This window comes from Coregonus lavaretus (genome assembly GCF_964263955.1).
Source record: "Coregonus lavaretus genome assembly, chromosome: 24".
In the NCBI taxonomy this organism is placed as follows: Eukaryota; Metazoa; Chordata; class Actinopteri; order Salmoniformes; family Salmonidae; genus Coregonus; species Coregonus lavaretus.
This window is the reverse complement of record NC_140011.1, coordinates 28,594,638-28,658,855: the sequence shown is the minus strand read 5'-3', so window position 1 is coordinate 28,658,855 and position 64,218 is coordinate 28,594,638. Positions and strand designations below refer to the sequence as shown.

Below are 64,218 nucleotides of genomic sequence, written 5' to 3'. Positions count from 1 at the left end.
CAGTTGTACGACCGATGAGGCAGCAGCAACAGGGCGTGGTGCTTGCTGAATACAGGAGCTAGATCGTGATACTCGGGAGGAACTGATGACAGGTCCGGAGGTTCTGGAATGAACTGGGAAACAGACAAGGCAGGGGGAAGGGCAGAATGTAAACAATTAGTGACAAAATGAACTCCAAGTGGTTACCTTTCCGGCGGTCCAGTCAATCTGTGGGTTGTGTAGCTTTAACCAAGGATGGCCAAGAACCAGGGGAGAGTAAGGACAGTCGATTATGTGGAAACTGATATTTTCCTGGTGACGGGGACGGTTCTCTCACAGACACGGGTGAGAAGCTGTCCATTGAGAGCGTTGGCATCGAGGGGTGAATCGAGTAGGACAGTGTCCAGGGCCAACTGGGTAACGACACCTCGGTCCAGGAAGCTCTCGTCGGCGCCCGAATCGATGAGAGCAGACAGAGGAAAAGCTTGGCTCTGCCACACAAGGTTGCCTTCAAGCAGGGGTCTGGGGGAAGATGGGCAGGTGATTTGCCTCAAGTATATCCCTCACTACTGCCAAGCCTCCTATTTTTCTGGACGCAGGGAACAAGTTGAGGCAAAGTGACCAACCTGGCCACAGTATAGGCAGCTCCTAGCGCCGATTCGTTGTTGCCTCTCCTCTGGAATGAGATGGTCCCAGCTGAGCTGCATGGGTTCAGGATCAGGACGAGCCTGGGGATGGGATGCAGGCGGAGAAGGAGGACAAGGCACTGAAGCCAATGTTATGGGACATGCAACCCTACCTACCCTCTCCCTCTGACACTCACGGAGACTGTTGTCAATGCGCATAACAAGAGAGATGAGTTCATCAAGTCCATCAGGCTCATCCCTGGACACCAACTCGTCTTTGAGGGTCTCAGTGAGCGAGTTCCAGAATGCGCCCTGAAGGTCCTCCTCATTCCAGTCGCACTCAGCAGCGAGGGTGCGGAACTCACATGCCATCTCAGCAACTCTATGGGGGCCTTGACGGAGGGACATGAGTTGTTTAGTGAGCAGAGTCTGCTGGGTTCATCTCTTTGGGCCAGATCGTACTGTTACGCGGAGTGTAACAGGGGAACCCAAGAGCAGACTCAGACGAGGAGACTGGGATGAAGTAACCAATGTATTTATTGAAACACAGGGGGAAGATGGAGTGCAGGTCAGGGGAAACTGCTGGAAACCAGGTGAGGAGGCTGAGGCTGGAGCGAGGGGGGTTGTGACAGGGTGAGCAGGACCGGAGGGGAATCCAAGGGAGTAGTAGAGTGGGGAATCCAGGACAGAGTAACAGGACGACGAGACGTAGGACTGGAGACAGGGACAGAGTCGGAGCAGCAGAATGAGCAGAGATTACGTTCTGGCAGTGTAGAAGTGGCAGGACTGAGTATTTGTAGAGGTCTTGATTATGGAACAGGTTGCAGCTGGTGGGGATCTGCTCTGCCTCCAGCACACGTGTCTCCGCGAGAGAGAGAGAGAGAGAGAGAGAGAGAGAGAGAGAGAGAGAGAGAGAGAGAGAGAGAGAGAGAGGGAGAGGGAGAGAGTACTGGGGGAGTGGTGGCAGGTCAAGGAGACACAGGATGAGCGGTAGAGGGTGTTGCAGGAGCAGATTTGACATAGGCTTCCCTTTACATTGCAGAGCAGTGCAAAATAAACTATTAAATCCAGTTTTTAGACGCTACCCCCCCACTCCCCAAATGTTATTCTTCTTTGTGTGGTTTTCCGGCAGACTAGACGCTTTGTTGCGTATTGCTGCTTTTCAGTTGCACTGCACATTTGTTCACAAAAAAAAGGAAAAGGGAAATTGCACCACCACGTAACAAAATGTAGAAAAAGTCAATGGGTCTGAATACTTTCCGAAGGCACTGTATATACACACACACAGTATATACACTGATTGTACAAAACACTGCTCTTTCCATGACATAGACTGACCAGGTGAATCCAGGTGAAAGCTATGATCCCTTATTGATGTCACTTGTTAAATCCACTTCAATCAGTGTCGATGAAGGGGAGGAGACAGGCTGAAGAAGGATTTTTAAGCCTTGAGACAATTGAGTTATGGATTGTGTATGTGTGCCATTCAGAGGGTGAATTGGCAAGACAAAAGATTTAAGTGTCTTTCAACGGAGTATGGTACTAGGTTCCAGGCGCACCGGTTTGATTGTGTGAAGAACTGCAACGCTGCTAGATTTTTCATGCTCAACAGTTTCCTGTGTGTTTCAAGAATGGTCTACCACCCAAAGGACATCCAGCCAACTTGGCACAACTGTGGGAAGCATTGGAGTCAACACATTGCAGAGTCCATGCCCTGACAAATTGCGGCTGTTCTGAGGGCAAAAGAGGGTGCAACTCAATATTAGGAAGTTGTTCCTAATTTTTGTACACTCAGTGTATATACCACTATCCCCAACACACCCCACCACCCCTTCCCACTAATTTGGCCCTAACAGATCCTACACCAGGCCATCGTCCTGGGAAGCTGAAACCCCTTCCCTGTAGTTCTTCAGCACTAAAATCTCTGACACCCAGAAAGTTCTCTGCTGTTACTACCAATTCAATCTTCTGGGATTTCCTTTCCATCTGTCCGGTACAATTAACGACTATAGCAATAAATGCCAAGAAGCCAACCTTACTAAAGCTGCATGAGACGGTTTTGTTTACCTCAATTTCCCCAGGACTGAGAAACAGCATCACCAAGTGGTTTCACTTTATTCTGTCTTTGTTTTATTGCATGTCACACTTGCGCAATGCAACTGTGGCTTTAAATTTAAGAGTAGCCTATTACTGTATAGATTATGCAAGATTATTATATATGCAGGGCCTGTTATATATTTCTGTCTTGACTATCTGTTTGTAATGCTCTCCATGGATGTGTTTGATTGGAAGAGAGACTATCCAGTTTATTTTACATATTTATATATATATATATATATAGAAAAACGATCCAAAGGTATGGCTACAGTATTTATTGGTATTATGTGCTTTTCTGTATCTTTAATTTGAGATTAGAACTCAAAAAATGATACACTTACCTTTAAGTTTGGTACTTCTCTGTACTTGTACTCTGTACTTGTCTTGCTAGATTTCACCCCGTTTAGTCTTGTATAATGTCCTTTGTCTTCAAGGTTTTAAACTGAAATTGGCTCGTTAGCATATAGGTATTTGCTATAACTTTGCTATAACGGCTTTCCATAACATGTTTTTTACTGAGATTATTAGTTATCAAGGTGCGCCCTCTTGTGGATTCAATTGAAGCAATATATTTTGATTAACCGACTCTGCTCTGGAATAAATAGAGTTTAAACAAATATTAACCTTAATCACATTGAAATATTTGTTTAGCCAAATATTTGTAATAGTATGGGAAATATTAATAACAATCATTGGTAATATGCTATCATGGATTTGAACCAGGCTTCATTACTCTCAGGCAAAAACATTGCCTGCAGTTGTTTTTCCAATGGAAATATCATTTTCATAAAATCTTAGCATACATTTTCTGTGGATATAAATAAAGGATTCCAGTAATATAGTTAATTTCACATATCTTTAATTGTTTATTTATTTGATAGGTTGCGTTTAGGCCCATGCAGGAAAGCAACATTCAGTTCAAAGTATGCCTACAAAATACACTTTTAAACCACACTCTAACGTGCCAGAAAGGTAAATAGCCAGAAAAGTAAATAGCAAAATTGGTTTAAACTTCTTTCTAAAAATGGTGTGTGCGTAAACTACGTGTTTGTGCATGTGCATGTGTGTGCGCGCTTCATATGTGTGGAAGAGACAGAGAGAGAGACAGAGAGAGGGGGGGGGGGGTGATGAGAGAGAGAGAGAGAGAGAGAGAGAGAGAGAGAGAGAGAGAGAGAGGGGGGGGGGGTGATTGGTTAAGCTGTTCAATGAAGAGGGAAGAGGTGAGAGAGTACAAAAACCTTTGCCACAGAGCATCAAAATCAAATGTGTCGGGAAGATTATTCGCTGCTTTTTAGGGGACTTTCTAACCGTGGAAGTATCGTGAATCTTCGCATAGGGCTATCTGTTGAATATTAAAGCGGTGGAGTAAAAATTAGGGAGATACAACGCGTCTGTCAATTCTTTGTTTGAGAATTCAGCGCAGAATCCACCATCATTTATTTGCGGATACTATTCGATGTTTCAGTAAGGATCAGCAATTCAGTTGAAACTTGAAACAACATATTTGCCACCTTAGAATAACACAATGAAACACCTGCAACTTTTACACACTGAAGACTAAAGGAATTACTGAAAGAAGACTTCAGACTGACTGTCTTTACTTGTAAAAGTGTATAACGCAGGTAAATTGTGTTAATTGTTTTAAGTCAACTTGTTTCCCCCCCGTCAACTTCAAGAGACCTTTTATCTGTTTTGTATGGCCATTCATATTTAGTAATAGAAATGTCTAGGCTTTAACTTGTTGAAGGACTCAAATGTGGGTCTTTACCTGTCTCAAATCATTTTGAAAGCCACTTCCTTTTGAGGATCTTTATTTTAGACAGACATTTGAAATTGCCATTTGCACCTGCTCAGATGTGTCAGACATGGGTCCTGGGATATTTGTGTAAGACCTATGGGTTGATCATATTCCGGGCCAATGTTTGCAGTTGACTACCATGCAAGCCTCATATTAATTATTTATGCTCAAGTTTAAAGTCCTTCTGCATCACTGGAGTCATGTGTACTGAGAGGACTTTACTCTTACCTTAGGATATCATATGGGCCCATATAAGTAATCTAAGGGCACAATTTCACACAAAAAAGTTATTGTATAATATAGCCTATTGTAAAATAGGTGCTAACATTGCTGTAAATAAGGGTTGGGGGGGGGGGGTTCCAATCCAGTGGCAAGTGATCTATGGGATCCTCCAAACTGATGTGTGAGAATGTCATTGTTTCTCAGATGATTTCTATGTTCATGGAAAACTATCCCCTTATTATGCTATTATTACTCAGAAGATACCCATATACCTTGGGGCTTATATCACCTCACCACATTTGATATTATGTGCTGTTGAGAATGAGAGGCCTCATTTGTTATGGATAGAGCACAATATCCCACCAGGGGGATGTGAGTGCTTTGTTCTGTTCTTCACTAGGAAGAACTAGTCCTCATCCCCTCTGCTCTGTCCCCAAACCACGGCTGGTACGATCAACCTGGATGAACAGGAGTGTGAAATACAGCTGCTTATCCATCCACCTCTGACCACCACACAAAGAAAGACCCCTTTAGAATCCATTATTTAGCTTGTAGATTATTTCTACTTCTTGGCGCATGTATGCATGAACGTAGACTCATACGCACAAACAAACACACACACACATTCCCAGAGCATCTAAAAAATACTTGATGTTTCATTATGGTGGTTGCTGGCATCACTCAGAGGCATGGGATCTTTGTTACCGCTCTGAATATTGCAGCCAATAACTTACCCCAAAAACACACATGTGATAGGCATAACCCTTCTCTTCCATATCACAGGAATATAATGAGAGTGAGAACATCTCTCTCGCACCCATAGTGGCAATGGAGGAGTTGGAATATTTCCCTCTTAAGTGCACATCTGGCTAGAGTGTCCAGAGCTCCCTCCCTAGTCAGTTTCCAGGTGGGGGTATGGCTGGGTTATACAGCTAGGTAAATGGGTTAGTATTCTCTGTTGGCTGCCCATTTACTTGATTAAAAGTAGTAGTATTTCACCAGTAACCCTGTCCCTGCTGTCCAGGCTCTCCTGTCTGGTGAGAAATCAAAGACAGACATTGCCTGTTGGTTAGGGGCTGTTGTTTTTGCTGTACACACATTGCAGGAGCTTTGTGTTGTTAACGTTGTCAGTGTGTTTGTAAGGCAACGCTGCTTAGCTGGAGGCAGGAAGTGTACTGAGGGAGACCAGGCCTAGGTTACCACGGTTGAAGAAGCTTCACCGATAATGAGCATGTTTGTGTTACTGTCCCTCTGCAGGCCTACTCTGCTTTCTCTCTCTCTCTCTCTCTCTCTCTCTCTCTCTCTCTCTCTCTCTCTCTCTCTCTCTCTCTCTCTCTCTCTCTCTCTCTCTCTCTCTCTCTCTCTCTCTCTCTCTCTCTCTCTCTCTCTCTCTCTCTCTCTCTCTCTCTAATGTAACCTCTCCTGGCTCTTACTGACACCTACCACCTACCCTCTTTCCATTTACTGTAACAAGCAGACGTCCCTTGACGTTCTCTCTCTCTCTCTCTCTCTCTCTCTCTCTCTCTCTCTCTCTCTCTCTCTCTCTCTCTCCAGAAACACCAAGCCCTTCTGACTGACTAACCAAACCATTCATCCTCAGTCCTACCTCACCCACTTTCTGTTTGCGAGGAAAGATAAGAGGCAACAGACAACACTGCTCTACATTTATCTTGGCTTGCTGCTGTCTGACTCATGGACAAAGTAATCGATTAGAAATGCAATAGAAAAAGAGTGCCAACAGACAAACACATTCAATATGATTATTACAGTAGTACTAGAGACTTGTTATGTTGCTCAACTTACAAGACAATCTATCTCATTCCATTTATCATCTTGACCTTGTGCAAAAGACTGCCATCAAGTTTTATGATGAGCAGCAACCGATACGTAGCCTATGACCTATTTGCCAATTGTGTTCCCTGAGTGAGTCTTACTGCTCGTGTTCAGTAGGCCATTCAGGGAGCGGTCACTGTTGACCTGTTGCTCTATCACTCTCTCTTGTAATGACCATGAAGACCTATAGAATATGACTTGCTATACTTACCAGTTCTTATCAGTTAATGATCCTTTTTAAAAATGTATTTCCATATGCGTGCAATATGTTTTATTTCAATCTGAAATGCATTTTAATTGGTATGAAATCCTGTTCAGCTTGATTGCAGCTCTTGGTGGATTTGTTCGTATGTTGATATGTGGCTGTATACGTGGGATTTGGTGTGATCCTTGGTGGACTTGTTTGTATGTATGACATGTTTCCGTGGGATTTGGTGAGCGGTGCTGCTCCCGCCCTCTAAATATAGCTCTTGCCGTCTAGCAGTGGCTGTAATTAACTTAGCGTAATAAGCTGCTGTTAGGGGTGTGTGGTAAAGCGGGCTGGGAACTCTGGGTGTGTGGATGGAGAGCTGAGTGGAGTATTAGCCCGCCCTCTGTTAAATCGCTCCCTCACATGAGCTTGCCCAGTCCCATGCGCCTCTGGAGCACACCTTACATGTTTTATGTGGGGGACTCCAGCAAAGCAAGCAATGTATCTCTAGCTCCATGGATGGCATACTGTAGGTCTACTTTATAGATTATAATAGTAGGGGTAAACTCTGACTTTTTGAGACATGTATTGATAACTGGAAACCTTCATGTTTTTGACATAGTGGATCATGAAAACATGCTCAATATCTTCTTTGACCTGCTAGGAGTATTGCAAGCTTTATGGCACCGATGACTGATGCACTACATGCTGTACAGTGCTTTTGGCTGTTGCATGTGTCTCCTGCCACCCAGCTTATCTCTGTCCTTGACTGGTGACTGCAGTCCCTGACAAGTTCACAGAGCTCTCTGAGAAAACAACAACACTGATTCTTACTCCAGCCGGGCAGGTGCTCTGCACAACTGACTCTCAATAGATTTATGTGACATTTAATGGGCATCCATGTTATGATAACCATGTAGGGCTGGGAGGGTTTTGACAGGGTTGTCCGTTGGATATCCCTTTGATCCGTTGATGATATGGGGTGAATTCCAATCTTGAGAAAGCTACTTTGTACATGTGAACTGTCAGCTCTCTCTCTCTCTCTCTCTCTCTCTCTCTCTCTCTCTCTCTCTCTCTCTCTCTCTCTCTCTCTCTCTCTCTCTCTCTCTCTCTCTCTTGTGCCAGCTGGTATGAAGATAGGTGACAGGTGTCTGCTGGTTGGAAGATGCAATACGTGACAAGTGTGTCTTTTTGTCAGCAGGTAAAATATGCTGGAGACTGTGTGACTGGCAGCTATGGCACCAAAGAGGGACTATTTCCTGGATGTCACCATAGTGACTGCACTCTGCCTGCTGTGTGAGTAGTACTAATGCATTCCCTCTGTAATGAATGATCTGTCATTCACTCACTCCTCAGGTTATAACAACACTTACAGGTTATCGTATTTTTGTGTTGGCATTCCTAGGTGTCAGCCATGGTCAGCAGCCAGAGGTGCGTGCCAAGGAAGGGGGTGTGGTGGAGATGGTGTGTAGACTGCCACCCACTGACACGGGTGCGTCTGCATCATTACACGTGGTAGAATGGGTGCGCCAGGGCTTTGACATCCCAGTCCTGATCAAGTTTGGAGTGTATGCTCCTCGGGTGCATCCCAACTACGAGGGTAAGTCCGTCTTCATCCCATCAGGAGCTCAACTGGGATCTAATCTTACTGTAAGAGTCTTTCATTTCAGCCCAATATCAGGACTGTCTCAGCACAGCCACTTCTAGAAGCCTTGTCCATTAACACTCTCAAGCCCCCTTTCCTACATTGAAAGTATATCCAGATTTCATCCTACCTATATCCTACCTTAACAGTTATGTTAGTTCAAAACATAACAGTAACTCATCCCTCTGTCAGCTTCAGTCCTCCTAACTGCACCACACCCCATTGGTCCTTTCATCTATTGTCAGGATGCTTTGTGGGAGCTGGGGGTTTTGTGTTAGTTGTGTCTCTTAGATTGCATCATTGGCTATTGTCCCCATTCTGCCCTAGGGTCTGTGGGGAAAGGGATCTTCAATAGAGAACAAATACCTTTTGAGACCACTTCTGTCCTTTAAAGTCTCAGACTAAGGGTTGACGTGGACAAAGAGAGAGCAAGTAGTCAGAACAGCGCCGGAAGAAGATGGCTGCCGTTTTACAGCCCTCTAACCAATTGTACTACTATGTGTGTTTTTCCGCGTTATTTGTAATTTATTTTGTACATAATGTTTCTGCCATCGTCTCTTATAACCAAAGAGAGCTTCTGGATATCAGGACAGCGATTACTCACCTCGCGTTGGACGAAGACTTTTTCTTCAACGAGGCGTTCGCAAAGGATATTCTACAGACTCCCGACAAGGCCCAGATCCCCGTCATTCGCGTGAGAAAGAGACGGAGATATCGTGGACGTAGGTCGGGGTGCCTTGTAAGGATCCGACGGCGAACGAGTAAACTGCCTCTCCCATCAATCCTATTAGCCAATGTTCAATCTTTTGAGAATAAAATTGACGATTTAAGATTACGGTTATCCTACCAACGGGACATTAAAAACTGTAATATCTTATGTTTCACGGAGTCGTGGCTGAACGACAACAATGACAACATTCAGCTAGCGGGCTATACGCTACATCGACAGGACAGAACTGCAGACTCTGGTAAGACAAAGGGTGGCGGTCTGTGTATATTTGTAAACAACAGCTGGTGCACAAAATCAAATACTAAGGAAGTCTCGAGGTTTTGCTCGCCTGAGGTAGAGTATCTTATGATAAGCTGTAGACCACACTATTTACCAAGAGAGTTTTCATCTATATTTTTCATAGCTGTCTATTTACCACCACAAACCAATGCTGGCATTAAGATTGCACTGAATGAGTTGTACAAGGCCATTAATCAACAGGAAAACGCTCATCCAGATGCAGCGCTCCTAGTAGCCGGGGACTTTAATGCAGGGAAACTTAAATCCGTTCTACCTCATTTCTACCAGCATGTTAAATGTGCAACCAGAGGGGAAAAAACTCTAGACCACCTTTACTCCACACACAAAGACGCATACAAAGCTCTCCCTCGCCCTCCATTTGGCAAATCTGACCATAACTCTATCCTCCTGATTCCTGCTTATAAGCAAAAACTGAAGCAGGAAGCACCAGTGATTCGGCTAATAAAAAAGTGGTCAGATGACGCAGATGCTAAGCTACAGGACTGTTTTGCTAGCACAGACTGGAACATGTTCCGGGATTCTTCAGACAGCATTGAGGAGTACACCACATCAGTCACTGGCTTCATCAATAAGTGCATCGATGATGTCGTCCCCACATTGACCGTACGTACATACCCCAACCAGAAGCCATGGATTACAGGAAACATCCGCACTGAGCTAAAGGGTAGAGCTGCCGCTTTCAAGGAACGGGACTCTAACCCGGACGCTTATAAGAAATCCCGCTATGACCTCCGACGAACCATCAAACAGGCAAAGAGTCAATACAGGTCTAAGATTGAATCATACTACACTGGCTCTGACGCTCGTCGGATGTGGCAGGGCTTGAAAACTATTACAGACTACAAAGGGAAGCACAGCCGCGAGCTGCCCAGTGACACAAGCCTACCAGACGAGCTAAACCACTTCTATGCTCGCTTCGAGGCAAGCAACACTGAAGCATGCACGAGAGCACCAGCTGTTCCGGACGACTATGTGATCACGCTCTCCGTAGCCGATGTGAGTAAGACTTTTAAGCAGGTCAACATTCACAAGGCCGCAGGGCCAGACGGATTACCAGGACGTGTACTCCGAGCATGTGCTGACCAACTGGCAAGTGTCTTCACTGACATTTTCAACATGTCCCTGACTGAGTCTGTAATACCAACATGTTTCAAGCAGACCACCATAGTCCCAGTGCCCAAGAACTCTAAGATAACCTGCCTAAATGACTACCGACCCGTAGCACTGACGTCTGTAGCCATGAAGTGCTTTGAAAGACTGGTCATGGCTCACATCAACAGCATAATCCCAGAAACCCTAGACCCACTCCAATTTGCATACCGCCCCAACAGATCCACAGATGATGCAATCTCTATCGCACTCCACACTGCCCTTTCCCACCTGGACAAGAGGAACACCTATGTGAGAATGCTATTCATTGACTACAGCTCAGCATTCAACACCATAGTGCCCTCTAAGCTCATCACTAAGCTAAGGATCCTGGGACTAAACACCTCCCTCTGCAACTGGATCCTGGACTTCCTGACGGGCCGCCCCCAGGTGGTAAGGGTAGGTAACAACACATCTGCCACACTGATCCTCAACACAGGGGCCCCTCAGGGGTGCGTGCTCAGTCCCCTCCTGTACTCTCTGTTCACCCATGACTGCATGGCCAGGCACGACTCCAACACCATCATTAAGTTTGCCGACGACACAACAGTGGTAGGCCTGATCACCGACAACGATGAGACAGCCTATAGGGAGGAGGTCAGAGATCTGGCCGTGTGGTGCCAGGACAACAACCTCTCCCTCAACGTGACCAAGACAAAGGAGATGATTGTGGACTACAGGAAAAAAAAGAGGACTGAGCACGCCCCCATTCTCATCGACGGGGCTGTAGTGGAACAGGTTGAGAGCTTCAAGTTCCTTGGTGTCCACATCACCAACGAACTATCATGGTCCAAACACACCAAGACAGTCGTGAAGAGGGCACGACAAAGCCTATTCCCCCTCAGGAGACTAAAAAGATTTGGCATGGGTCCTCAGATCCTCAAAAAATTCTACAGCTGCACCATCGAGAGCATCCTGACTGGTTGCATCACCGCCTGGTATGGCAACTGCTTGGCCTCTGACCGCAAGGCACTACAGAGGGTAGTGCGTACGGCCCAGTACATCACTGGGGCAAAGCTCCCTGCCATCCAGGACCTCTATACCAGGCGGTGTCAGAGGAAGGCCCTCAAAATTGTCAAAGACTCCAGCCACCCTAGTCATAGACTGTTCTCTCTGCTACCGCACGGCAAGCGGTACCGGAGTGCCAAGTCTAGGTCCAAAAGACTTCTCAACAGCTTCTACCCCCAAGCCATAAGACTCCTGAACAGCTAATCATGGCTACCCGGACTATTTGCACTGCCCCCCCACCCCATCCTTTTTACGCTGCTGCTACTCTGTTAAGTATTTATGCATAGTCACTTTAACTCTACCCACATGTACATATTACCTCAACTACCTCAACTAGCCGGTGCCCCCGCACATTGACTATGCAACGGTACCCCCCTGTATATATAGCCTCCCTACTGTCACTTTATTTTACTGTATATATAGCCTCCCTACTGTCACTTTATTTGACTTCTGCTCTTTTTTTCTCAACACGTTTTTGTTGTTGTTTTATTCTTACTTTTTTGTTTAAAATAAATGCACTGTTGGTTAAGGGCTGTAAGTAAGCATTTCACTGTAATGTCTGCACCTGTTGTATTCGGCGCATGTGACCAATAAAATTTGATTTGATTTGATTTGAAAAAAGTCTGGGTGTTTTAGATCTTCCTTTAGTTAGGATCGTCCTGTGTTCCAAAGGGCTGGTGGGAGTGAGATTTGACCTGTCAACCTCTCTGATCATTGGAAAAGCAGGAAGTTTAAAACTTGCAGTGTATTTGAGGTTTAAAAAGGCTTCTGAAGTTTGGAATTTCCACTTTGAAATTTCAGACTTGATTTTCCCTTATGAAAAATGTATCAACCCCTACAAAAATATCCTTTAATTATAATCCACATAATAATTCATATTTCCTGTTGCTGCAGGATTATTTTCCTGCTGTAGCAAACTGGCTCAAATTAAGATCATACACTCTTAGAAAAAAGGGTTCCAAAGGGGTTCTTCAGCTGTCCCCATAGGAGAACCCTTTTTGGTTCCATGTAGAACCTTCTGTGGAAAGGGTTCTACATGGAACCCAAAAAGATTCTACCTGGAACTGAAGGGGTTTTACCTGGAACCAAAAAGGATTAATCTATGGGGACAGCCGAAGAACCCTTTTAGGTTCTAGATGGCACCTTTATTTACATCTGTACATGGCAGAGGGAGCGAGGATTGACCTCAGGTCAGTAAAAGACACTAGCCTTTTTTCTCTATCCTTGATGCCATTTATGGCTGATCGCAGTTTTGCACTAAATTGTAGCTTCACAAGGACACAGAATATATGCGGACAAGGACAGGGACAGCAACATAAGTTTCGCAATAGTGGAGGAAGGGCAATATAATTCTACCTATTTTCAAAACAGCTTCACCTGATTCTGTCAGGTGAAAAAACCCTCTGAAACTATGGAAACAAATAAGAGTCTAAAATGACCAGTAATACAACCTTCTCCAGTAACAAACAGATCATTTTAAAAGCTCATGTTCAGAGCAACAAAAGGTTGAAAAAGTCCACCTTTCTCAAAGCTAGTTGGTGACTGGTGGGAAGGACAGGTGTAGCTTTGGAAGGGGAGGTTTGGTGGGGGGTAGATGAGGTGTTGAGTTCCCTTCCTCAGGCCATGTCTCTTCTCAGGTATCTTTTGCTAGACAGCCCCTCAGCTTGACTCTCAGGGTTGTGTCAGTTAGGCTCAATGTCCACCTATCATATTACACACTTTAGCTCCATAAACTACTGTATGTTGCTCACCTTTTAGCTCAACCTGTATTTAATCATATGTTAAACCTGCTTCATGAATTCAAAATGCCTATGCTGGTATTAAGTAGTGATGGGGAAAAAAATAAATACAGTTACATATCGCAATATTATCTTTGGACGACGCCTGTATATCGATATTTGACTCCAAGTATCGATTTGTAGGTAGTGTTAGCTAAAGCTAGTCGGCTGTACCTGCGCCAAAACTCCTGTATTTTAGATCCTATAGCTTGTTTTCCATCTTATTTTTAAATAGTGAGCCAAAATGTTTTCAGTACTTTTATTTCCATGACTGATCAAAACTCATTTTCTCATTGCTCTCTCGTCTCTCGGCAGCAGACAAATGGTGACCAATATGTTTGGAATATCAAATCGCAATAAAATCGCAGTATCGAATCACAATACATATAGAATCGTGAGAATTGCAATACGTATCGTATCAGCACCTAAGTATCGTGATAATATCATATCATGAGGTCCCTGGCAATTCCCAGCCCTAGTTTTAAGACATTATACCCTTATTTGTATGCCTCAGTGACTGTGCTGAAGAGCCATAGAGCAGAGCTACAATATAGCCATTCAGAGTACTATTACTTGATGAAGAGACAGAACGGATGCCTCAGTCTTCAGTGCTGTTCTTGCCAAAGAAAAAGCAAGAAACTGAATTATGTCCTCTGGATAGGTCAGCCCTCTACCCTCTCTTAGGAGAAAGAGCTGAATGGGTCTTTTCAGTGTTCGTTGTCTATGTAGAGCAGAGGAGAGGGGGGAATAGGCTGCTGTGTAGAGATAAGTGGTCAGGAGAGGAGAGCAGGCTGTTAGTTCTGTACACACAGAGCTGCTGATTCAGACCCAAGGAGAGAGAATAGTCAATGCTTTGGTAAATAAAGCTGTATAAATGCTGTGTAACATCATGTTATCCTGTACTCTACATTACTGCCTGACCACAGTGTCCACACAGCAAAGTAGTAATACACCAAGAGCTTTATTTATTAGATTTGTATTTATTTATTTGCAGCAAAGAAAGGTGATGGACAACAATACAGATAAAAACTAATTAAAAATACAAAAAACAATATACAATACATAAGTACAAAAATAAAAAAGGTTTCTTAAAACAGATAACAAAACCTACTAATTATAAATGTATAAATTAATTGATCAGTACTCACAAAAAAATATGTATATACACTACCGGTCAAAAGTCTTAGAACACCTACTAATTCAAGGGTTTTTCTTTATTTTTACTATTTTCTACATTGTAGTGAAGACATCAAAACTGAAATAACACATATGGAATCATGTAGTAACTGAAAAAGTGTTAAACAAATCAAAATATATTTTATATTTGAGATTCTTCAAATAGCCACCCTTTGCCTTGATGACAGCTTTGCACACTCTTGACATTCTCTCAACCAGCTTCACCTGGAATGCTTTTCCAACAGTCTTGAAGGAGTTCCCACATATGCTGAGCACTTGTTGGCTGCTTTTCCTTCACTCTGCTGTCCGACTCATCCCAAACCATCTCAATTTGGTTGAGGTCGGGGGATTGTGGAGGCCAGCTCATCTGATGCAGCACTCCATCACTCTCCTTCTTGGTAAAATAGCCCTTACACAGCCTGGAGGTGTGTTGGGTCATTGTCCTGTTGAAAAACAAATGATAGTCCCACTAAGCTCAAACCAGATGGGATGGCGTATCGCTGCAGAATGCTGTGGTAGCCATGCTGGTTAAGTGTGCCTTGAATTCTAAATAAATCCCAGGCAGTGTCACCAGCAAAGCACCCCCACACCATAACACCTCCTCCTCCATGCTTTACGGTGGGAAATACACATGCAGAGATAATCTGTTCACCCACACTGCGTCTCACAAAGACACAGCGGTTGGAACCAAAAATCTCCAATTTGGACTCCAGACCAAAGGACACATTTCCACCGGTCTAATGTCCATTGCTCGTGTTTCTTGGCCCAAGCAAGTCTCTTCTTATTATTGGTGTCCTTTAGTAGTGGTTTCTTTGCAGCAATTCGACCATCAAGGCCTGATTCACACAGTGTCCTCTGAACAGTTGATGTTGAAATGTGTCTGTTACTTGAACTGTGTGAAGCATTTATTTGGGCTGCAATTTCTGAGGATGGTAACTCTAATGAACTTTTCTTCTGCAGCAGAGGTAACTCTGGGTCTTCCATTCCTGTGGCTGTCCTCATGAGAGCCAGTTTCATCATAGCGCTTGATGGTTTTTGCAACTGCACTTGAAGAAACCGAATAGGGCTATCTTCTGTATACCCCCCCAACCTTGTCACAACACAACTGATTGGCTCAAACGCATTAAGAAGGAAAGAAATTCCACAAATTAACTTTTAAGAAGGCACACCTGTTATTTGAAATGCATTCCAGGTGACTACCTCATGAAGCTGATTGAGAGAATGCCAAGAGTGTGCAAAGTTGTCATCAACTCAAAGGGTAGCTATTTGAAGAATCTCAAATATAAAATATATTATGATTTATTTAACACTTTTTTGGTTACTACATGATTCCATATGTGTTATTTCATAGTTTTGATGTCTTCACTATTATTCTACAATGTATAAAATAGTTTAAAACAAAGAAAAACCCTTGAATGAGTAAGTGTTCTAAAACTTTTGACCGGTAGTGTATATATATTTGTTTTGTTTAAATGTGTGTGTGCGTGTGAGCTCATACCCTCCCCAGTGTACTGGCCTGTATATTGTCCGTCCACAGTGCTGTATTTCAATGAATTACACATTTTTCATTGAGGCAGGCTTTTGGCGATATAGCAGCTATTTGATCTCTGCTGTTGATAGTGAGGGAGCCTTTAGCCAAACTGTGATGATTCAAATTTCAAATGATCACAGCGTCTCTTAACAGAAGAACAAGATGGAGACATTGGGGAGTGAAGGGTTTCAAGAGGTGAAACTCTACCTGCTCTATTCTCTGACAGAAACTTGAACACAAGCGCCTGTGAAACCTTTGCCAAGGGATGACGACAAGTCTTAAGGAAGGGATGGGCATATAGATTCTGAATTTCATATCCTTAGGTGCCTGGAAAGTCCCATCAGCAACCAACACATCCTGATATTTACACAAATGCAAAGCTGTGATTGTAGATTGAAGTTGGCCTATGTGTAAGTTTAGCATATTTTAGTGATACTTGATATAATCTGTTTGATTGTTTTCATTCATCAACAAATTAAAACGTAACATTATATTGGGTAGTAGTGTAATTAAATATTACTAGGTGCATTATTTGAGCGGATCCATTATGTCATGTGTCTGTGTTGTTAGTGGACTACATCATGCTTTTCTGTTGGTCTGTCATCTCAAAGCTGAGGCCATTGAATGATGAAACCTGGCTGGGCTTTGGTTAGTGATGCATTCAGTGCAATGGGATGTGGTCGCATTTTCTGAGTCGCTGGACTGGCCATACAATGGAAACATATTATTATTAGTCACATGGGACTCAGATGTTCCACACATGTATCTGAACTAATGGGTGAGAAAGAGAGAGTTTTCCTGGACAGGGGTGAAACACTCACACGGAGACTGACATGTCGGTCAACAAAGAGTATTTTTTTATAGAATTAGAGGGCCAAAAGAGGGGCGGGACCAGCCAGTGAAGAACAAGAGAAAGAGGGGGAGGAGTGGTGGAGGAGAGGGTGTTGGTGGTGGTTGCAGAGAATGACCATGTGGGAGAATGGCTGCCAAAGAGGAGGGACACTGGGCCAGTATTGTGATGGTATTTAAATCAACAATGCCTTCACTGAAACCACACGCTATGCCCCACTAAACTTATTACAGAGTTGATTTGTTTGCAATACCCTGCCTCTCTCTCTCCCTATTATCTCTCTCTCTTTCTCTGTCTTGCATTCTCTCTCTCTCTCTCTCTCTCTCTCTCTCTCTCTCTCTCTCTCTCTCTCTTTCTCTCTCTCTCTCTATCACCTTTCGCTTTCTCAATTTATCTATCATGATTAAAATCTAGAGGTGCTTTTTTTTCATGTGCACCTTTTTAAACAGTGATAGGCTATCAGTGCCTCTGTTGCTCCACCCTCACCCCTCCCTCTCCTTGCTCTCCCTGATAGTGCTCCCCATTCCATTTAGAAAAGTAAACAGGATGTGATGTCATAGGCGGTTCCTCACCTGTTATCACAGCCACCATCCCTTTAACTAGCTTCCTGATCCCCACTGTGGGCATAGAAACAGTCCCTCCCTGTCACTAGGGACAAGGACTGGGGTTAATGATTAGCTCAACACACCTCAATGACTCAATGTCACAAACACATTAGCGCTACAGTGTGAGGCATGCTCATGTTCTTGTAATGTCTTGTATGTGTGTGTGGTAGGTGTATGTGTCTATGGATGAGAGAGAGGCAATTGGCAAACAAACAATGGATTTTCTCAAGTTTCAAGTGTTAATTTTATTAGTTTCCTAAATGCTTCACTGTCTGTAAAGGAGAGGCTAATCACACTGATAAACTGCACTGTTTCAGTTATTTATTGTGAAAATGGCTTTATTGAATAACAAAAGAAATGACAAGCTAAGAGAACTGGAGTAAGGGAGATGAGAGGGGGAGAGATGAGAGAGAGAGAGAAAAGCCACAGGGAAGGAGGGAGGGAGGGGTGAGTCAGCAAACACCATTGCCCAAGGGTGCAGTCACCTGGCAACCAGGAGATCAAATTTCAAAGCTCAAGACAATGTGAAGGCTTTATCTATAGGAAATGTAAGTACCATTTAAGAAAATTCCTATCAATTGTAAAGCACACATTCTTTGTATTGAAAACCCCTAAAATTCCTCGTTATTTCCAGTTGTCTGATTGGTTTGTACCCTGTCTCGTGCTGTCTAACCCCTATGTGTCCCCAGGCCGTGTGTCTCTGGTCAGGAACACTGTTCTGAGAGTGAAGGGGCTCCTCATGGAGGACCAGGGCCTGTACGAGTGTCGCATTCTCCTGCTGGACAAAACCATGGACGAGACCCACAACGGCACCTGGACCCTACTCTCTGTGACTGGTGAGAGCAGGGGCTGGTGATGGGAATGATTTTACGGCCATGGAGCCCTATGATCCTCATCCTTCCTATCCTGTCCTATCCTACACACACACTCCCGCTATCTCTCTCTGACCTCTCTCTCTCTCAACAAAACATGAGGAGGAGGAGAGGAGAGAGGAGCTGGAGAGGAGAGAAGAGCTGGAGAGGAGAGAGGAGCAGGAGAGGAGAAAGGAGCAAGAGAGGAGAGAGGTGGTAGAGAGGAGCTGGAGAGGAGAGAGGAGCAAGAGAGCAGGGAGGAGGAGAGAGGATCAGGAGAGGAGAGAGGAGAGGAGAGAGGAGCTGGAGAGGAGAGAGGAGCTGGAGAGGAGCAGGAGAGGAGCAGGAGAGGAGAGAGGTGGAGGAGAGGAGAGAGGAGCAGGAGAGGAGAGAGGAGCAGGAGAGGAGAGAGGTGGAGAGAGGAGCAGGAGAGGAGAGAGGTGGAGGAGAGGAGAGAGGTGGAGGAGAGGAGTGAGGTGGAAGAGAGGAGAGAGGAGCTGGAGAGGAGAGAGGAGCAGGAGAGGAGAGAGGAGCAGGAGAGGAGAGAGGAGCAGAAGGGGAGAGAGGAGCAGGAGAGGAGAGAGGAGCAGGAGAGGAGAGAGGAGCAGGAGGGGAGAGAGGAGCAGGAGAGGAGAGAGGAGCAGGAGAAGAGAGAGGTGGAGGAGAGGAGAGAGGAGCAGGATATGAGAGAGGTGGAGGAGAGGAGAGAGGTGGAGGAGAGGAGAGAGGAGCAGGAGAGGAGAGAGGTGGAGGAGAGGAGAGAGGTGGAGGAAAGGAGCTGGAGAGGAGAGAGATGGAGGAGAGGAGAGAGGTGGTGGAGAGGAGAGCGGAGCTGGAGAGGAGAGAGGAGCTGGAGAGGAGAGAGGAGCAGGAGAGGAGAGAGGAGTAGGAGAGGAGAGAGCAGGAGAGGAGAGAGGAGCAGGAGAGGACAGAGGTGGAGGAGAGGAGAGAGGAGCAGGTGAGGAGAGAGGAGCTGGAGAGGAGAGGAGAGAGTAGCAGGAGAGGAGAGAGGAGCAGGAGAGGAGAGAGGAGCAGGAGAGGAGAGAGGAGCAGGAGGGGAGAGAGGAGCAGGAGAGGAGAGGAGAGGAGAGAGGAGCAGGAGAGGAGAGAGGAGCAGGAGAGGACAGAGGTGGAGGAGAGGAGAGAGGAGCAGGAGAAGAGAGAGGTGGAGGAGAGGAGAGAGGAGCAGGGTAGGAGAGAGGTGGAGGAGAGGAGAGAGGAGCAGGAGAGGATAGAGGTGGAGGAGAGGAGAGAGGTGGAGGAAAGGAGCTGGAGAGGAGAGAGATGGAAGAGAGGAGAGAGGTGGTGGAGAGGAGTGAGGAGCTGGAGAGGAGAGAGAAGCAGGAGAGGAGATAGGAGAGGAGAGGAGAGAGGAGCAGGAGAGGAGAGAGGAGCAGGAGAGGAGAGAGGCGCAGGAGAGGAGAGTGGCGCAGGAGAGGAGAGTGGAGCAGGAGAAAGGAGCAAGAGAAGAGAGAGGAGCAGGAGAGGACAGAGGTGGAGGAGAGGAGAGATGTGGAAGAGAGGAGAGAGGAGCTGGAGAGGAGAGAGGAGCAGGAGAGGAGAGAGGAGCAGGAGAGGAGAGAGGAGCAGAAGGGGAGAGAGGAGCAGGAGGGGAGAGAGGAACAGGAGAGGAGAGAGGAGCAGGCGAGGAGAGAGGAGCAGGAGAAGAGGGAGGTGGTGGAGAGGAGAGAGGAGCAGGATAGGAGAGAGGTGGAGGAGAGGAGAGAGGAGCAGGATAGGAGAGAGGTGGAGGAGAGGAGAGAAGTGGAGGAAAGGAGCTGGAGAGGAGAGAGATGGAGGAAAGGAAAGAGGTGGTGGAGAGGAGATAGGAGCTGGAGAGGAGAGAGGAGCTGGAGAGGAGAGAGGAGCAGGAGAGGAGAAAGAGCAGGAGAGGAGGGAGGGGAGAGGAGCAGGAGAGGAGAGAGGAGCTGGAGAGGAGAGAGGAGCAGGGGAGGAGAGAGGAGCAGGAGGGGAGAGAGGAGCAGGAGAGGAGAGAGGAGCAGGTGGGAGGAGAGAGGTGGAGGAGAGGAGAGAGGTAGAGGAGAGGTGAGAGGAGCAGGTGAGGAGAGAGGAGCAGGAGAGGACAGAGGTGGAGGGGAGGAGAGAGGAGCAGGATAGGAGAATGGTGGAGGAGAGGAGAGAGGTGGAGGAGAGGAGAGAGGAGCTGGAGAGGAGAGAGGAGCTGGAGAGGAGAGAGGAGCAGGAGAGTGGAGCAGGAGAGGAGAGTGGAGCAGGAGAGGAGAGAGGAGCAGGAGAGGAGAGAGGAGCTGGAGAGGAGAGAGGAGCAGGAGAGGAGAGAGGCATTAGGGCAGATTAGCCAGGCACATGGCCTGTGGTGTTCCGTCAAAGACCTGCAGGTTCAAATCTAAGGCCATTGTCTGATAAGGTTTAAGATGCCTTGGCAGGCGTACACTGTCAGGGAGAGCTTTACTCACTCACTGGTGGACTGTACATTACATGCTGGCCTCTAAGGGATATAGCCTTCAGCCAATTTGACTTTAAACAGGGTCAAACCTGCAGATTCAGCTTTGTTGTTTATGAGACCTTCACCTTTACAATCTGTTTAGCTCTCTCTCTGGAAAAAGGGATTGAGGTTGTTGTGTTGACTGTCTTTGTTGTTGTTCTGTAGCTCCTCCTATTTTCACCAAGACCCCTCCCCCTGTCCTGGAGGCTCTAGTGGGGAATCCTCTTTCTCTAGCCTGTGTTGCTCGTGGCAACCCACAACCCACCATAACCTGGGCTAAAGATGGTACTCTGATTGGAGGAGACAAGGTTGAGGTGAGGATTCATGGTTCAGTCTTCATGGCTAAACAAAAAAATATATAAAAAGTTAATTTCACATTGCCATCTCTCTCGCTCACAATGCAAACTTTATTGTCCCTGCAGTGAAATTCATTGCTCTCTCGCTCTCGCTCTCGCTCTCTCTCTCTGTCTCTCTCTCTGTATCTCAGGTGCTGAGTGGGACGTTGTCTCTCAGAGCAGTGAGCACAGAGGCCGGAGGACGGTATGAATGTCTCGCCACCAACACAGAGGGCAATGTGACTCATGTGACAAAGCTGAAAGTCAAAGGTCAGTCACTGTCTGTCTGTCTGTTTGTTTATGAGTTTCGTGTCTACAGTTTCCCCCTGGGTCCTACTAGGAGAATAGAAAAATCCAGCAGCATACTCTGTCCTTATTTTCTCCCAATCTTAGTCACTGGAATCCCCACTGGTACACAGTGAGCCAAACAATCTCCCATCACTTTGTCTAGTATTACCCAAATCCTCTGTTGAGTGTAGTGAGGCATTATCGCCATCTAGTGGTGAATGGGATATCTTCAGTTACAGGTGAATCCGAGGGTTTATGTTGTGTTCTTTCTGTGGATGTTTTTCCTCATGAATCTCACTTATGTAATACAATATGCTCCATTTATTTTTAAGTCATGCTATGTTTATGCCACATGATGTCAATATGACCAGGATATGCCGTTTAGCTTTGGCAGTGACACCTGTTTTTTGGATTATAGTAAGGCTTTGATTTCTGGCTGTAGTCACTTTTTCGAAGCCTTATGTAAGCCGTAAAACAGACCTTGAAACAAATCCTCTAAACATTTATCTCAATCAGCCATAATCTCCCAACATGAAAAATGTTGCCGTGTCATGCTGTGTAGTAGTGTTGCTCTCACCAGATAACTGATCGGATTTGAGATATCTTGCTAATCTGCGATGTCCTGCTAAATTTGATCATGGAAAGAAATCCCTGATCTATTCTATCTGGTCTCAAACAGGTCCTCCAGTCATTGTTATCCCCCCGAAGAACACGGCTCTCAACCTGACCCAGAATGCCCTCCTGCGGTGCCAGGCCGTGGCGGATCCGCCCAACATGACCTATGTGTGGCAAAGGCAGGGAGAGAATGTCCATCACATAGAGTAAATTTGGTGTATTTTGTCACGGTTTATTTATATTGAATTTGTGTGTTTACATGGGATTATGCGTTTGTTATGATGTTTCTAATGTGGCGTTTGCTCTATTTAAATGTCCTTCATGGGTTGTGTGTCTGAATGTTTATGTTTTGCTTTGTTGTTAGGGCTCTGAAGTCCCGTGTGAAGATCATGGTGGACGGCACCCTCCTTATCACCCGCGTCACCCCAGAAGATTCTGGGAACTATACCTGCATGCCCACCAATGGTCTTTTAACTCCGCCTACTGCATCCGCCAGTCTCACTGTGCGACGTAAGTGTCTATGTGTTGATGTTTTCATCTCTAATCTTCAGTCTCCACATAATGACACAAATCCTTCCTATCCATCAATCCATCCATCATTTTATTTGTTTCCTTTCTTCCTCTCAGACCGTGCCCAGGCTCTCCTGATGCCTCAGCAGACATATCTCCCCACAGGCCTGGGGGGACTGGTCTCCTGCCCTGTGAGAGCCCAGCCCCCCCTGCTCCGTGTTGATTGGACCAAGGATGGACAGCCACTGAATCTGGCCATGGTGGGAAGATCAACCTCATATCTACCCTGATGCTGCTAATTTGACCATTTACATAAGGAATCAATATGCCCTGTAGGCCTAGTGCTCAGAAGATAATATGTTCCCATTCAAGAGAGATAGATGTACATTAACCTAAATTGAAAAACTGTTGAGAAGTTCTCTGACCCCTCACTGTTTTATCCAATCAGTACCCAGGATGGACGTTGACGTCTGAAGGCTCGGTGTTCATGGCAACTGTCAATGATGATGCAACAGGCGTGTACACGTGCACCCCCTACAACAGCTTCGGGACCATGGGTCAATCAGGGCCTACGACAGTCATCCTACAGGTCAGGGTGCACACAGTGTTTTCTAGCACTTTATTGTACAGTACAGAGATTAGGTATTCATCCTCGAAATGACGTGGTAAAATGGTAATTACACGATAATAACTTTTGAAATTTTTTTTTGTTTCTTATAAAATGATTACCACTACAGACCCATTTTTTGGCACCAGGTAGTTAGTTACCAATTTTGTGCAATTTACCTAGACTAGAATGTCCCATTTTACCACGTAGTTTCCTTGTAAATTGCAAGTAAATACCTACTATGTGAAAACAGCACTTTAAAATAAAGTGCTACCCAATTATCTGCCTCTCTCAGTCTGAAGAGAGAGCTCATATCTGAGACAGGCAGGTAAGGACTTTTAAAATATATATTTCGATGATCTTTTCTTCACTCCTCTACTTGTCAATCTGTGACATGAATTGAGTTTAATGTGGTCCTGATTACAATAGCTCCTGTATGACAAGGTTAATTGTGGCGCTAATCCTTTTGTGAATAGGTTAATCTTGGCTGAAGCTAAAGGTAATCTACTGTTTCACTCACTTTCTCTAATTGTGATAAAGTCCTTGACTAATTGACACGGCTGGTTGTTTTGTTTCTGACCCGCAGGACCCCCCGTCACTCAACGTGTCCCCCCGAAAGGAGTATCGAGAGGAGGTGGGGAGGAAGCTTGTTATCCCCTGCCAGACCACTGGAGAGCCAGCCCCTACTGTAACCTGGAGCAAGGTGAGTGCACTTCAATCCGCCCCACAGCAAATGACTGTACTCTACTGACTACTTGAGATAGTGTAAACTGTGGACATACCCTGGAGCAGAAATAGCTATTATTTAACACACACCTGCAAGCAAGAAAGCACACTTACACACACGCACACACACACTTTTCCCGACAAACAGAGACAAACAAACTCACTGATTGCAGATCAGCATTCAGCCCAGCTGGTGTGTCCGATCTCCTCCCTGTCCTCCCTGTCTGTAGGTTGGACCTGCCACACTCTCTCAGTACTCTATAGCAGCCAACGGCTCCCTGCTGCTGTTTCCTCTCAGTAAAGACCACCAGGGGGAGTGGGAGTGCAGCGTTACCAACCTCGTGGCCACTGTCAAAGCCAGCACTCTCATCTCAGTGCTGGGTGAGTGGAACAGACAGACTGACTCACATACATCTATGTCATCTTTATTAATGTAGCTAATATGTAAAGTGTTCATTACATTATGGAACCTCACCAGTGTATTATGAATCTGTGTTGAATAAGGATGCAGCTCTTATCTCATTTTCTATTCTCCCTCTTCTTCCTTCTCACTCCCTCTCTCTCTCCTTATCTGTCTGTGTGTCAGGCACCAGTCCCCATGCTGCCACCCTGGTGTCTGTGTCTCCAGGGTTCAAGCAGGCCAATGTGTCCTGGGAACCAGGCTTTGATGGGGGATACCCCCAGACATTCACTGTCTGGTGAGTCTTCTACTCTTATAATAATAATAATAATAATAATAATAATAATAATAATAATAATAATAATAATAATAATAATATGCCATTTAGCAGAGGCTTTTATCCAAAGCGACTTACAGTCATGCGTGCATAAATGTTTTGTGTATGGGTGGTCCCGGGGATCGAACCCACTACCTTCTGTCTTCCTCTCTTCACTGTCTGGTGAGTCGTCTACTCTTCTAGTCTCTTTTCTGTCTCCCTCTCTTCACTGTCTGGTGAGTCCTCTACTCTTCTAGCCTCTGATCTGTCTCCATCTGTGTAACCATAGCAGCAACATATTAATATACTGTATTGAACATCAGTGGAGGACAGCTCATCATCAACAGCAGGGGTAAACAATCACAAACAGGGAAACAGACATGCTGAATTGACACAGAGGGGTACAGAACACAGAAATCCACAAACAGTAATTATGGATGCCAGATAGAAGAACATTTAAAAGAGAAACCGCTTAAAAAATGATGCTGTTCAACAAATGTGAAAATGATTATATTGTATAGAATATCTACGTTGTCATTTAGATCTATCACATAGAACATAGAATGCATTGTGCAGTCTCTTCATCTTTTATAGTGCATATAATTTGCACCCACACATACACACACACACTAGGGTTGAATGGCGGGAACCCGGTTACTGAGATTTACCGAGATTTACCGCCCAAAACCACTCCCTTTTCCCGTGATTAATAATTGCTAGAAACCGGTAAATTATAATAAATTATTTATGTCAACAGCATGACGTGAAATGGAATTGTTAAATGATATGCAATGTTTAAATCTGGCTTCTCTACGGCCTTCTCTCTGCTCTCTGCATGATCAATCATCAACGCTCATGGTGGGGACACAACCCATTTCAGTATGGAGCGCAGTTCACAGTGCATGTAGCCCTATCATCTCTTCAGGGTAACTTTTCTTCCATGCAACAGTAATATATGGACCGAATGCACGTCTAATTTACACATCTCCATCTGGTTTTCAGGGGCCACCTTATTTTTTTGTTGTAAATATATATATTTTTATTGCAACTGCAAAGTTTTAAAACAGCCTATCACTCGAATATCGTTGCTTTAAATCAGAGCACGTGCGAGCACTCTTTCTCTCTCCATCAATTCCATTAAAATTGCATCCAAAATAGATCATCCTGTTCTAGATTGATATATATATATACAGTATATATAGGGCCTAGCATACCTCTTTTAGGTAATAAATGCAATGCAGTATTAGCCTTATATTTAGCTAATTAATGATGGGTTATGCATAATAAGCTTCTAACTTATAGCCTCTGTCTCTTGCGCAATACGCACGCACCTGTGCTCCGCTGGCCTCTCTCCTTAAAAAAACGCTCCTTAGCTCTTCGAGTCCCATACAGGAAAAGCTAGACTAGAATAGCTTGCTGGACTTTTTTTGTTGTTGTTGCATTTCTTATACCAATCGACTATTCGAAGAGGGACGCAAGCTCTTGTTTGCTGAATGTTAAATACAACCGCCAATAGATCTCACAGGTAGTTTGAAAGAAGAGCGAACGCGCGATGGCGGTAGGCTATAGCAGTTATTTATTCAGACCCATAACCATTCGATCTTCGTGAAGAGAAGTGAAAGCCATCTGCATCTAACTCTAGTCCTATATTATTCAAGGATGTTATTAGAATGATGAAGATAAGGACAACAAAATATATTTAACTGTTGAAAGCGAGAAGCTCTTATCCAGTGCGACTTACAGTAGTGAGTTCATACATTTTCATACTTGTTTTGTACTGGTCCCCTGTGGGAAACAAACCCATAACCCTGGCGTTGCAAGTGCCATGTTCTACCAACTGAGCCACACGAGATATTATGAAAGGTAGGCCTATATATGCATCAGCCTACTAATTATAAAAATAGGCCTTATTATATTCCAAAATTAAAATCTAATTCGCTACTTGTAACTTTGTAGGCCGCATGTGCTGCACCAGAATCACGTGTTCTCTCAGCTTTAACATGGGTTGAACAAGGTGCGTAATTCCAGTCCATATAATACAGTATAATACAATACAGTACAGTAATACAGTTCACACTCAAAAAGATTAGCCTACTGGAGCTAGTTTCATTTATTTATCCAAGAGAGCATATAGCTAGCTACATCTATGGGCTTTTAAGTTTTTCTGTCATGCGTAATGTGCAGTAGCCTATACAGTGCATTCGGAAAGTATTCAGACCCCTTGACTTTTTCTACATTTTGTTACGTTACAACCTTATTCTAAAATGGATTAAATTGTTTTTTTTTGTCCTCATCAATCTACACACAATACCCCATAATGACAAAGCAAAAACAGGTTTTTATCAATTTTTACAAATGTATTATACATACAAAACAGAAATATCATGTTTACATAAGTGTTCAGACCCTTTGCTAAGTACTTTGTTGAAGAACCATTGGCAGCGATTACAGCCTCGAGTCTTCTTGGGTATGATGCTACAAGCTTGGCACACCTGTATTTGGGGAGTTTCTCCCATTCTTCTCTGCAGATCCTCTCAAGCTCTGTCAGGTTGGATGGGGAGCATCGCTGCACAGCTATTTTCAGGTCTCTCCAGAGATGTTCAATCGGGTTCAAGTCCGGGCTCTGGCTGGGCCACTCAAGGGCATTCAGAGGCTTGTCCCGAAGCCACTCCTGCGTTGTCTTGGCTGTGGGCTTAGTGTCGTTGTTCTTTTGGAAGGTGAACCTTCACCCCAGTCTGAGGTCCTGGACGCTCTGGAGCAGGATTTCATCAAGAATCTCTCTGTACTTTGCTCTGTTCATCTTCCCCTCAAACCTGACTAGTCTCCCAGTCCCTGCCGCTGAAAAACATCCCCACAGCATGATGCTGCCACCACCATGCTTCACAGTAGGGATGGTGCTAGGTTTCCTCCAGATGTGACGTTTGGCATTCAGGCCAAAGAGTTCAATCTTGGTTTCATCAGACCAGAGAATCTTGTTTCTCATGGTCTGAGAGTCTTTGGGTACCTTTTGGCAAACTCCAAGCGGGCTATTATGTGCCTTTTACTGAGGAGTGGCTTCCGTCTGGCCACTCTACCATAAAGGCCTGATTGGTGAAAGTTCTCCCATCTCCACAGAGGAACTCTGGAGCTCTATCAGAGTGACAATCGGGTTCTTGGTCACCTCCTTGACCAAGGCCCTTCTCCCCCGATTGCTCAGTTTGGCCAGGCGGCCAGCTCTAGGAAGAGTCTTGGTGATTCCATACATCTTCCATTTAAGAATGATGGACGCCACTATGTTCTTGGGGACCTTCAATGCTGCAGAATTTTTTTTGTACCCTTCCCCACATCTGTGCCTCGACACAATTATGTCGCAGAGTTCTACAGACAATTCCTTTGACCTCATTGCTTGGTTTTTGCTCTGTTATACACTGTCAAATGGGACCTTATATAGACAGGTGTGTGCCTTTCCAAATCATGTCCAATCAATTGAATTTACCACAGGTGGACTCCAATCAAGTTGTATAAACATCTCAACGATGATCAATGGAAACAGGATGCACCTGATCTCAATTTCGAGTCTCATAGTAAAGGGCCTGAATACTTATGTAAATAATATATTTCAGTTTTTTATTTCTAATAAATGTGCTAAAATGTCTAAAATCCTGTTTTTGTTTTGTCATTATGGGGTATTGTGTGTAGATAGATGAGGAAAATGTTTTATTTAATCAATTTTAGAATAAGGCTGTAACGTAACAAAATGTGGAAAAGGTCACAGGGTCTGAATACTTTCCGAAGGCGCTGTATATCATATACTGTATGTAGCCTATTGGATAACAGCACAATAATTTAGCCTTTTTTGGGCTTGGGCTCATAAAATGTCTTTAATATAGGGCTCATAAAATGTATTTAATGTATGGCTCATCAGGCTCAGGTAGCATCAGGCTTGAATTTCCGATCAAAGCTCTAATCAAATCCAGACATAGGCCTATTTATATGCTTTATAATGCTTTTGAATGACACTTTCGGTTTTGGTGGGAAATACCGGGTTACCCGAGAGAAAAGTGATTTGTTCTCGGGATGGAACATTTGTAAAATACTGGGAAAATATTCAACCCTAACACACAGACGCACAGACACACACACACACACTTTCTATATATTTTTTATTCAAATTTTTCTTTCTCTCTCCATTCTCTCTCTCTTTCTTTTTTTCTCTTTATTTCTTATTTCTCTCTCCATTCACTCCCCCTCTCCTCCTCTCTCTGCAGGTTGAAGCAGATGTCTGCGGGTGACAGTGGGGTGAAACAGGAGTGGCTCTCTGTGCCCGTGCTCTCCTCCCCTGGCTCCAGTCTGCAGGTGACAGGGCTGGTCCCTGACACAGAGTACCAGTTCAGTGTCCTGCCACACAACAAAGTGGGCACTGGGCCTTTCAGTGAGATCACCACCATCCGAACTCTGAGTCAGTACCCGTTGTGTTGAGAGCCTGAATGACATTGTCTACTCAAGGCTGCATGCTTGGAGAAATAGAAATGTTCTTCTCCCCAAAAAATTATTCCAAAGTAGGTGCATTTTTTTCTAAGGCTGTTCTGCTTTACACCATCAGATCCACTCCCAAGGAGAGCGAAACTAGAGCCGCCCACATCATTGTCAGCCAATAAGAGCTCGGCAGGTATAGTCCTGCAATGGTCTCCTGTGGCTCAGTTCCCGCCCATCACTGGATTTGTCCTCCAATCGCGCTCCGAGCAAGGGGAGTGGTTAAATCTAGACGAGGACATCAGTGCCAATAGAAGTGTGATGATCATTCCAGGTCTGCGCAAGGTAACCGCCAGTCCCTGTTAGTCACTCCCTCTGAGACCAATCAACAGATATCATCCCCTGCTTTAGCTGCCTTAGAGATATTTATATTGGTTATCAAAATCAAATCAAGCTTTATTTATACAGCACATTTCAGACATGGAATGCAACATAATGTGCTTCACAGGAAAAAAAGTAATAAAAACAATGAAAATAAAAACTGAAATATTTACCCCACAACAAACATAAGAGGATAAAAAACAAAATAATAACAATAAAAACTGAACAACTAAAAAGCACGCCAAGGAAAAGCAAAGCTAAAAAGGTGTGTTTTAAGATCTCTTTTATATATGTCCACGGTTTCAGCCCCCCTCAGGTTCTCTGGCAGGCTATTCCAGAGGCTGGGGGCATAGTAACTAAAGGCTGCCTCTCCATGCCTCTTGGTCCTAGGCTTTGGGATAGTTAAAAGGCCAGTGCCAGAGGACCTGAGGGACCTACTGGGTACATAACTTAAAAGCATGTCTGACATGTATTGGGGTGCACAATCGTGGATTGATTTAAAAACTAATAGAAGAATCTTAAAATCTATTCACAGGCAGCCAGTGCAGAGACCTTAAAACTGGTGTAATGTGCTGCAGCATTCTGTATGTTTTGTAGTTGACCAGGGGCGGTGTGTTCAATAGGGCGATATGGGCGACGCACTGCCAAATGGGAAAAGGAAGGGATTTTTTTTCTAATCAATTATATCACGGCAACAGTAGTTATCAGTGTTGTAATCTAGACGTCTGATCTGCCACAGTGCCACTAAATGTCCAATCAGGCTAAAGTCGTGCTTCAAATGCCCCCCCCCCCCCCCCCCCCCTTTTGGGGCGATTTCAGTCAGGTTGAAAATCGCCCAGAAGTCTGTCATAGACTCCCATGTAAAATCTATTTTTTTCAAATATCAGAGCTTTCAATACAATCTCTATGGGTTTCTGAGGGCTTGCACTTACGCGCTTTCGTCATACGTAACGTAACCATGAATGTAACTAAGAAAAGAGCGGGTAGCCTCATCAATCAATTCACGTACTACTATCAAGATGGCTATAGCGTTCAGTGCAACTCGATTGTCTCTTTGAAATAAGTTACTTTTTGTCGGCGAACAAATCAAGATAAATTGGCAACGAAACAATTAGGACCTCCCAGACCAAATTTAATAATTCAACAGGTTTCTACTAAAGGGGGGAAGTCCTACACCCGAGGATTTTCCAAAAATTGGTACGAACGAAAAACCTGGCTAGCAGGCTGCGATGTAGCTAATGCAGTCTTCTGCTACCCCCTGCTTACTCTTTCACCCTGAAGGCGGCACGGCAGACAGCACCGCTTGGACAGCGACTGGTGTGTAACGGACATGCACCATCTTTCAGGAAAGATTAAGAAACATGAGCTGTCAAAGACCCACATGGATAGCTGTTTGAGATTGTCTGCTTTGGGGAGAGTGAACATTCCCACTCAACTGGATGAGGGATACAGGCTAGCTGTCCGCCGCCACAACGATGAGGTTAGTGTTGATAATCACAAGTTTACTGGAGAACTGAAACTGACAAGGCTGACAAGATAGGACCCTTTTGTCCATTGTTATTGGATAGGAACAGAACTTATAACCAGCTCCTGACCTAAATAGATCTTAGCACAACATTTTACTCAACATATCATATTCCATATTCACTATAACAAATATATTTACTACGACATTAGCAAGAACCGCCACATCCTCAGCCGGCTAATCCAGTGTGTGAAGTTTTGCGGAGTGTTTGAGTTAGCTTTGCGAGGCAAAGATGAAACTGAGGGCTCCACCAACCCTGGTAAGCCAACACTTTTGAGATCAGTCAATAAATGCTTCTGGTATTGACTTATATGCTGCCCCTGTCTTCATGTTGTTGCTGGACATATCTTTTTAAAAATGTGTGTAGGTCACCTAAATCATCAGAAAAATTGCCCCCCCTGAGAATTTTTTCAGGAGCCGCCACTGTAGTTGACCAATGGCTTTCTTGGGTAGACCAGACAGGAAAGCATTACAGTAGTCAAGCCTGCTTGTAATAAAAGCATGGATGAGTCTCTCTGTATCAGCCTGATAGAGAAACAGCCGCACCTTGGCAATGTTCCTCAGGTGGTAAAAAGCTATTTTGGTCACATTCCTGATGTGCGATTCGAAATTGAGTTAAGAATCTAAAATAACACCTAGGTTTTTTACCTGTTTTTTTTCATCTTTATTGCTTGTGAATTAAAATGTGCAGCCAGATTCTTTCTCTGTGCTTTGGCTCCAACAATAAGAACCTTGGTCTTGTCTTGATTTAGCTGGAGGAAGTTGTGAGCCATCCAAGTATTTAAATCACTAATACGGTCTAATAATTTATCCGTGGAGCTAAAATCCTCTGGTGACACAGAAATGTAAAGTTATGTATCGTCTGCGTAGCAGCTAAAATCAATACTGTGCTTTCTGATAACGCTGGCAATGAGTAACATATATAAACTGAACAGTACCGGACCCAAAATCGAACCTTGTTGAATGCCACGTGATATTTATTTTCTCTGAGTTATGTTCACCAAGGGTGATAAAAAACTCTCGACCTGTTAAATAAGTCCTAAACCAATTTAGTCTGTCCAGAAGGAAATCATGGTCAACAATGTCAAATGCAGCACTTAAATCCAAGAGTACAAGGACAGAGAACTGTTTGGCATCTGTGTTGGCTCTAAGATCTGTATTGGCTCTAAGATCATTTACCACTTTAGACAGCGCTGTGGTATTTACACTCTTAGAAAAAAAGGTGCTATCTAGAACCTAAATGGTTCTTTGGCTGTCCTCATAGGAGAAGCCTTTGAATAACCATTTTTAGTTCCAGGTAGAACCCTTTTGGTCCCAGGTAGAACCCTTTTGGGTTCCATGAAGAACCCTTTCCACAGAGGGTTCTACATGGAACCCAAAATTGTTCTCCTATGGGGACAGCCGAAGAACCATTTTGGAACCCTTTTTTCTAACAGTGTAAATTAGGCTTATCACATGCCAGCTATCATCTTTCTTCACTCTTTCAATCTACACTGAACAAAAATATAAACGCAACATGTAAAGTGTTGGTCCCATGTTTCATGAGCTGAAATAAAAGATCCCAGAAATTTTACATATGCACAAAAAGCTTACTTCTCTCAAATTCTGTACACAAATTTGTTTACATCCCAGTTAGTGAGCATTTCTCCTTTGCCAAGATAATCCATCCACCTGACATATGTGGCATATTAAACAGCATGATCATTACACAGGTGCACCTTGTGCTGGGGACAATAAAAGGCCACTCTAAAATGTGAAGATTTGTCACATAACACAATGCCACAGATGTCTCAAGTTTTGAAGGACCGTGCAATTGGCATGCTGACTGCAGCACTGTCCACCAACCGGCCTCACAACCGCAGACAATGTGTATGGCGTCGTGTGGTCGAGCGGTTTGCTGATGTCAACGTTGTGAACTGAGTGCCCAATGGTGGCAGTGGGGTTATGGTATGGGCAGGCATAAGCTACAGACAACAAACACAATTGCATTTAATTGTTGGCAATTTTAATGCACAGAGATACCGTGACGAGATCCTGAGGCCCATTGTCGTGCCATTCATCCACCGCCATCACCTCATGTTTCAGCAAGATAATGTTGTAAGGATCTGTGCACAATTCCTGGAAGATGAAAATGTCCCAGTTCTTCCATGGCCTGCATACTTACCAGACATGTCACTCATTGAGCATGTTTGGGATGCTCTGGATCGACGTGTAGGACAGCATGTTCCAGTTCCCGCCAATATCCAGCAACTTCGCACAGCCATTGAAGAGGAGTGGGACAACATTCCACAGGCCACAATCAACAGCCTGATCAACTCTAAGCGAAGGAGATGTGTCGTGCTGCATTAGGCTAATGGTGGTCACACCAGATACTGACTGGTTTTCTGATCCACACCCCTACCTATTTTTTAAGGTATCTGTGACCAACAGATGCATATTTGTATTCCCAGTCATGTGAAATCCATAGATTAGGGCCTAATGAATTTATTTAAATTGACTGATTTCCTTAAATGAACTGTAACTCAGTACAATCTTGAAAATTGTTGCATGTGTGTTTGTATTTTTGTTCAGTGCCTTTGGAAAGTATTCAGACCCCTTGACTTTTTCCACATTTTGTTACGTTACAGCCTTATTCTAAAATTGATTAAATAAAACATTTTCCTCAGCAATCTACACACAATACCCCATAATGACAAAGCAAAAACTGGTTTTTATAATTTTTAGCAAATTTATTAAAAAAAATAAAAAACGGAAATTCTTATTTACATAAGTATTTAGAGCCTTTGCTATGAGACTCGAAATTGAGCTCAGGTGCATCCTGTTTCCATTGATCATCCTTGAGATGTTTATACAACTTGATTTACCTGTGGTAAATTGGACATGATTTGGCAAGGCACACACCTGTCTATATAAGGTCCCACAGTTAACAGTTCACGTCAGAGCAAAAACCAAGCCATGAGGTCAAAGGAATTGTCCGTAGAGCTCCGAGACAGGATTGTGTCGAGGCACAGATCTGGGTAAGTTTACCAAAAAATTTCTGCAGTATTGAAGGTCCCGTAGAACATAGCTGCCTCCATCATTCTTAAATGGAAGAAGTTTGGAACCACCAAGACTCTTCCTAAATCTGTCCGCCCGGCCAAACTGAGCAATCGGGGGAGAAGGGCCTTGGTTAGGGAGGTGACCAAGAACCCAATGGTCACTCTGACAGAGCTCTAAAGTTCCTCTGTGAATATTGGAGAATCTTCCAGAAGGACAACCATCTCTGCAGCACTCCACCAATCAGGCCTTTATGGTAGAGTGGCCAGACGGAAGCCCCTCCTCAGTAAAAGGCCCATAACAGCCCGCTTGGAGTTTGCCAAAAGGCACCTAAAGGACTCTCAGACCATGAGAAACAAGATTCTCTGGTTTGATGAAACCAAGATTGAACTCTTTGGCCTGAATGCCAAGCGTCACGTCTGGAGGAAACCTTGCACCATCCCTACTGTGAAGCATGGTGGTGGCAGCATCATGCTGTGGGATGTTTGTCAGCGGCAGGGACTGTGAGACTAGTCAGGATTGAGGGAAAGATGAACGGAGCATTGTACAGAAAGATCCTTGATGAAAACCTGCTCCAGAGCGCTCAGGACCTCAGACTGGGGCGAAGGTTCACCTTCCAACAGGACAACGACCCTAAGCACACAGCGAAGACAACGCAGGAGTGGTTTCGGGACAAGTCTCTGAATGTCCTTGAGTGGCCCAGCCAGAGCCCGGACTTGAACCCGATCGAACATCTCTGGAGAGACCTGAAAATAGCTGTTCAGCGACGCTCCCCATCCAACCTGACAGAGCTTGAGAGGATCTGCAGAGAAGAATGGGAGAAACTCCCCAAATACAGGTGTGTCAAGCTTGTAGCATCATACCCAAGAAGATTCAAGGCTATAATCGCTGCCAATGGTGCTTCAACAAAGTACTTAGTAAAGGGTCTGAATACTTATGTAAATGTGATATTTCAGTTGTTTTTATTTTTAACAAATTAGCAAACATTTCTAAAACTGTTTTTGTTTTGTCATTATGGGGTATTGTGTGCACATTGATGAGGGGAAAAAAAACAATTTTATCAATTTAAAAATAAGGCCGTAACGTAACAAAACGTGGAAAAAGTAAAGGGGTCTGACTACTTTCCGAATGAACTGTATATCCTTCCTTCCCTCTCTGTCTACCTCCTTTTTTCACTCTCTCCTTCTCTTCCCTAAATCTGAATTCAGATGAGCCTGATTAGCATTGCAGGCGCAATCCCATGTTGACAAAGTATGGTTTCAACCCCCTGCCCCTCTGTCCTCCCCGTGTGTGTGTATCTATGTGTGTGTTTGTATGTGTGTGTCTAGGACTCTGTGTACGAGCTGCGGCTGCTGTCCCGGCGAGGGGAGTTGCTGAGCGAGCCTAGTCCATCAGTTAACGTCTCCAACATGGGTTAGTGTTTCAGGCTGGGGAGCCAGGCAGAGCCATGCAGGCAGTCTCTCTCCTCTCTGTTCCACTGGCACCACATAATTAGAACAGCCCTCTGGAGAATACTGGTCTATTAGGAGTCTGAATGATGGAAATATTGCAGCTAATAACTTAGTTAGAATTAGACCATAGTCTGGCTTTTTTAACATGATATTAATATTTCATTATGGGACATATTGAAGACCGATATAACAGAGGTAGACATCATGCTTCTATTCTGTCATGCTGTATATTGGGTGAACTGCCCTAGTGTATCTACTGTAAGGGAATGAATGCATTGTTAACATTTGGTTGTGGTAAATCTCTGTGTTATGGATGCTGATGTTGTGGTCATGCCACAGGGATGGATATGTACCCTGCCAGTTCCCGCCTCCTGGAGTTTGTACCCGAACCGCTATTGGCTGGAGTGATGGGAGGCGTCGCCTTCCTGTGTTTGGCCCTCATCCTGGTCGTAGGGACAGTGTGTATCATCAGTCACAAGAGAGACCAGCGACGCAGGAAGAAGAAAGATGGTGAAATATTATCACTTAACTAATTACATGCACTATGAGCACCACGATACAGCATATAGATGTCCTCCAATACTCTTTCATAAATCATAGTTCAGTGCATAGACATGATGCCATGCTTGTCAACTCCATCCCACTTTAGTTGTAAAATATATTAATGTAATTTACATTGCAGCTAATTAGGGTCATTTCTCATTAATGTTGCTGATTAATGTGCCAGTAATTAACTTTGAGGGATGGCCTATTGCTGTGCCTCCGGACATTTATGGCTGCTTTGATTGGGCTCATATTATTGGGCTTGATTTTATTTTTTCGTTGATTTCCTTTCAATGGTGACTGTGTCATTGTGAATCATCATCTTTCCCCCCTGCCCTTTCAGATCTCCCTCCTGCCATCTATAAAAGCCCCTCCTCAAAGTAAGTCCCTCTCCTCCATATTCTTTTTCATTGTTTTCCCTCTCATTGCCATTTTAGTTTTACTTAAGATTCTATTTTTTTCAGACTTTCAGGAAATTTGAAAGTACCATACCCAACCTTCGCCTTTGTCTTAATGTCATTTTTTAAAAGACTGGTATTTTCAAGGCATCTTAAGACGTCTTCAAGACGTGTCTATAGACACATTTCAATTTTTTCCAAGACATTGGGTTGGGTAGGTTACCTCCTAAATGTAATCTGTCCAAAATTGTTACCCAAACTCAGTAACATAATCTGATTACTTTAAGTTAATTTTAGATTAGTTTCCCCTTAAGAGGCATTAGAAGAAGACACACATATATATAACCAATTAAACAACATCTATTGCAGGATAAATCAAAGTTAGAGTTTACATAGCTGGCCATAAATGGATGTTGCATTTTACTTTATGGGTTGGTTATGTAGGCTTCTTCTAACCCATTGCGTTCTACTACAGATAATAATATGATTATTAGGTTATATCTTTACATAAAAAAACAAAGTCTGTCAGATTTCCAGTCATTTCAATTAATTTAATAACCCTTGATCTTCAAAAATAGGACTTATAAATATGGAAGTATAGATTAGCCAAATTGTTTTACCTCAGCATAACCCAAAAACTACAGATTTATTAGCCTACTCTGTTGTTTATGATTTTGTTGTCATGGAGGACTGATTGGGCTCATTGTTTCGAATTGAAAAATAAATGTTGCTCTCATGGAATGGTATGCTTTGAGCACTACCGAGAAAGTGCTATTTGCATTTGAAAAATGTATGCCATATGCTGCATTTGCTATAACCCTATTGTTTACGTTTTTGTTGGTGACACTTTGATATCTCAATAATTTGCAGCGGTTTAAGGGTGAATCCACAGTTGAAACAATAACAAAATGGACACCCCGCCTCTGTTTTGGTAAAAAGCTGAGGGCTGGGCCTGGAGAAATGTAACCACGCTCAGATGAATAGACAGAGCTACAGCTGCAAGGACTGACCATCTATCATATCAACATTATTGTTTGAACCATGTTTTAAGGCTACATTGTTTGTTTACATTGACAATGTTTACAAACATTAGAGAAAAACAAGTATATATTTTGGGTTCTCATGGGGTGTGACAGTTGAACTAAGCTCATGAGGCATTTATAAGTTATATTCTTCAAGAATCAATGGGTATATGTCATTAATTTATAAGTCCAAACATGGATGTAGCAACTACATGTTGCCCCTTTAAGTCTATTAAAAGTATGCGAATCAGAGTATGTGTCCGTTAGGCCTATAGACATTATTTTTCAATCAGCACAAATTAGATTGAGCAATAAAAACCCCACTCGTGGTCTTCTTAAATTAAACTTGTTTTTGACAGTATGGAGCACAATACCAAGGAGGAGTTTACAAGTTAGGAACTCCCTCAAACTTTTATTCCATGATCAAATTAAATCAATCAAATGTATTTCTAAAGCCCTTTTTTCATCAGCAGATGTCACAAAGTGCTATACAGAAACCCAGCCTAAAACCCCAAACAGCAAGCAATGCAGATGTAGAAGCACGGTGGCTAGGAAAAACTCCCTAGAAAGGCAGGAACCTAGGAAGAAACCTAGAGAGGAAACAGGCTCTGAGGGGTGGCCAGTCCTCTTCTGGCTGTGCGGGGTGGAGATTATAAGAGTACGTGGCCATTAAGGCCAGATTGTTCTTCAAGATGTTCAAACGTTCATAGATGACCAGCAGGGTCAAATAATAATCCATAGGCTGGGATATGCAGCTGTTGCAAGAGCGCATCTTTCACTGGCTGTCCACTGGTCGCAAAAACAATGATCGATAGGCAATTTAAACTTCTTCAATTCAACCATAATTGGGTTAAAATACACATCTATATTTGTGAACAGCCATCCACAACAACCATAATCTGTAAGGCTCAAATAACTAAATGAGAGAGCAGCAGTGTGATTCACATCAATGCGCTATGTAGATATCAATAATAAGTGATATCTGTATCGTCCTTACCTCCAAGCGTTTATTCAAGTTGGATAAACTTTCGATGCCGACAGCAGTCACACCATTGTATCCTACAAAAGCCTATTCCTGCTCTTTTCCTGCGATCCATCAAACGCTTTAGTGTGTCATCATAGTGGTCTCTGACTTGTGGTCAGACTCGCTCAGGCGGAACAAATTTTAACTTGTGCCTTTTTTCAATGCTGATTTGAATGTCATTGAGAAAACAGAAATGTGTCAAATATGTTTTTCCGCAAATATCCTTTCTGAATTTAAAGTAACCCTAGAAGTAATCATCTAGTTTTTCAAAAGTATCTGATTACAATATTTTTGCTGGTAGCATAGCAGATTACAGTTACAGTCTTTTGTTAAACTGTAACATGTAACGGGTTTCATGTAATCTGTTACTCCCCAACCTTGCTTAAGATGTCTCAAGATGTCTTCACAAAACATCTCAAGACATGGTTGGTGATGGCTCGGTAAAGTGGCCCTTCGACCTGGTGAATATTCCCTGTTCGCTCTCTCTCGCTCTCATCCTTCCTTTAAACCCTTCGCTCTCTCGCTCTCTCGCTCTCTCGCTCTCTCTCGTAGCGGGTCCCTTGCTAGCAGTCCAGACAGTGTGCTGAAGCAGAAGCTCCTCCATTCCCACTATCCTGGCTCCACCTCCCCCTCCTGCTCCTCCTCCCAGTCGGACCACTCCTCTTTCGGCAGACCCAGCCGCGGTGAGTACCAGGACCAGTGCCAGCAGCTGCTCTCCTGCCGCCCACCTCCTCCTCACTACGCCCCCCACCACCACCACCACCTCCCCAGGACAGGCTCTTCTCCCACTTCCCCTCTAGAGTTAATCTCCAGAGGCCCTGACAGTCTCTTCATGATGCAGCCCTACGACCAGGCCTCCATCCACATTTCCCACAACATGAGATCCCTGAGGAAAGACTTCCCACAATCCACAGGGGTCCAGAGGTCAGTGTCCCTTCGCTCTGAGAAGAGTGTGAGGAGGGAGCCGCCGTTTGTTCTCTCAGTGGACCTACCCCCCTGTGGTGGATCTAACCCCAACCCCACGACCAGGGTCCGGGCCATGGCCAAACACCTTTCCCTCCATGGACGATTCTATCTGGATGGGGAGCAGGACAGTTTTGCTGGACATCCAGGCAAGAGTAGTCCCTACTCAGACAGTAACTCAGACATGTACCCCCAGCCAAGCCTGGAGGAGAGCAACCCAGGATACACGTCACTAAAGCGGGCCGTCCAGCCCGCTACCGCCAGCACCCTGGTGCTACAGATGGAGCATGAGAGGGAGACGGGCAACATGAGCAGGTGTCTGAAGCTGGCCCGGGAGAGAGAGGAGCTGGAGAGAAAGCTACGGAAGTACACGCTGGAGAGGAACGCTACTTTAGATGGGAAGAGCGAGAGACCAGGCAGAGATGAGGAGAGCTGGAGAGAGACTGAAGAATGCGATCCCATATGGAAACCTCAGGAAAGCACCTCTCCACAAAATCACCCCCATCACTGTGACCCCCAGGCCAACTTGGGGAGCTCTAGCATGGCCAAAGGGCCTTTGTCCCCATCTTATATTCACTGGGAGGCCAGCCCTCTCACCTCAGCCACCAGCCTGGTCGCAGCCCATCACACCCCCTCTGAGAGGACAGCGACCCTCCACTGTGACCGTCCAGTCACTCAATGTCCCTTTCTGTCACCTGTCACACAACACCCCCTCAGGGATAAGCGAGCAGAGGGTCACTCTAAGAGGAGGGTGAGTCACCAGCCACTAGAGAGGCAAGAAGGGAAAGAAGCTGCGAGGGTCAAGACACACACAGGGCTTTGTGATGCTACTCACATGTCAACAGAGATGAAGGGAGATGACTCACATGAATGGAACAGCAAGAGTAATCAATGCCATTCCAAGTCTAAACCAGATGTATCTGTCAACAAAGTGCCTGGTTCATGGAAAGTGGAGTTAGCAAGGTCACAGCCATTTGAAAAGCCATCTCAACACACATTGGTGGATCTCTTAGACTGTATAGAGATGAGCGTGGATGAACCAGAGGATGAAGGCTCAGTGGATCCTCCTACCAATCCCATAATGCTCCAGAGACATGACCTATTGGCCGAGAAAGACCACAGAAGACCGCAAACCACAAAAGAAGTCCGCAGAGGCCATCCATTGGACCACAGAAAGAGCCCAGTGTCTAGAGAGGAGCGGGAGAAGTGGCACAGGAGGTCACCTTGGGGCAGAAGCCCAGCTACCATTCAGCCTCCCAGGCCGGTGCTCAGGAAGGCCCTCAGTCTAGGAGGCTCTCAGAACGGGGATGACCGCCACCACCAGCGCAGCCACAGTCTAGACTCCAGGAGACAATCCCAGGTTAACTTCCTGACGCCTGATGCCTGGGTAGACTCTCTCAGCCAGGAGAACTGCTCCTCTCCTTTCTCCATCCGGCCAGACTCTGTGTTCTGGGAACCGGAATTCACCTCAGCTCCTGAGACCAACCACACAGAGGCCCCCCCTGCCTGCCCTCCTCCCCCTCCTCCCCCCCAGGACCCCCAGCCTCCCAGCAGGGCCCCACAGCAGCTTTATGAAGCATACAAGGGTAATATGCACATCCCAAAAGTAAGAAAACTGGTGCTGGAGAGACAGCAGCCGCTCCCCCCAACCCCTCCTCCAGTGCCTTCGGGCCCCATCCACCACCCCCACAACCCCCGCAAAAAGGCCTCCATCTTCCCAGACGCCTCCAGGTGGCCCATCACCTACCAGGAGGCCCTGAGGTCCGTGCAGCGCATGGAGGCCAGGAAGAATGCCTCTCTCCCCAGGGACCACAGGGAGCACTGTAGAGGCAGAACTACAGCTCCCTCCCTGGTCAGGGGTTACAGCTGGCCTGCACCCCTTCACACCTCTCAGCCACCCCAGGAGGAGGAGAAGCAGGAGGTGGTAGAAGAGGAGGAGGAGGAAGAGGAGGAGGAGGAGGAGGAGGAAGGAGAGGAGAGGTATGGGGGGCATGAGACAGAGGTGGAGATTGGGAGGTATCATCGGGGAGTGCCAGACTCAGGGGGGAGCTACAGTAGCTATACCAGCCAGAGCAGTGGCAGGGGGAGTCTGGAGCCTCCCAATGGGCGCCTGTCCATCTGCCTGTCCCCAACCCTCACCAGCTCTCCTGAGACCATCGAGGAGATACAGGGGAACACAGAGGAGACACGCCTACAGGACATGGAGGCATTGAAAAGGTGAGTGCTTCAGTCTTCCTTTATTTACATCTCTATTGCTATCTGTCTACATTGTCCCTTTCACATTGAGCAAGATGCAACACAATGAATAGCCAATTAAATAAAATGTCCTTCAACATCAGCCATCACAAACTTTCCACTTGTGTGTGTGTGTTTCTTCAGGAGAAAGGCCTCAGTGGATGAGAACTATGAGTGGGATTCAACTGATGTGTCCATTCAGCCAGGAGACCAAGACCTTGAAGGCAGAAGTGAGAGAGCTATAATGTTCCTTTTTAGACTGGCATGCCACTGTCTGTGAATTAAAGATGTTCAGAACTGAGTTGAATAACACTAGCTCTGTTGCTTAAGAACAGGCGTGTGAAACTAATTTTGCCCTAAGGGTCACATTCGGTCTTCACCGAGGCCACACGGCAAATTGGTTATCTTGCCTTGCTGTCAAGATCCACACAAAATATTCTGTCCACTCTTTTGGGACATTTTTAATGTTCCTGTCTAGCTTTCGTTGTGGTGACTGTTAGCGGGCTAGACACAGGGAAGACACTTAGTTATTTTTTTTAAATTAAAGGTTCTTCAGAAATTCTTCAATTGGTTTGATTGACACCCCTGCTTTAGATTATATAAGGATCTTTCTAATCGATATCCAATCTTCTCCTGCTCTAGGCCTGTTCTCCTCAGTGAGTCTACTGAAGTCTACTCCCAGCATGCACCATTCCAGGAAGGGCCTCAAAGAGTCAGTCCAATTCCAGGGTCATCACCATGTGACCAGCCGCTACTCAGACCCCGAGCCAGAGACTGTGCTGTTCTGACAGTCCAATCTATACCTAAGGTCAGCTCAGAGCTCTCATTTCTGTTATTGTTTGTCTGAACAGGACTATAGATCTGTGTGATTGGCTGTGTTTACCCATGTCCCTCCCACCTTATTGTGTGGGTGTTTTTGTTTTCTCTGTTTGTATGCGTCTGTCGGTCTTCTCCCGTTACTTTCTACTAATATCCCAGTGAATTTCACACTTTTATTTATACAGACTTCCACCAACAATGTGAAAATAGAGTGCCATCATCAGCAATTCAGTATGGATCAACCTCTCAACCATCTGACTGACTGGACTCTGGTGGACGCTCAGGGGCTGAGTAAAGGATTGGCTGTTGTTGTTCAGAGCTGTACCTACCAAAGAGGACTCTCACCACTGATTTACAAGAGCTAGTAGTTACATTGATTGATCTCTGCTACTTCTATGGAATATTATGTATATGGTACTTGTTACCAAGTCAGTGAATAAGCAGGTACAATCTTTGGTCTGCCTTGCCCATCATCATGGCACTGACATTAATCAATACAACAATCAAACTCTTGGTCTCACAGAAGAACAGTTTGAGAAAAGGCAAACCACTGCTGGGCTGGCACTTTGTTCCACTGCTACAACACTTTCAACGTATGACAGAGCTATGATGGATGATCAATTTTCTGTGAGATGGAGAGAGAGAGAGAGCGAGAGAGAGAGCTTGAGAGGGCCGGATAACAGGACTGATGGACATTGTGCAGAAGAAGTAGGCCGCATCATGGCTTTTTCACAAGTATTTTTTTTTCACAGGCCTGGCCTAGTGTGACAGCATCTGCAGTACAACCCTGAGCTCTGAGTAGACAATCAATACCATTACCCCAGGAGGTTAACTCACTAGGGTTGATCAGATGTAGCTTTAGATCACGCTATGAAGAACGACTGCTTTCTTTTCTACCCATATTCTCAAGATGTAGCTCATCTAATTTCTCTCTGTTTTTAACCTCATTGATGTCGTGCAATGTTTTGTACTGTCAATTGATTTTTTTGTACCCAGAGTGCAGTAGTTTTTTTGTGTGTGCCTGTTGCTGCGATAAATGAAGGCCATTTTTTTCACCAAACTTGTGTAAAATGAGAATGATTATCAGTGCGCATTAGCGGCAAGATATTGTTTGCCATGTCTAATTTGGAGATTGAAACTGAAATCTGATTTTTTCAATCAGTCGATCTCCGAGTCATCCGAGTCAGGGAGGGAGATGAGAATTCACAGCATGTCAGAGGAGTTAATTAGGTTCTAGAATGCCTTCCAGCACAACGTCTGGTGAGAGAGGAGAGGAGAGGAGGGGAGCCGGGGATATAAATGCCTTTTGAGCTGTACTCATTCTGTTATCAGTTTACAACGGCAGATCACCCCCACTTACCCTCCATTTTAATTTCAACTAACATTTTGTACACAGAAATTACTTCCAGGGAAATGTCAGTTTGTCCACTTTGGGTTTTATATACGTGCTATGGCTCTCAATAGCAATACAATGCCAATATACTGTACATTAATTATTTTCCTCAGACTGAGTGCAAATGCAGCAAGAAGAATGACAACAAATATATTGCTACTTTGCTATTGTAAAGGAACACATTGGGATTGTATACAAAATTATAAAGGTTAACTATTTTCCAGGTTTCTGTGCACTTAAGATATATTTGTTTTTATACCGAAAATTATTCAGTGTTTTGTATAGACTGACTATAGTGTATTCCTTTGTATGTTCTGTGCTTTGTTTACTGATTATGTACTACTTACTGTACAATGTATCCTTATATACATACATATTTTCCAGAGAACTGAATAATAAATACTTGTTCTATTCATGTTTTATTCAGTACCCCAAAGCAATTATTTGGCTTTTTTTAAATTATAATTTAAATGAGCATTTACTACTTCAACACATTATTATAAACCTGAAGCTTGATATGTTTACATTAAATAACGTCCCTCTATCTCTCTTTTATCTCCTTGATATAACTTTTCACCTTTTCATGCAGTTGTGCTTTTTCTCCATCAGAAGCGTTCCCTCGGTCTGGAAGAGGACATCATTATAAAGCCATTAACGGGTCATGATGCAGCAGATAACTATTCCATGTGTTAGGCCTATCTGTCTGAAGGACCTACCTCTTCCACTAGAGCGTGTTGTTACCCAGCATTTTGATCACCATGTGTATTCACCGACTCACAGAACAACAATTAACAAACTTCAGACTTTGAGACCTTTGTTTATCAGTAGGTGTGACATTTGATGGTGATGTTTAATTTCATTTTCACTTAGCCATGCTTTAGAAAAGTTATCAAATAACGACCACAAAAGGAAATGGAATTGCCATGGAAATCATAAAACAAACAGTATTCTTTTGAAAAAAAAAAATTCAGAGGAAAATTACAGAAATATCAAAAATATCCTTTATGTAAAACAATGATTTAAGATATAGATCAAGGATTGTGTATTGACTATGGTCAGTCAAGTATACTGTTGCCTTGGTGATGGATTGATGTTATAAAGTTGCTGCAGTTGAAAAACAAAATAACACACATTTGCACTTATATAAACTTGCCATGATTATATAGTGTTCCTTGTGGAGAAGACGTGGCTGGGAAGAATACTAAGCATACTGTGATAGATGTCAGATGATGCTACTGTACTGTATATGAGGTGTCTTATAGACCATTTCTTCCATCTCTCTCACTCTCTTCACACGGCCTATTAGAATTGACTTGACCTTGAGCCCAGAGAGAAGCACATTGACTTCATTAGCTCGTCCTCAGTCAGACTCACAGCACAACATCATGCAGCATTTGTCACAGGTGGTGAGCATGGTTAAAGAAATGACCCTGGGTGAACCCACGGGAGCTAGGGGCAGGCAGACAGGCACATGTGCACACACTCAGCAAAGACACACACACACGTGCATGCACGCCGACACACGCATGTGTGCAAGCTCTCTCGCTCTCTTCTGTATAAACTGTTAAAGGCTCACTGCAGTCAAAAACATGATTTTCCTGTGTTTAATATATATTTCCACATTGAGGTTGGAATAATACTGTGAAATTGTGAAAATCATGATAATTCCCTTTTAGTGTAAGAGCTGTTTGAAAAGATTGCCTGAAATTTCAGTCTGTTTTGGTGGGATGGCGTTTTGGCCTGCCTGGTGAGCAATAAAAAGGAGAGTTCCAAACCTCTGCAAATAGCAGCTAGTTTTCAGTTTTGCCCACCCCACTCAGACCACTCTGCTTGAGAAATTGCTCTTTGCTAAGAAGCTATTTTTGTTTATTTTTGACTATTTTAATTGAAATAATCACAGTAAGGTACTTAATTGTTACCCAGAAATTATTTGATATTGAGATAAAAACAGCTGCATTGTATCTTTAAGCCCTATAGAGAGTTCGGTGATCCAGCTATTTTAACCTTCAACCCAAAGTGTTGTTTCTCTGTGAGTTCCATGTCATTCAGGTAGTTTTTTGCGATCCGTCCTTACCCAGGTCTCGGGTCCTGTCCCCATGCTTCTCTACAGCTTGAAGCCCTCTGAATGATTTCCCTTCACTGGCCCTGTCTGGGCAGAGCACATCCCTCAGCGGCAGAATAATTGGTTCAGAAAAAGGTATCCCTGCTGGTATCACTGTGAGTCTCTCTCTCTCTCTCTCTCTCTCTCTCTCTCTCTCTCTCTCTCTCTCTCTCTCTCTCTCTCTCTCTCTCTCTCTCTCTCTCTCTCTCTCTCTCTCTCTCTCTCTCTCTCTCCTCTCCTCTCTCCCTGTCCCTCTGTTTCAGTGTCTCTCTCTGCAGCATGCCTGGCTGCGTGGCACACATTTCCTCTCAGCTGAAAGCTTGTCAAGCAACACCTCTCTCAGTTAACGCCTGATCTGCTCACATCTCACAATCACTAATGAAGTGTCTTTGCCATTAAAGGTCAGCTTGTTGTCATCTGCCACCCACCACCATGCCAGTCCTTTACCTTCTGTCTGGACAGGGGGATGACAGAGAGTGGTACATCCTGATTGGACAGGGAGAGGACGGAGAGTGGTACATCCTGATTGGACAGGAGGAGGACAGAGAGTGGTACATCCTGATTGGACAGGGGAGGACAGAGAGTGGTACATCCTGATTGGACAGGGGAGGACAGAGAGTGGTACATCCTGATTGGACAGAGTGGGTAAAGTGCCCCAGGATGGATGACGGCCTCTCTTCCCTCACTCATGTCAACCAAGCTTTTCAAACCAATAACAACTGCTCTCCTGCCCCCAGCCCTCCACCCTCCATCCTATCACTCCATTATTATTCTACTGTACCATTCCCAGTCATCTCCCCCAAACTCCTCTGTTGCTAGCTTGCATCAAATTGCTTTTTGCACCTTCCTGGCGCCTTGCTGCAGATTTGAGAGAGGCAAGGGGTTGTTGGGCCCGTCTCAAAGCTCCTCCACCTAAGAGCCTCTTGTTGGGGCTGTCAAGTGCCATTCAACCAAAGGGAAACCTTCTCTGTGCCAGACAATTATACTCTGCCATTGTTGCCACCGTATCCTGAAGTTGTGCTGCATTTTCAGTATGATTGGGTACAGCCATAGGAGGGATGACGATGGGAGAGGGACAGTGTCGTCATCGATAAGAATTTGCCTTGAGATATGAATGAATGTGCAATACCTTTCTCAAGTTTGCTTTGTTGATTGTTGTCCATAGGTCAGATGTTATGTAAGAGGTGAGTTGAATGACCTGGTAGCATTTGTGGTTACACAAAACAGCTTGTGTCTTTTTATGATTATTCCCTACATGAGAACTCTTCATTATTAATGAAAACCTCAATCTATAGTAATGGTCATGAATGTCAATGGTATGGATGTTATGGTAATTCCTGTATTATACATGTTCACTGTCCCCACCAACTCCAAATTATGCTGTAGCTTTCCTGCAGTCAAATGACCAAATCGCGCTATAGTGGCCTCATGGGTGGAATGTTATTAATATTTTTCATAATTTCATAATTAATAAACATTAATAATTTTTTAAACGCTGAAAATTTGGTGTTTCTATGTCCAACGGTTTTGTTATATTTCAGTCTTCTGTGATGTATATTAAGTGTAATATTGGGATGCAAACTCAAAATTGAGTACACTCCAACTCTATATCTGACATGGTACAGGTGTCTTCTTTTTTTAAGCCCATAACCATGTGTGTGAAGTGTATACTTTTGTTTCAAAGTAGATTTGTTTAAGACTACCAAGAAACACTGTGTGCCCCTGATTTTGCCCATTGCAGTAAAAGGTTAAAGCAATGGTTCTCTTTTGCTTTCCCTAGGTAGCGTAGACTGAAGCTAATGGAATCCTTCATGGCAAATGTTTTGTTCTCCCAAAACACCAAAATGTGCTTCAAGGAACACAGAAAGTGGCACAGGTCCTAATCCAGGCACTTGTCATCTCCCGTCTGGATTACTGCAACACGCTGTTGGCTGGGCTCCCTGCCTGTGCCATTAAACCCCTACAATTTATCCAGCCCGTCTGGTGTTCAACCTTCCCAAGTTCTCTCATGTCACCCCGCTCCTCCGCACATACCACTGGCTTCCAGTTGAAGCTTGCATCTACTACAAAATCATGGTGCTTGCCTACAGAGCTGTGAGGGGAACGGCACCTCCTTACCTTCAGGCTCTGATCCTACACCCAAACGAGGGCACTACATTCATCCACCTCTGGCCTGCTAGCCCCCCTAACTCTACGGAAGCACAGTTCCTGCTCAGCCCAGTAAAAACGATTCGCTGCTCTGGCACCCCAATGGTGGGACAAGCTCCCCCACGACGCCAGGACAGCTCTGGATAAGAGCGTCTGCTAAATGACGTAAATGTAAATGTCAAGGAACCTGTCCAGCAAGTTATGTACTTAAAAACTGTCTGGATCAATCAAGAACAACCAAGGTCATTGTAAAATAGATATAAAAATCAACCATCCCTTTGAAACATAAAAGTCTTATTTTTGTTAGAAAATAATTATATGTTTGAAAATTGATTATTATTTTATCGACTGGCCAGATTCGAGTCCATATATTAAAAGTTTGGCCCCACTCTAGGCTTGTTTGTCAACAATAAAAAATATACTTTCATTGACGTATACAGGAAGGAAAAAGGCGACTGATGGATCTGTTCACTGTGGGGTTCTCGCGTCCTATCGCTCCACTCTCTCGCTTTCTCTCTCACTCTCCCTCGCTCTGTCTCTCTCTGTGAACTCGCACACACAAAAAAAGAAGAAAATCTTATAAGGCATGGTTTCTCTGTCTCATCTTTTTCAATTACTCTCGTCCCTTTTAGCCACTATTTTGCTCACCCCCCATTGACCTCCTGGTAAGAACGAGATTGTCACTGTTATCTGTGATACAAAGCCTTACTAAGTAAACAAGCCCCTATCACAGATTTCATGTCAGAGCTCACTCAGTGGTAATTGTGGCGGGCATGGTCGGATATGCAGAGTGGAGTCTGATGTGGAGATCTGTGGTATGACAAACACACATCTGTTGCGGTCGTGCCCTGAGTGTGAACAGTAGAAAGGCATTGTCTTTCCTACTTTCAAACGCTGCCTCACAGCTAGTGTCGGAAATTGTGCCGGCATACATTTGAACTAATAAATATGTTCACCTTGCCCTCCCTTCGGCAAATCAGATCACGCCTCCATTCTGCTCCTCCCCACCTATAGGCAGAAGCTTAAGAAGGAAGCACCTGTGGTAAGGACTGTTCTACGTTGGTCTGACCAATCGGAATCAATGCTTCAAGATTGTTTTGATCACGCGGACTGGGAAATGTTCCCGGGTCGCCTCTGACAATAGTATCGACGTACAGTACCAGTCAAAAGTTTGGACACCTACTCATTCAAGGGTTTTTCTTTATTTTTATTATTTTCTACATTGCAGAATAATAGTGAAGACATCAGAACTATGAAATAACACATATGGATTCATAAAGTAACCAAAAAAGTGATTAATAAATCAAAATATATGTTATATTTCAGATTCTTCAAATAGCCACCCTTTGCCTTGATGACAGCTTTGCACACTCTTGGCATTCTCTTAACCAGCTTCAACTGGAATGCTTTTCCAACACTCTTGAAGGAGTTCCCACGTATGCTGAGCACTTGTTGGCTGCTTTTCCTTCACTCTGCCGTCCGACTCATCCCAAACCATCTCAATTGGGTTGAGGTCGGGGGATTGTGGAGGCCAGGTCATCTGATGCAGCAATCCATCACTCTCCTTCTTGGTAAAATAGCCCTTACACAGCCTGTAGGTGTGTTGGGTCATTGTCCTGTTGAAAAACAAATGATAGTCCCACTAAGCCCAAACCAGATGGGATGGTGTATTGCTGCAGAATGCTGTGGTAGCCATGCTGATTAAGTGTGCCTTCAATTCTAAATAAATCACAGACAGTGTCACCAGCAAAGCACCCCTACACCATAACACCTCCTCCTCCATGCTTTAAAGTTGGAACTACACATGTGGAGATCTTCCATTCACCCACACCACATCTCACAATGACACGGCGGTTGGAACCAAAATCTCCAATTTGGACATATTTCCACCGGTCTAATGTCCATTGCTGGTGTTTGTTGGCCCAAGCAGGTATTTTCTTCTTATTGGTGTCCTTTAGTAGTGGTTTCTTTTCAGCAATTCGACCATGAAGGCCTGATTCATGCAGTCCCCTCTGAACAGTTGATGTTAAGATGTGACATGAACTCTGTGAAGCATTTATTTGGGCTGCAATTTCTGAGAATTTTACCTCTAATGAACTTATCCTCTGCAGCAGAGGTAACTCTGGGTCTTCCATTCCTGTGGCTGTCCTCATGAGAGCCAGTTTCATAATAGCGCTTGATGGTTTTTGCGACTGCACTTGAAGAAACGTTCAAAGTTCTTGAGATTTTCCGTATTGACTGACCTTCATGTCTTAAAGTAATGATGGACTGTAATTTCTCTTTGCTTATTTGAGCTGTTCTTGCCATAATATGGACTTGGTCTTTTACCAAATAAGGCTATCTTCTGTATACCCCCCCTACCTTGTCACAACACAACTGATTGTCTCAAACGCATTAAGAAGGAAATACATTCCACAAATTAACTTTTAAGAAGGCACACCTGTTAATTGAAATGCATTCCAGGTGACTACCTCATGAAGCTGCTTGAGAGAATGCCAAGAGTGTGCAAAGCTGTCATCAAGGCAAAGGGTGGCTATTTGAAAAATCTCAAATCTCAAATATATTTTGATTTGTTTAACACTTTTTTGGTTACTACATGATTCCATATGTGTTATTTCATAGTTTTAATGTCTTCACTATTATTCTACAATGTAAAAAATAAAAAAAATAAAGAAAAACTCTTGAATGAGTAGTTGTGTCCAAACTTTTGACTGGTAGTGTATATATATATTTTTATACTTCAAAGGGTCTTAAAATTCCAAATAAAATAGCGAAATTATCTTTGGTATGACCTTCTTAAAACAATTCCATATAGCTTAGTAGAACCCCCCCCCCCCCCCCCCCCCCCCGGCTTAGACAGGGCTTAGACTCTTATGGGTTAAAGGGTTCTTCGGCTGTCCCCATAGGATAACCCTTTGAATAATCCGTTTTGGTTCCAGGGAGCACCCTTTTGGCTTCCATGTAGAACCCTTTCTGCAGAGGGTTCTACGTGGAACCTAAAACGGTTCTACCTGGAACCAAAAAAGGTTATCTTATGGGGACAGCCGAAGAACCCTTTCGGAACAATCAGTTCTGAAAAATGTATGCACTCACTAACTGTAAGTCGCTCTGGATAAGAGCGTCTGCTAAATGACTAAAATGTAAATGTACAGGTGCATCAAAGCTGGGACAGAGAGACTGATAAACAGCTTATCTCCAGGCCATCAGACTGTGAAACAGTTACCACTAGCCGACCTCCACCCAGTACCCTGCCCTGAACCTTAGTCACTGTTACTGGCCGGCTACCACCCGGTACTCTACCCTCCACCTTAGAGACTGCTGCCCTATGTACATAGTCATTGAACACTGGTCATTTTAATAATGTTAGCATAGGCCTACTGTTTTACCCACTTTATATGTACAGTGGGGAGAACAAGTATTTGATACACTGCCGATTTTGCAGGTTTTCCTACTTACAAAGCATGTAGAGGTCTGTAATTTTTATCATACGTACATTTCAACTGTGAGAGACGGAATCTAAAACAAAAATCCAGAAAATCACATTGTATGATTTTTAAGTAATTCATTTGCATTTTATTGCATGACATAAGTATTTGATCACCTACCAACCAGTAAGAATTCCGTCTCTCACAGACCTGTTAGTTTTTCTTTAAGAAGTCCTCCTGTTCTCCACTCATTACCTGTATTAACTGCACCTGTTTGAACTCGTTACCTGTATAAAAGACACCTGTCCACACACTCAATCAAACAGACTCCAACCTCTCCACAATGGCCAAGACCAGAGAGCTGTGTAAGGACATCAGGGATACAATTGTAGACCTGCACAAGGCTGGGATGGGCTACAGGACAATAGGCAAGCAGCTTGGTGAGAAGGCAACAACTGTTGGCGCAATTATTAGAAAATGGAAGAAGTTCAAGATGACGGTCAATCACCCTCGGTCTGGGGCTCCATGCAAGATCTCACCTCGTGGGGCATCAATGATCATGAGGAAGGTGACGGATCAGCCCAGAACTACATGGCAGGACCTGGTCAATGACCTGAAGAGAGTTGGGAACACAGTCTCAAAGAAAACCATTAGTAACACACTACGCCGTCATGGATTAAAATCCTGCAGCGCACGCAAGGTCCCCCTGCTCAAGCCAGCGCATGTCCAGGCCCGTCTGAAGTTTGCCAATGACCATCTGGATGATCCAGAGGAGGAATGGGAGAAGGTCATGTGGTCTGATGAGACAAAAATAGTGCTTTTTGGTCTAAACTCCACTCGCCGTGTTTGGAGGAAGAAGAAGGATGAGTACAACCCCAAGAACACCATCCCAACGTGAAACATGGAGGTGGAAACATCATTCTTTCGGGATGCTTTTCTGCAAAGGGGACAGGACGACTGCACCGTATTGAGGGGAGGATGGATGGGGCCATGTATCGCGAGATCTTGGCCAACAACCTCCTTCCCTCAGTAAGAGCATTGAAGATGGGTCGTGGCTGGGTCTTCCAGCATGACAACGACCCGAAACACACAGCCAGGGCAACTAAGGAGTGGCTCCGTAAGAAGCATCTCAAGGTCCTGGAGTGGCCTAGCCAGTCTCCAGACCTGAACCCAATAGAAAATCTTTGGCGGGAGCTGAAAGTCCGTATTGCCCAGCGACAGCCCTGAAACCTGAAGGATCTGGAGAAGGTCTGTATGGAGGAGTGGGCCAAAATCCCTTCTACAGTGTGTGCAAACCTGGTCAAGACCTACAGGAAACGTATGATCTCTGTAATTGCAAACAAAGGTTTCTGTACCAAATATTAAGTTCTGCTTTTCTGATTTTTCAAATACTTATGTCATGCAATAAAATGCAAATTAATTACTTAAAAATCATACAATGTGATTTTCTGGATTTTTTGTTTTAGATTCCGTCTCTCACAGTTGAAGTGTACCTATGATAAAAATTACAGACCTCTACATGCTTTGTAAGTAGGAAAACCTGCAAAATCGGCAGTGTATCAAATACTTGTTCTCCCCACTGTATATACTGTATTCTAGTCATGGCTCATCCTATATAACTACTGCTGTACACATCTTTTCTATTCATATACTGTCCATACGGTTTATACACACCATTATACATTGAGTGTACAAAACAATTACGAAGACCTTCCTAATATTGAGTTGCACCCCCTTTTGCCCTCAGAACAGACCCAATTCATTGGGGCATTGACTCTACAAGGTGTCGAAAGCGTTCCACTCCAATGATTCCCACAGTTGTGTCAAATTGGCTGGATGTCCTTTGGGTGGTGGACCATTCCTGATACACACAGAAAACTGTTGAGCGTGAAAAACCCAGCAGCGTTGCAGTTCTTAACACATTCAAACCAGTGCGCCTAGCACCTACTACCATACCCCGTTCAAGGGCACTTAAATATTTTGTCTTGCCCATTCATCCTCTGAATGGCAGTCATACACAATCCATGTCTCAATTGTCTCAGGGCTTAAAAATCTTTCTTTAACCTGTCTCGTCCCCTTCATCTACAATGATTGAAGTGGATTTAACAGGTGACATCAATAAGGGATCATAGCTTTCACCTGGATTCACCTGGTCAGTCTATGTCATGGAAAGAGCAGGTGTTCTTAATGTTTTGTAATGTTGTGTCCTTTATGGATGTTTTTCCTCATGAATCTCACGTATGTAATAGAATATGCTCCATTTATTTGTTCCTAATGTTTTGTACACTTAGTGTATATATACTCTGACATTGCTCGTCTGATATTTCTTATTTATTTGAATATTTTGGGATTATGTGTTTATTGCTTTGTATCGCTAGGTATTACTGCACTTTTGGAGGTAGAAACACAATCATTTTTCTGCACCTGCGATAACATCTGCAATTCTGTGTACGCGACCAATAAACTTTTATTTGATTTGATAAATACTGGCATTTCCTAACCAGGGGGAGTTGGGAAGTGGTTCGAACTGCCAGGTGAAAGCTATATGATTTGGCTTAACGGACAGCTTAATGCTTCTATTCATCTTCTATTCAAGGTGATGAAAGTGTTGCAGGAGCCAGAAGACAAGGATAAACTACATTTAGGATGCCTCGATCCATACATCCACTTTTTAAATTCTTCTTCATCATCCTTGGCATGGTTTAGTTTGTGTGCTTGTTGATTTCACCTTCCTGCCTAACGTGGCCTCCTGCTGTATCCCAGGTGCTTGACATTCCTAGGAGCACCCCAAGCCGTCACCTGTAGCCAGACCCCATCCACTGTAATGTCGCCTGTCTGTCTGTCTGTCTATCTGTCTGTCTATATGTCTGTCTGTCTGTCTGTCTATCTGGCTTATAATGACAACTGGGTGTCTGGTGACATTGAAACGCCATCCTTCTGCGAGGAGAAAAGAGAGGGCAACGGATGTGTTGACAGACAGACAGACAGGACAGGACAGAAAGGTGTCTACTAGAAGAATGTTTTAGCTGGCTTTACCTCTGTGCTGCCAGTTAACTCAGGTTGCACGGTGCACCTGGGTGTTTGTCTCAACAGCACCACCTTGGCAGAGTGACAGGGATGCATCAATGATGTTTAGTTTATCACTACCCTGTTGTCACACTCCTGCTGCCGCTGGAACGTCGCTACTTTGTATTAGTTCTTACTGGCTGGGTTTACAATGGGATATGTAATACCTAATAGGATATTAACTTATGGCTTATTCATCCAGACCATTTAAAACCCTATGTGGTTACAATAGTGCATCATGATCTCCCACAATGTTCCTATCAACATAGGGCTAGAGGTTTTATAGGTATTCTTTTGCTTTCTTTATATTTGGTTTTTAATATAACAGGTTGTTTCAGGACTAGAATATTGAGTAAAGTAATCTACTGATTACTTCCCCCCCCCCCCCCCTGCTGTTCTGTCTGGCACTCGTCTATTCTGTTCTGTTCTTTTCTTTGTATTGCTCAATGTATTGTTTGAACATCTGAGCCAGTTCTGTTGACGTAAGCAAAATAGTGTTTCCTTGGTAATATCTTTAAAGTATGTTTCACCACGTTAGGGGAAAATTACATGTGCTGGCAGTGTAATAGTAATTTAGTTTAACACTGATTTATTCTAGTGTGCTCTGTTTCCCATGGGGGCTTTGCATTTACTGAGTAATTAGTGGTGTAAAATAAACCTCCAAATTTACCTCCAGCTCCTCTTGCTGTTCTCTCCAGAGTTAAGTTTACATTTGGTAATGAATTAAACACATATACACTATTAAAATAAGCTTTTGCTGACATCTCTATAAGCTGAGGATAAGCTAAATCAGAAGAGTGCAGACCAAGCACATTATTTCCAACAAACCAACGTGAAAAGGAAAGTTAGTTGTATATCAGGTTTATTTCACATAATTTTTTTAAATGATTATTTGAACAGGTTGTTACATTTTCATGTGATGAAAAAGAGGAACCGGAAACCACTTTACAGTCAATATGTTTAATTAACATTGAGATGTAAATCACATGAATCAACATTGATTCATTGCTTGAGCAATAATTCTACAATTGTCTCACTGTAACACTATAAGCTGTTGAAACCAAACCACACTAGCTACAATACATCACTGTAACCTTTGCCAATAGGGAAGGAGAATTGCCTATGTAGATTTGTATGCATGTATTCCCTCTTGTCCATTGGTTTTGTGCGGACTGATGGGCTGTCTCCCCACCTTCTCCTCACCTTCTCATACACTAATACACATACACACTTAGGCACTTCTCATGCTCACTCCCCCTAAGTGTTAGTTCACATTTTCACCATGGCATGGCCCACTCTTCGACAGCATTACAACTATAAGTCAGAGTGCTGTGGGGGAACTTCCGTTATGTAACCACCCAGCCATCCTGATGGCTTCCTCATCCTCATCTTGCTGTGAGGGCCCCAGTGGGAGCACACTTCCTAATTTCTCATGCCAGCAGACAGGTGAGTAAATATGACAGTCCTCTTCCGTGGGTGTCAGTTCTGTTTTTTCCTGTTATTTTTTGCATTTCCCCACTCCAACAGTTTGTCCTCTTCCCATGGAGCGCTCTTGGCATGCACCGAGCTGGAAATGGATCTGCATGCCAGGCACTTGCTCCCCATCAGATCACATGCAGAGTGATTTGATTCTGCTGCCTATGTCCTTGTCCCTAGAGAGAGGTGAGCTTTGATGTACAGACGAGTCGAGCACATACAGTTTGAATGCAAAGGAGGTTAGCGACCACGACTACACTAGCCCCTCCGGCCACATCCTACTCCCTATGTCTGTCTACGTGTGCCACTCCTAGCTTGGATAGTGTATGCAAACATGTTGTGTAGAGTGAATTGGCAATGCATTTACTAACATACAGTAGTAGACATGTAACATGAATAACAGTTAGATGTTAAGAACTAACATGAATAACTATTTTAAAGATTGAAGGGTTTTGCTTTCTGCATCAAAAACTATGTGTATCTCTACGATTCGCATCCTCATGTAACCTAGCCAAAAAGGAAACTAGATATTTTAATGTGGCTGTGTTTCATCTTAGGTCAGTTGAGTCTAGGAAGAAGAGATGATTCAGAGAAGTAAAGTCTGTCCATGTGAGGTCTTTGTAATGTACTCTACTGTAATTAGGCTTCTTGCTTCCTCCCACTCACTCTAACAGAACCCCCTGCCTGCTCCTCACTCTATCTGTCTTCTGACGGACAGACAGTATTCAATCTACCAAATGAAAAATGTCTCACCAAATCCTACTCACTAGTTAGTCTCGGTCCCTCTTGAACAAGTTCAGAAGTTCATTCTATCTGTAGTCACATATAGGCATACAGTGTAATGACGAGAATTTGCAGATAGGACCAGTAGCGGTGCGTGGGTTAAATCACTGAGGAAGCCAAGCCAGAAGAAAAAGGCATATTACAACCTATGTGTTGTGATAATTCCATATTCGAGGTAATTGAGGTAATATGTACATGTGGGTAGAGTTAAAGTGACTATGCATAGATAATAAACAGAGTAGCAGCAGCGTAAAAGAGGGGGTGGGGTGGACAATGCAAATAGTCCGGGTAGCCATGATTAGCTGTTCAGGAGTCTTATGGCTAGAAGCTGTTAAGAAGCCTTTTGGACCTAGACATGGCACTCCGGTACTGCTTGCCATGCGGTAGCAGAGAGAACAGTCTATGACTAGGGTGGCTGGAGTCTTTGACAATTTTGAGGGCCTTTCTCTGACACCGCCTGGTATAGAGGTCCTGGATGGCAGGAAGCTTGGCCCCAGTGATGTACATTTACATTTTAGTCATTTAGCAGACGCTCTTATCCAGAGCGACTTACAGTTAGTGAGTGCATACATTTTTCATACTGGCCCCCCGTGGGAATCGAACCCACAACCCTGGCGTTGCAAGCGCCATGCTCTACCAACTGAGCTACAGGAGGCCTATGTACTGGGCCATACGCACTCTCTCTGTAGTGCCTGGCGGTCGGAGGACGAGCAGTTGCCATACCAGGCGGTGATGCAACCAGTCAAGATGCTCTCGATGGTGCAGCTGTAGAACCTTTTGAGGATCTGAGGACCCATGCCAAATCTTTTCAGTCTCCTGAGGGGGAATAGGCTTTGCCATGCCCTCTTCACGACTGTCTTGGTGTGTTTGGACCATTAATTTATGGTTGGATCAGAATTGCCATTATAATCATTTGCCAGTACGGAGAATTAAGTAAAACCACAAGTCCAAATCCCTATCTCCATCCATGGCTAATTTAGGAAAGGCCACCTTTAGCTAGCTAGCTAGCCACCGGAGGAAAACGACACAACGAGATGCAACAATTCAAGTTTTTTCTGTCAATGACGTTTTTCTTTTGATGTGATGTGATTAGTGTGAAGCCAAATCCTTCCCTTTTTTGGTGTGCCAGGACCATTCACTGTAGAGCTCACTCAGTTTAGCTCAATGCTGATTGGCTATTATTTTATACTTATTTTATCAAGGGATGTCAATTGCTTGCTGGCTTACCTTACATTCAAAGCTATGGGCGTCAACAATGTCATACTCTTTTTGACCAGACAGCATCAGCTAGATAGGCTACACATATAGAGACAGAGGGGCGCTGTTTCGCTCGCTTGGATGCTTTCTCCGTTGAGATGCATTCAGCCTCTTGCGAATTGATGGAAAATTATGAAACACAGAGAGACGAAAGATACATAATTTTATGTTTTTTCTTTTTTTATTGGTGATTTTGGGGAAACCTGGCTTCCCTTGGCATCCATGAATACACACCACTGGATAGGACAGAGTTTTGTATTGGCAGGTATTCTACCATTGGCATATTCAAAGACATATACGGAATGACTGCATCATGTATGGTGTGCTGCCCTGTCCTCGAAATTATGTCAACCTCTCACAACTCCGGTAAATAATGTAGTCTCAGTCGTTATTTCGAGTAGATACCACTGCCCAGTGAAAAACACACCTTCATCTCTTTCAAGCTGTGCATGTCCTTTTTATGTTGTAATACCCACTGTGTGTGTGTTATATGGCAAGGTAATGCATTTCAAAGAGAATACTTACAAAACCAAGAACTCCTAATTAGTAGAATATAGGGGAATGTTTTGAAATAGTAGTTGCCTCTAATGTATTGTTATATGTATTGTTATCTTGTATAATATTGTTTTTTTGTTTTTCACTACTCTCCCCATCTTCCTTGGCAAAAACACAAACTTATTTTGAAATGTTTTACACGATTTTCACACTTCATTCTTTGTTCCTTTGTTTAGGTAGTTATTGTGTTGTTAATGTGGGAGTTTCAATTACTGTACCCTCCACAGAGGCCTGTGCTAAAACAACTGTTCTCTCATGCTCTTGGCCTTGTACAAGCTAGTCGTGTACTGTTGAGTGCCGTAATACTGTACTTGTTTTCCTGAGGAATTGCATTCAAATTTAGACACGTTTATGTAATCCTTGACTCATTTGCATACAGCCATGCATAGTTCACCAGAGTGGGAGGGAAATTACGCTGGTAAATGATTGTGCACAGCTACCCAAAGGAGCTTGGTAATGTGACTGCATCTCAATGTAAATGCCTTGACTGTGGAGATAGATTGATGTCTTTGAAATGTCCCCCAGTGTCCATCTCTGTGTGGCAGGGTACAATGAGAAGATTGCGAAATGCGACGTGAACCGCATACTTTTACATATGGTCAAAACACCCATTTTGACACAAACCTATTCATTAAGTTAAACACGTTTTTCCCAAGGTAATTCCATATTCAAAATGGTGATCAGCTTTTCCTTGTAAAAGCCTAACTGGAGATGAATCATGCAGCATATCATCATTTTAAGAATAACTGTACCAGGCTGCCAGTTTTGCTAATGACAGCAAAATGTAAGCCCTGCACTTCAGCATATCTCACTCCAGTATGTTGTGAGTTTTGCTGACTAGACTGCTTCTCGACAGAGAGAGTTGTGGTGATTGGATACGTTAACATCATGTGCTGATGTCATAGAAATGACATTGACCTGTAAAGAGGAATTGAGGATCATTATCTATGCTTCTCATTAAGGAATGCTTTTAAATGTTTTAAGTAGTATGTCACGTTGCTGCGCTGAAAGAAGTGCAAGTTGGCATAAATCTGGGGTTAAATTCAGTGCATTCCAGTCCTCAAGAGGTTGTTAAGGGAAGACAAATGGGCGCTTGAGTCCAGGCTACGGAGCATGAGTTGTTGACATGGCAACTCAACACGTAGCATGACCTAAAACTTGGGGTGCACGCTAGACATGCAACAGAAAAGAGACCAATCAACCAGAATACAATTACAAACTCGTTTGAATACCTTTCGTCTCATGACTAAGGGCTCTATTCAATTTGTGTCACTGAAGCATTACAGATTGCGCGATAGAAATGTGAAGGTAATTTCCGATTAAACTGACATACCATGAATGCAGTGTCCGCTAACACGGGAGCATTGCCTTTAAATTTCAATCACGCTGTAACGCTGAACTTCCACGATACGGATTGAATAGAGCCCTAAATTCTCTTTTAGACATCAGTCCCAATTCCCAACCTAGATCAATGAGCTGGAAGTGTGAGCTGCCTTAATGGTGCCTCAACATGGCTTCCTGTGGCGTCCCTCAGCGTGCTACACACTCACTGTTGGCAGGGAGAGGAGCGGGGTTGCCTGGCCAAGAAACTCCCTGTGTTTGCCTGGGCCGTGCATCTCCTTTAGGCTGCTCTAAGCTCCTTTCTTCTCTGAGAGCTGCAACTCAACCTCTTTCTCCTGAAGCAAATGGAGCTTCAAATCAAATCAAATCAAATGAAATTGTATTTGTCACATGCAACAGGTGTAGACCGTACAGTGAAATGCTTACTTACAAGCCCTTAACCAACAACGCAGTTCTAAGAAAAATAAGTGTTAAGTAAAAAATTGATGAGTAAAAAATTAAAAATAATAATTAAACAGCAGCAGTAAAATAACAGTAGCGAGGCTATATACAGGGGGTACCAGTACAGAGTCAATTGAGGTAATATGTACACTACCGGTCAAAAGATTTAGAACACCTACTCATTCAATGGTTTTTCTTTATTTTTACTATTTTCTACATTGTAGAATAATAGTGAAGACATCAAAACTATGAAATAACACATATGGAATCATGTAGTAACCAAAAAAGTGCATTTCACGGTAAGGTCTACATCTGTTGTATTCAGTGCATGTGACAAATAACATTTTATTTTATTTTATTTTATCATTGGGTTTTTTACAGAAATGTTTGATGATCGAATAGGAATGCCTTGGAGGTCAACTAGTGGATGGCGATCGACTGGTTGGTGACCACTGCTCTAGAAAGTTGAGTGAAGTTCAATCTCGTGCTTCTCTCTGTGGGCTGATATTTCTGTGCGGCAGTCCCGGGGAGTGTAAATGAACCACTTAAAACAAGTGTCAAATCACAATGTGCTCTATATTTGGAATTTTATTTTAGTTGTAGAAGCTTTCAATCCTCACTGTATATTTGACAGTTTAGTGTGACTTTTATTTTGACAGCAGGTTTTGTTTGCCTTCTCTGTTTTTACGCGCAAAGGGCATATGGGAAACAGGCGCGAGAGAAAAAAGGAAAATAACTTTTTTGTTAAGGTTGTTCAAGCGTCCAAGAAACAACATCAAACTTAGCACCTAGCTGGAAAAAGAACAAGGTATTTACTGTCTTTCAATATTGGTCTTGTTTCAGAAATCTTTTGAATGTGTACTGAATGGATATTTGTGTAGTAATTGATGTTCTGACGTCTGCTAGCAATATGACGTTGTTAGCTGTAACCTAGCTCCACTGTTTTTGCTGGCTAATATTAGTTAATCTTGTGCCGCATTAGCAAGCTGTTAGCACGTCATATCAACTATTTGGGTAGAAATTCTCATGCATATTGATGCATTTGATGTATGAAGAACGCTAATGTAAAGTTGTGTAAAAGTGTATTGTTTGTGGACTGTATTGTTCATATTGTAAAAGCATTTTTGTTTTGTTTCTCCATCAGCTCTTACGGAGTGTTTATGGAAATGGTACCACATTAAACTTTCATGAACCATCAGTTGGAGAGTTGACCATCATTCAGCTGGGGATGCTACAGTAAGAGCCTGACCCTCATCAATCCTGCCGCCCTGCTGCATCTCTGAATGGTCACGGCGACGGATCTTCACGGTGTCACACTGCTACTTCATCTGGTGTTGCTGACTTTGGACCTTTTATCGGGCAGTCCTGCGTCTCCCCTTGGGTCACCAACACTTCAACGGTCAGTCTTGCACCTCCACGGGCAGCGGGCAAATGGATTTGGTGTGATGGTCATAACTGTAGACAATCGTATGCAGTGGAAGTAGTGAGTATTATTCATAAACTGATCATTTAAGAATGACAGGGAAGGAACTATCATTTGTCAGTGATCATTAATGCTCACTTCTATTGTTTAAGAATAAAGTAAAGGCTATCCACAACAACTATCTATGGACATCACTAAAGGTATTTTCCCATTGTCTAAAATTATTATTGTATCTCAAGTGTATTAGGGACAGCTGTATATTGTTGTCTGATTGATTGACGGTTGATTCAAACATGTTTGTAAGGATTGGATACCCATATATAGTAGAGTGAATTCAGCTATGTTGATACACCATTATATTGATTTTTGGCTGTTTCAATTGTCATATGTGCTAATTTGCCTTTCTCCCAACTCCACTGTAAATAAAATTTAAAATGACAGTCAGTCACCTCTCCTTCGATTTTAGGAGAGTTAGAGCAGCAGATTAAATGTTTTCAATACGAAATTCAAGAGCTTAAGGATGTGCTCCAAAATGAAATGGAGACTACAGAGAGACATCGCCTAGAGGAAAAAATTCAAGCCAAAGAAAAAGCTCTGAACGACCTCCAAGGTCAACTTCAAGATGTCTACGAGGAACATCAAGGCCTTCAAAGCTCTCCCCGACCAAAGAACCCTACATACAAATTGTTTGCAATGCAAAGAAAAGAGGCACAAAAAAAGGAAAAAATACATATCTGTATGTATGACCAATGGAGAGCAGCTAAAGTGAAACGTTACAGAGAGCCAGCTGGCATTTCTGATCAACACATTGGAGAAAGGAAAGGATGATGTCATGAGCATCTATCTTGAAATTCGAGATCACATCACACCGCCAACTGAGTTAAGGTGTCACGTCGACGCATGTGGGGCAGTTACAGCAGATATGATCAAAATTGCCTATGAAAAGATATCAGGCATTGATGAAGAGTTTGATGCCGAACGAACTGTCTCCGTGAGTTACTTTGTCGTGACTACGCTCACTCCATTTACGGATCTACTGTCTCACAAATGAGTCACAAGTCCAGTGTTTAATCCAACCATCACTCCATGACCTCATGTATGGCAGCCAAATGTGCAGACACAGCAGCGGAGCTGGCAGCAAAGGAAGTTGAGTATGAAGTGTTGTTGGAGCAAAGGATACAACAGGATCTTGAAGATCAGAAACGTGAGTTGGAACGATTACAGGCTGTCAGGCGGTCAGTGTGATGCGGTAGGATTAAGTCAGGCGCAGGACACAGAGCTAATCGAAAACATACTTTACTCGTAGGTAACGTAAATAACATAACCTCCACGCAAGGAGGAACAAACCCGCTCACCAGACGACAACCAAACATGAACAAACACGCACACAACACAGTGGGAGCCAGAGGGTTAAATAGGAAACAAATCATAGACATAATGGGAACCAGGTGTGTACAATGAAGACAAAACAAGTAGAACACAGAAACATAGATCGGTGGCAGCTAGTACTCCGGTGACGACGAACGCAGAAGCCTGCCCGAGCAAGGAGGAGGAGCAGCCTCGGCTGAATCCGTGACACAGGCAGAGAGAGACATAAGGGCAGCTCGGGCCAGGTTGGAGGACTACAACCAGGAGGCAGTACGGGAAACTAGCTTCCAAACTGCTGACAACATTACTGAAGAACAACATCATACATCTCCAACTACCATCCAACAACCCTCCAATGCTCCAGCATCATCACCTCATGAGTATGTGACTTCTCTGGCTCAAGCCTTCCAAGATAGCATAACCCTTAATCGACTTCCAATGCCAGAGCCATTTGTATTCAATGGTGATCCAATTCAATTCCTTACACAAACGTTGGGACTGGGAAACTGGTCAGAATTGAAAGGATGATGGATGGAGCTAAATACAGGGAAATTCTTGAGGGAAACCTGTTTCAGTCTTCCAGAGATTTGAGACTGGGACGGAGGTTCACCTTCCAGCAGGGCAATGACCCTAAGCATACTGCTAAAGCAACACTTGAGTGGTTTAAGGGGAAACATTTAAATGTCTTGGAATGGCCTAGTCAAAACCCAGACCTCAATCCAATTGAGAATCTGTGGTATGACTTAAAGGTTGCAGTACACCAGCGGAACCCATCCAACTTGAAGGAGCTGGAGCAGTTTTGCCTTGAAGAATGGGCAAAAATCCCAGTGGCTAGATGTGCCAAGCTTATAGAGCTGGGGTGAATAGTTATGCACGCTCAAGTTTTCTGTTTTTTGGTCTTACTTCTTGATTGTTTCACACAGAAAGATATTGTGCATCTTCAAAGTGGTAGGCATGTTGTGT

At 43.9% G+C, this 64,218-nt stretch overlaps 1 protein-coding gene across 2 annotated transcripts; it reads left to right on the top strand.

Annotated features, from left to right (window-relative positions):
• The first annotated feature begins 3,928 nt into the window (after positions 1 to 3,928).
• On the top strand, positions 3,929 to 44,293 carry LOC311100278 (protein turtle homolog A-like). 2 transcript variants are annotated; one of them, XM_084141133.1, is made up of 22 exons: positions 3,929 to 4,324; positions 7,947 to 8,041; positions 8,151 to 8,345; positions 18,207 to 18,353; positions 20,998 to 21,146; positions 21,320 to 21,437; positions 22,135 to 22,276; positions 22,435 to 22,580; positions 22,698 to 22,840; positions 23,029 to 23,169; positions 23,774 to 23,890; positions 24,144 to 24,294; positions 24,500 to 24,611; positions 28,877 to 29,067; positions 29,212 to 29,426; positions 35,352 to 35,436; positions 35,814 to 35,984; positions 36,361 to 36,397; positions 39,014 to 41,641; positions 41,804 to 41,889; positions 42,302 to 42,467; positions 42,664 to 44,293. In XM_084141133.1, exons 2-21 carry the CDS (start codon positions 7,981 to 7,983, stop codon positions 42,445 to 42,447), a joined length of 5,181 nt encoding a protein of 1,726 aa, XP_083997259.1. In that variant the 5' UTR covers positions 3,929 to 4,324; positions 7,947 to 7,980; the 3' UTR covers positions 42,448 to 42,467; positions 42,664 to 44,293. The 2 variants fall into 2 exon arrangements, with proteins under 2 accessions (XP_083997259.1, XP_083997258.1); XM_084141132.1 differs by having other exon boundaries at positions 7,944 to 8,041.
• The last annotated feature ends 19,925 nt before the right edge of the window (positions 44,294 to 64,218 follow it).

What these genes read in the sequence shown, in the direction of transcription:
- LOC311100278 (XM_084141133.1), top strand. Translation starts at nt 7,981, where the DNA reads ATGGCACCAAAGAGGGACTATTTCCTGGATGTCACCATAGTGACTGCA. An exon ending in GAGAATGTCCATCACATAGA is followed by an intron (nt 22,277 to 22,434) that starts GTAAATTTGGTG and finishes CTTTGTTGTTAG; the next exon opens with GGCTCTGAAGTCCCGTGTGA. An exon ending in CACTCTCATCTCAGTGCTGG is followed by an intron (nt 24,295 to 24,499) that starts GTGAGTGGAACA and finishes TCTGTGTGTCAG; the next exon opens with GCACCAGTCCCCATGCTGCC.